Genomic DNA, 72,089 nt, shown 5'->3' with positions numbered 1-72,089 from the left:
CATGAATTTGATTCTTAATACATTTATTAGCCTACATGTCAATAGGATGCTACTTACTGACAAACAGTGCAGTGGAAGAAGCACCTTCCATGTCTGCTTTAAAGGGAGTGATATGTTCTTTTCTCAGCTCTTGGCTGTTAAAAATATCAAAGAGAATATCTGCATTTATATCATGCAGGGGTTAATATATCCAGTTTATCTTGTGGCTCACGTGAAACTTTTCCTTGTCAAAGGCTAAACTTTGATTATTGTCTTCTATGTATTTGAGTGTAACCTTGTGACAATCTAAAGATAGGCTTATTCTAAGTAATTTCCACTCTTGACACTTCTGTCTGTATACCGTTTCATAGGGCACCCACATACATTGAAGTGTTCCCCTGAACAGGACACTGTCTTTTTTTCTTCTTACAATGCCAGGCAACAGAAATAGCATGTGCCTTATTTTCTCATTTGTTTACTTAAGTATTTCTATCCCACACCATAAAATCTCTAGTGATCGTACAATAAAATCAGTTTAGACAATTTAAAATTTAGGACAATAAAAATAATTGAAGCATTCTAAAAATATATCAGGCAGCCTGGTGGTACAGACAGCTTTGTCTGTTTTGTGGACAGTCTAAACCCTGTGTGTGTATATATATCTATATCTATATATCTATATATAAATATATAGATATAGATTTGAATGAAGTCATTAGGTCCTCAACATTAGGAGGAACTTCCTGACATTAAAGGCTGTTTGATAGTGGAACACACTCCCTAAGAGGGTAGTGGAGTCTCCTTCCTTAGAGGTCTTTAAACAGAGGCTGGATGGCCATCTCTCGGGGATGCTTTGATTGAGAGTTCCTTCATGGCAGAATGGGGATGGATTGGATGGCCCTTGTGGTCTCTTCCAACTTTATGATTCTATGAAAGCCTTCAATAAAAAGTCTTTTAACCAATAGCAACCCTTTGTCCTTCAAGGGGAGGACATGCCACAACTGGAGTGCTCCATTTTGGAGCTTCTTTTTCGGTCCGTGCAGGAGCCGTGTGGTGTGGCTGCTGCGGCTCCCGCACGGAGCAAGCGGCGGCGGCGGTGACAGACCTCCACAAAGCGGCGGTCTGTAACCCACCTGAATTACAGGTGGATAGACTCAACCAAGGAAGCCACCGGCCTGAGTCTGTGTCACTTTTTTCTTCTTCAAGAAAGGGAAGAATCAAATCTTTAAATTCTTTTCCTGACAACAACAACAACAACAGCAATACAAATTTTAGCACATTAGTCTAATACTGTACATTATCCAAAATTTTCAGTTTTTTTAAAACCAGAAGAAGTTTTGTTTTAAATTGAAAGTTACTTTCCAATCAAATTCTTGTTTGATTATGAGGGATTGCTGTACTCTTTAGTTTTGCTGTATGGGATGATATGCACATATTTTCATGAAAATTCTCACAGACCACAAAGGGAATACATTCTTTTTTAAAAAATCAGTTAATACAAATTGCTTTTTCATCCCTATTTTTCTTTGCCCTGATTCCTTTCTGTTTGCTTAAATAGTGGTCATGAACAGGCAGCAATAGTAAGGAGGAAAATTGGTAGGCCAGGGAGCTCAAGGCACTAAAGTGAAGGCCTTCATAGGTTCCTGTCAATGTTGCCCTCTCTTGCTAGCTAGGATCCTAATTCCCTAAAAATAATCCCTGGGTCTGAAAACTTTCTCCAAAACAGAAAGAGGTGGATTTCAGAAATGTGTGTGTAGACTCTCACACATTTTAGAATTATTATGTTGAATTATGGTAAGGTCAAACATGATGATTTTATGTAAGTTCCCTTTTGAATGCTTTTCCCTAAAAGGTGACCTAGAAATACTGTAAACAAAACAAAGGCATTTTATTGCTCCTAACAGTGGACTCTGCCAGTGAACGCTGACAGGGCTGTCATCAAAATTAGGTCACGGAGAAACAAGAGGGAGGTGGTGTCGGCATGCTCAAGTGAATCCCAGGATTTAGAGAAATACCACAATTTAGAGGGGGAGATTAGGGGGCAAAAAAAGCTCAATGAGAGAGCAAGCAGAACAAGGGTCTGTTCAGTGAGGGGAAAGAAATGGATATGCAGGAAGCTGAAACAGAATGGAGTATTCTGAAAGAAAGTACAATTGGCTATTTTCTTTACAGAGAAAAGATGCAATCTATCCAACAACATTTTGTTGCACATCTCACTTGGCCAAGCAGGGAAGTGGAAGCCTATTTCTGCTCTGGGGCATTTTGCCCAAAGCTGGCTGTGATGGTAGTATATGGTAACTGTGAGGCCAATATCACACAGTGACATTTGTATAGGCTGCATGATCTACTGAAGTAAAGAACAGCAAAGAGCCAGAAGAACTCTTTGCTGTTCTCCTGCACTTGTTTGAGAAATCTAAAGCCAATGCTTAGCCACAAGCCTCCCCATCTTCCTTCCCATCTTCATGCCCATGATGGATGTTTGTGTAAAGATATGAGATAAACACCAACTAGTCTGATTTTTCTTTAGTGTATTTGTTTTATTCTTCTTTCTTATGCTGACTCCATCCTCAATGAATGACAATTTATTCGGTGCCATAATTAGCATTTCACTTGGGGTGAATGGGTTCAACCCCTGCAAGGGTTTGGGGGACAACCTGAGCACATTTTGCAAATGAAATGGGGTTCAGCTGAACTCCAAGGAAACACCAAAGGAAAACTAAGGGATTACCTTTGTCTTCCACCATTCTTCTAGTAATGCAACCTCCCTTCTGGCAGTCATACTGAACAAGTCAGCAGCTAAGATCCTACCCTCCTACCCTCAGTCAAAATCGTGGCCTTTGTATTCACCCAGTTTTATATGTCTGCTTCATTATTTTTCATCTATTTACACTGCAAATATTGTCAAAGGGCTACTTCTCACAGAAATGTTAAACATGTATCTGTAGGCTGTACCATTGTGGGCTACACACTGAAAATTAGAATTTTAGGATTAGAAAATTAGAATTTCAAGTTTCAACTCTGCTCCTTGACACTAGCGCTTCTGTGCTATTCTTTCTTTATGGAAGAACATGTGCAGGCTGCTTAAACATAAGTGTGTCACCTTAGTGAGAGACAGAAATTGGGACTAAAGTAGGGCCAACTGAAGATTGAATTTTAAACTTAGATAAGTGTATATCGAAAACATGTTGAGAGTGAAAAAATGACAAATAAGTCCACATGATTAAACTGCAGAAAATAGAAAGGATTATCCCAAAAGTGTTGTGAGAAGGTATTTAGTAACTATCAGCCAAGAAGTATTATCCAGTGTATCTGAAGTACCAAGCCTCTTCACTGGAGAATTCTCACTGTTTCTGCAAGAGGATGTACTATTCTTAACTGGCTGATTACTATCACTGTGCCAGGTTGAAATATGATAGCTTCGGTTTGGTTGTTATTAAAGATTTATAGCTCTTTGGCAGCAAGAAGACTCCCCTCTTATGTTTTTCAATAATATTTTTGCAACTGAAACCAGTGAATGTGTTAGAATTATTACAAGAACAAATCATACACTCAGAGCAACAGTAAAAATTAATACCACAGATCCTGAGATGATAGTATTGTTCACACATGCATCACTTGATGAAGTAAAGAACAGCATTCATAGAATCGTAGAATCTTAGAGTTGGAAGAGACCACAAGGGCCATCCAGTCCAACCCCCTGCCATGCAGGAAATCTTAATCAAAGCATCCCTAACAGATGGCCATCTAGCCTCTGTTACAGCTAATGTATGCTGAACTAACTTCTATTTCATTTGACGTCATTTAAGATTTAATAGTTTTTGGTCATGTGAGTTCCTGTTTTGAGCACCCAGCACCACAGAACTTCCTATTGCTGAAAGTCCAATGCTGGGTTTGGTGAGAAAAATATGTGCTTTACTTTTTCCACATCTCAATTTTTAGGCTTTTCCCATCGCAAATGTGGAAAAAATTGGGAAATTTGGGAAACCCTGTTCAGAAGGAACAGAAAAAAGGGGGTGAAACAGATGAATGGAATTTATTATTATGGTTGATGACCAGCATAAAACAACATAAAACAGATGGCCAGAAAGGAGAGGCCTGAGGCCACTCTGGCTGTGATTGCACTGGGATTGCAGCAACTGCATGACCTGCTCCCAAAGCAGGCCACTGCCACAGGTCTCAAGACACACTACCAGGGGTTGATTTAACCCCACTCGTTTTTGCTCCAGTCCAAAGGACCAGAGGATAGCATCAGAGCATTTTTGTGCTGCATTGGGGCCATGCATCATCTAAATGCCATGCCCCCAAAGCATTTGGAAGCCACTTCTTTTGGCCCATGTGTTTTAGCCAAAGTTCTCTGCCATTTGCACCAGTGAAATCTTAGACCTTTTCCAAACACAAAGAGGGCCATGTTCTATCTATTTTCCATGAAAATGCTAAAATAGAATTTCTGAGGAAAAAAGGAAGAAGCTAAGCCTATTGCAGAACCAACGTGTTTGAATATATTATAGGGATTCCAACTTAGACTTTGAAGAGTTAAGTGCTCAAAATCCTAGCCAAGACTTGGGAATTTCTTTGTAAAAGCAACTCTTTCCTTCCTCTTTTTTCAAGTTTAGATTCTTTTTGTTTTAGGTTTTTTTAAAATTACAAACTAATGGCTGGAATTCAGTATGGGACTTACATCTGCAGGGAATAGAACTGAGCAGTTTCTTAATATTCATATATACCAACGGGCTGCCATGACATTTTACATAGGGGAGCCAGTGAGGTGACCATTGTATATTGGTTCCAAAACACACCCAGACCAGTGCATGATGGACACAGATGCACATCAGGCACTCCCAGCATGCATCTGGACACTGTCTGAAGAGTGTGGTGTAAATTATGTGTGACTTTATTCCTCAAAATATAGCTATGTTGTTGATATGAGGGTGAGGTGGGGATGGGGAGGAATGAGTTAAAAGTAAGTTTTTATTTGTAACAACCTTTCATCCTATCCCTGGATGAACAAATATGTCATTTTCAATTTCTATCACATTGATTATTTTTTTTTAAGAAATCAATTTCTGTCTGTGCTATTATGAAGGAACTTGCACCTTGTAGTAAATTCTTATCAAAACACAGACTGGAAGGAAATTCTTATCCATCTGAGATCGTGAACGTGTGAGGAAATCAAATAAGAGATAGGCATAGAGCTTGGAGAAGTTACTTCTAGGGAAAATATGCAGGGGTAGCTGTGTTGGCCATTTAACCAATACAAACAAAAATCCATCAGTGATACTTTTATTGGCAACAGAAATGCACAATATAGTTGTTGCAAGCTTTCGTAGCTCCATGGGCTTCTTCATCAGGCAAGATGTTACAAACCAAACAGGAGTGGAAAAAAACAATTGGTATAGTTAGTCAGATGCCTACATGTTGTTTCAGTCTTGTTATGATGGGGGCACATTTTTTTGCAGGAAGAGGAGGAACCTGTCTGCAAAAGATATCCTCCCCATCATAACATCTTGGTTTGTAACATCTTACCTGATGAAGAAGCCCATGGAGCTTCAAATGCTTGCAACAAGTATGTTGTGCATTTTGGTTGGTCAATAAAGGTATTACTGATGGATTTTTGTTTGTATTACTTCTAGGGAGTACAACTTTCACAGTTTCCCACACCATAGAAGCTATAATTCAAATAAGTTTTTTTCCTCAAGCATTGGCTATGTATGTATCAGCCAGCTTCATGTCAATCAATGTAACTAGGCTATGTCTATTTCTAGAGGTGGTTTTGAATTGGAAATACTAATAGCCCGACATAGAGACCCATATATGAAAAACATTCACCTTGTTTTTATAGTCCTTATAAAAATCAAACCACTCCCAAACATATTTATTTGTTTAGAGGTGACAAGGAATTTCATACGGGAACAACTCCATGGAGAACATGGCAACCATCAGCCTAAATTTTTCTTTGAACCATTGATATTTTCAAACTGAGATGAAGGTTCTATAAGAAGTAGGTTGCCATTAATCAAGCTAGGACACTTGAAGAGTGAAACACCCCACATCAGAGCATGCTCTGTAAAAAGAAAATTATTTACTCTTTAAATATTTGCCCAAAGAAACATTTTTAAACCCCCCCCCCCCAAATGTGGATGATATCAGCCACAATCCATTCTAGAGTAGCTCTGCTGCTGTTGACAAGACACAAGGCCACATTTTCAAAAGAACCAATATGAGGAAGAAGGTAGTTTGAAATCATCACAGCGTTAGCCACAACATGCAGGTAGGCCAATAAAAAGGATTAAAATAGAAGAGAATCTGCTAGGTTTGGCTGAGCCCTACAGTGTAAATAGAACTGGTCACCCTCCCCATCTGCTACACATTAAACCATACTAAAGAGAGAGGCTTGAAGGTTATATTTCAAGCTCTTTTAAAGCGAGCCATGGACAAGGGAATCCAGACAAAGTTGATGGTTTCCTAAAGCCATCTGTAAATACTGATCTTTTTCTTAGTCAGACTTACTTCATAGTATAACTGAAGACTTTCCTAGTCTACTTCTTTGGGATGAGTTTCCATTTCCTTCCCTGCCACACAGTGCTAATTTACACAGGACTGGCTCAAGATGTTTTGTGGCCAGAGAGGAAGAATAAAATAACAGAGCAGGGAGGAGAAGGAGGGAGAGAGACAGCCACACAATTCAGAAGCAGTCATGAATTAGAAATAGTTCAGTCTTATTTCAACACTGAAAAGGGCCAAGATCCTGCACTGTTGAGACAGAGGGTAAAGTTCCACCAGACAGAAATCCATCTCTGTCCACACATCCATAACTCACTTTTCTCCTGTGCTCCTCTCCAACGTGCCATTTAGTAGCCATTTTGGTGTGTAGATATATATTTTGGGGCTATGTTTCTGTGAGTCTTAAAGGATGATTTCATCATCATCATCATCATCATCATCATCATCATCATCATCATAATCATCATCATCATCATCATCTTATGGCTTCTTGATTATCCCCAGTCACCAGATGGCTGTATTGGGGAAAGAAATGAAGGGGAAAAAATGTGAGTACAGAGATTAGGGGGCTGTTATATGAGGAAGGTTTATCCCCACGACAACCATAAATAGACATACACAGGTGTCTGTGTATGTCACCAAGAGGATTTTAGCCAATAACTTCCATCACATACAAATACAGAAATGTAGCTTAGGGAATGCAAGGCTATGAAGCAGCCCTCCCCTCCCTCCTTCCAACTGTCATCTTCTGGCCTTATAGGGAGCGAAAGGACAGACTCAACGCCATCGGGCCTGAAGAGGAAGAGCCCTCCCGTCCCTATTTCCAACTGTCATCTTCTGGTCTGGGAGGGAGTGAAAGGACAGGCCCAGTGCCATTGGGCCTGGCCTTGATTAAGAAAAAGAGCCTTCCCTCCAGTCCATCTGCCTTGGTCCAGGCCTCAGAGGGAGAGAAGAATGCTGGCCTGATCCCCCCCCCCTCACCATTCCCTTCTCCTTTTGTGTTGTGTCTTTTTAGATTGTAAGCCTGAGGGCAGGGAACCATCTATTATCCTCTCTGTTGTAAGCCGCCCAGATTCCCAGTGATTGGGTGGCATATAAATAATTCCTATTATTATTATTATTATTATTATTATTATTATTATTATTATTATTATTATTATTACTTTCTTCTCCAATATCTCATCTATTCCCCTCACCATTTCATAGCTATGTGCAGATTATACCCATGTCTTGAGCCAACCATTTTTAATTCAGTTGCTTTCTATAGGGTCCCCAGATGCCTGATCTCTCTGTTCTCAGCTGCAAAGGAAAGGAAGAAATCTCAGGGTGAGAGCATCACTTTTAAAATAATTTAATAAATATTAATATTTAATAAATAAAATAATGACTTTTAAAAAGAATTATTGTATGCTGTTAATATCATTGCTGCCACCAAATGTTGGACAGTGCCTGCTCTAGATGTTCCAGTGTGTATGTCTAACATCTCCCTCCGTCCCTCCTTCCATCCTCCTTCTCAAAGATTTTCAGCCACAAACATAACCAGTGGTAAAATGCAGGGAGTGGTCATTGTATTGAAATACTGAGCTACTTCATTGTTTGCTATCATAGGAATCACTGAATATGGTACTGTATGATTGTGTTCTGTAGCTTTTTTCTATTTTATGGAAATCCTAAGGTGAACCAATTACAGGGTTTTCTTGACAATATTTGTTCAGATGGGATGTGCCATTGCCTTCCTCTGGGACTGAGAGAGTGTGACTTGTCCAAGGGAACCCAGTGGGTTTTCATGGCCTAGCAGGGAACTGAATTCTGGTCTCCAGATTCCAACAATCAAACTACTACACCATTCTGGTTCTACATAATCTACTCTTCCTCAAATGCATGATGTTTCTTGAAAGCATAGTTGAAGGTCCAAACACACTGCAGAAATAATCCATTTTGAGACTGCTTTAACTGCCTTGGCTCAATTCTAGGGAAACCTGGGATCTGTAGTTTTGTGAGACATTTAACCTTCACTGTCAGAAAGCTCTGGGGCCCACAACGAACAACAATTCCAGGGATTCCCTACTACTGAACCAGGGCTGTTAAAGCAGTCTCAAACTGGATTATTTCTGCAGTACGTTTTGGACCATAGTTATTATTTTGGAGGAGGAGGGTTATTCAGTTTCACTCTAAAAAGGAAAAGAAGAGTGGGGAAAAAAGAAGGAAAGATAAGGCATTTGCAAGTGAGAGAGATTTGATTATGGAGGCAACTATTTTATCTTTGCTTGTAGGAAATTTTCTGTGATTGGGCTTCAACTACAATGTGTTAAACCAGTTAAAAAACTGGGCCTGGAAGATGTTTAACTTTTCTATTCAAAGTGGATTTTGAAAAACATTTGCTTGGACTACGACTTTCATGTGTTCTTAAAAGCAATGTTTCTAAAAAACATAGCTGGATTTTTTTTCCTATTTAGTGTAGAGCTTGGAAAACATACTTTACAACCAGAGAAACAGATTTTCACTTTTTAGAAACCAGAGAAAATGATTTTCATTTTTAGGCTTTTTAATATTTGAATGACATTCTCTGTGCAATATGGGATGATATGAATGCATCACGCCTAATGTTGTCACCATGGACCCTCCTCCCCATGACATTACTGAGCTTTTCCTGTGACATCATTGACTGATTTCTGTTTCTCAGATTTTGGCCATGAAAACTTGCAGCTAGAATGTTCCTGACAGTCTTAGTCCTCACCTTTTGCAACCTAAGATTTCCCTTCAGCCCTTTTGCAACCCAAGAGCCTCAAACAGATGGGCCGAAAGAAGCAATTTCAGGCCACTTTGGGGGCATGGCATTTAGATGATGTATGCCCCCAAAGCAGCTGGAAACTGTGCCACGGTCACACTAAAGGGGGGGGGGGGAGAGCTGGAATAAAAAGTAGCTGAAAGAAACCGCGCCTTCCAGAAAAGTGTGCACCTTCAACCCTGCATATAAACACCCCAATGCAAGACTGGTTCCAAGGTAGCACTCCATCCTAATCCTAAAGTGGCACATAAATGCACCGGTGCAAGTGAGCATTTAAAAATGATGGAGCTGAGGGTCTGGGTGGCAATGCAAAAAAGGTGACAGCCTCTAATGGCTATAAGTACAACATACACAAACCAGACAGTCCAAGATGGGAAATGAGGTGAAGGGGGCTGAAGGGACCATGTGGGGGGAGGAGGATTGTGCATCTCCAGTGTTTTACTGGGAACACCTCTGCTCCAATTCCCAGTGGAGGGTCACAGGTGTGACTGTGTGCACTATCAAAGGGGGCAGCCATTCAATGGGATGGCATCTGGGCAGTTGCCGGTGGTGCATTCCTGTGATGGTGTACATGGGTAATGTGGGCAAAAGTAAAAAAAAAAACAGACAAAAAACAATTATACATCTTGACTGTGTGGTTATGGCATGTGTATGCGGGCTGCCTTAGGAGGGGAAAGTACAGTCAGTGGGATCTCAACCCTCTCTTGGAAGCAGCAGCTTTGGGCCACTTTTTTCTGTCCATTTGCTTGACCCCAAGATCTGCCTTCAGCCCTGATCTGTGGGATAGACCTAATTTTAGGTCCTTACCAAGTGTGCTCATCCTTTTCCTTTTCACTTTTCATTCTAATACATTTCTCTATTCCTAATTGCATATTTTTGTTCTAAATTCATAATGTAGGATTTTTGGCCACAAATTATTGGCTGCGTCATTGTAAAGTGGTGTGAATTTTGAATTTTGTGAGACAGAAAATTGAGCCTAATAGCTGTGCAATATCCTGTATTTTTCCCTGTGGAGCTGTATACTTTGTCACAGTTTTCTTTACAAACAGAGGAAATCAGATGCGATGATGAGAAAACTGCAAAAGCAGTCCATCTCCAGAATTCTCAGGGAAGTCAGAGGAAGTAGGGGAGATACCATGTATTCAGAAATCTCACAGATCTATAGTTTGTACTGTAAAGTGTATTTTGTCCACCATTTTCATTTTAGTGTATTTGTGTTGTCTTTCGCCATTTGTTTTTCAGGCTGCACTTTAAAAACATATAACTTAAAGCTGGGATAGGCAATAGATGACCATCTATATTTTGCTGGATTACAACTCTCATCAGCTGAAGTCAGCATAGAAGATTGTAGGTATGTTCCTGTCCCACAATAAGTGGAAGACAATAACTCACCTATCCTAGAGATGGAGACTAACTGTCAGAGTATTTATGGATGCTAATGCAAACCACATTCTTGCTTGTCTCTGCCAAAAGCCTTCTCTCTTTCTCCTTTCTGCCCCAGTAATGTTCCCATCCTAAGCCTTGATGCAATTGTTAGTCCCAATTCTTAGGCCGCTGGAACTTGGTAAGTCAAGACCTGCATAGATCTGAGCAAGTCTAACATAGCTGAGGCTAGCTGTTAGGTTTAGGCTGTCATGTTAGAGATTTCTTTACCACTATAAGTGGCAGCCAATGAAGCTGAACAGGGAATACTTATTATGCAGTTGTGATACATCCTGATTGTTTTAAAAAATAACAAAGGTGTCCCAAGACATGCTATTGCCTGGAACAAAGAACAAGCTGGCGTCTACTGGCTTCCACATCAGAGACACTGTGAATCCACTCTGGATTTTAGTCTGAACCTAAAAAGGAGCTATACAATGTACTAGACCTGTTTTGGAGATACAGTTCAGCACCTTTAAATTTGGACTAAAACCAGGAGTAAATTTATCACCATCCTGGCACAGAAGCCACCAGGCATTTCTGTCTTCTCTGTCAACAAATAGAAATAGCATCGACTGACAATTTTGTTTCATTTCAATACTAATGATGAGATATGGTCCTCCACTCACATGAGGTAACTGATGGTATTACAAGTTGCAGGGCAGGGCATAGGACAATCATGACTCTTTCTGCCCTGGCACAGAAGACCATGGGTCCCCACAGCTCTGCCACCTAAGGTGGTTTCCAACCATGCCTAATGGTAGAATCATTTTCTCTAAATGTACATGTGCTCCGTTTTGTTTGTAAACTGAAAATAAACCCTCCTCACAGATGTTGCACACAATCTCATTATCTAACAAGAAATCTCTTTAGACATTGCATTATATTCCCATCTTTATTCTTATAGCACATCTTCATCGCCAGCCTTACCTTTTCCTTCAAGCTTTCTATGTTCTTATTTTGTGTATCCCTCACAGATACAGCTCAAAATTGTATTATTGCAGGAGTGTCTATCAAAGAGACTACAAGATTCATACCATTCTAAGACAAATAAACATGTAATGAGAGAATGGATGATACACAGAGCTAATATGGAGAAACTACACTGCAAATAAGGAGAATACAGTTCATAAAGCTTCTTTCCAAGTTAAGCACATATGCTCTTATTTTCACATATGTTTAATTTAAAATGGAATGCAAGAAGTCACCCCAAGGCAAAATCACTGAACGTTGCTTCACACATTTCAAAATTTCATATTGGAATTCAGCTCCACATAGGAAAATGTATCTACTATAATACTGAAAGTGCAAAATGATTGTTTTTCATGCTGTTAGTAGATAGACTGGAGAGTGTCACTGTTCACATCAGTAGCCTAATCAGTTCATGATGTGAAGAGCAGCATGTTACACTTACATGCTATTCTCAGGAGGAAAATTATTTCAGATAGGACAATTACAACATGGGAAATGAACCTGAAATACTAAGGAATGTATTGTTTTTACCACAAAAGCACATATGCACTCACAGAGAGAAAAGAGTGAGAGAGAAAGAGCATAAAAGAGATGGGAAGGGGAAGAGAGATGTTTGACTCTGTCAGAGCTTGGAAAGTTTCTTTTATAAATATAGTGGGTCCTTGTTATCTGCTGGGTTTTGGTTCCAATATCTTCCGTAGATAATAAAATCATGGATGTTCAAGTCCCATTAAATATCATGGCAGAGCAAAATAGTGTCCCCTATTTAAAATGGAAAACCAAGGTTTGCTGTTTGAAATTTAAACTTTTTAAAAATAGTTTCAAGCAGTGGATGCTTGGATCTGTGGATAAGGAGCACTGACTGTAATTTGTTACTGTTATTGTACCAAGACCCAAGAAGCCATGAGTCAAAGTTGTACTTACAGTTGTACAGAAGTGTCTCTTTACCCTCTCATTTTTCCAAAGTAATGTTCACAGCTTTAACAAAGAAGGAATTTGGGCTAGTTGAAGAATGAAATTGGAAGCTAGTATTGAGATCTGTAGAGCCATAATACTTAGAAACACTGCATGTCAACAGAACATTCATAGACTCATAGAACTGGAAGACACAACAAGGACCATCCAGTCCAACCCCTGCCATGCAGGAATTCACAATCAAATCACCCCCGATAGATGGCCATCCTGCCACTGTTTAAAGAAGGAGACTTCACCACTCTCCCAGGGAGTATGCTCCATTGTCAAACATATCTTACTGTCAGGAAGTTCCTCCTAATGTTTCGGTGGAACCTCTCTTCCTCTAGCTTGAATCCATTGATCTGGGTCCTAGTCTCTGGAGCAGCAGAAAACAAGCTTGCTCCATCCTCAATATAACACCCCTTCAAATACCTTCAAAGGGCTATCGTATCACCTCTTAACTGTTTCTTCTTCAGCCTAAACATACACAGCTGCCTAAGTCTCTCTTCATAAGCAATGATTTGTATCATTTCAAGTGTTTAAAAATTTTATCTTTAAAAATGTATTTTTATTCTTTTAATAAGAAAACTGTTTTAATATTCTAACAATTTAATTCTGTTTTAATGTAACACTTTTCTGTTCTTTTAAAATGTATTGTTTTTAACTGTTGTGAAGCCGCTCAGAGCCCCAGTTCTGGGAAAAGAGTGGGATACAAATAAATATGATGATGATGATGATGATGATGATGATGATGATGATGATGATGATGCATGGTTTCCAGACCCTTCACCATTTTAGTCTCCTTTGGACACTCTCCAGTTTGTCAACATCCTTCTTTAATTGTGGTGCCTATAACTGGACACAGGTGAGGCCTGAGCAAAACAGAATAGAGTGGCACTATTACTTAGCTTGATCTAGAAATTATGCTTCTATTGATACAATCCAAAATTACATTGGCCTTTTTAGCTGCTGCATCACACTGTTGACTCATGGTCAATGTGTCATCCACTAGGACTCCTGGATACCTTTGGGCATGAACAGACAGGCCAAAATAAAGTTGCTTTGGGTCACTTTGGGGATATGCTGTTGAAATGAGTCTGGAAGCCGTGCCAAAGCCACACTTCAGTCCTAAGGACTGGAGCACAGCTTTGGCGCAGCTTCTGGCCTCTTCACATGCATGTGTCATTTAAACAGCATACCCCCAAAGTGACCCGAAGCAGCTTTATTTTGGCCTGTCTGTTCAGTCTTTTCACATGTATTTTTGTTAAGCCAGGTGTCCCCCATTCTATGCATTTCATTTTTTTCTGTCTAAGTGCAGTACCTTACATTTCACCCTATTGAAGTTCATAATGGCCTGATACAGACAGGCCAAAATAAAGCTGCTTCAAGTCACTTTGCTAGTATGCTGTGTAAATGGTACATGTGTCCTAAGAGTCCAGAAGCCACACCAAAGCCATACCCCAGCCATAAGGACTGGAGTGCAGCTTTGGTGCAGCTTCCAGATTCTTAGGACTCATGCATCTGTAACGAACCACCTTTCTATTGTGCCACCCAATTATGTGAAGGCCCCGTCTAGTCAACCTTCATTCTAAAGCTGCCACCAAATTACGTGATGCACACCCAAACCACAATCCTTTTCTATGATGGCAGGCCACTGGGAGTTTTTGACATTTTTGACTATTTCTTCTTCCTTTATTGTCTTCAACAGCAATTTATAAATAGACCCAATTAATTTACTATCATCTTGTAAAACACTTCCCAATTGCATTCTTTCTTCTTCTAATCCCAGAATATTCACATGCATTCTAAATCTCTCCATAAATTGTCTATGCAGAAACGAATTCATGTTGAATCCTTCTTCTTCTAACTCTTTATGTGTTTTCACCCTAAGTTTCTATTGTCCTTTTTAACTATATAGGGTGAAACAGATGGGCAGGAAAAAGCAGCACTATTGCAGATACACTACTTACATCAGTAGCACAGAGGCAGCGACATCACGGATGCCACATTGCCCATGTGGCCTGCACTGGCACTCACTTTGCAATCCACGGGCAGAGCAGCCAGCAGAATGATGCTCCCGCTGACCACAGCAACACCCACACAGTTCCACAATACTAATGACACAGAGGGAACTGAGACAGCTGCCATAGTGGGTGCCACAGTCGTCCTGCAGAGTGTTGCCACTACTGCCATCCTGATGCTAGAGGACAGATGGCCACACTGTTGTTGGATATACCCCAGAAGCATGGAATGGTGGGACAGATTCATCACATCCATCTGGTCCAATAAGCAATGGAGGACATTCTTCCTGAATGACCCTTGCCCTCTTCTACAGGCCAAGTACTCTTCTAGCAAAACCCTTATTTGGGCTATGTGAGTGATCAGCTCAAGAGCCCTTAGAAGAGCTGTTATCAATTGAATGATGAAGAGGGAACCCCCAACGCATCACCTAGACTTTCATGGATGATGCCGACACTCACCAGTCTTCTGGCTGCATTGCTGCTCCTTCTCCCTTGCTGCTCCTTCACCATTCTGCTGCCACTCCAGCACCACTCATTCGCCTTTTTATCCTATTGCTGCTGTTCCCCTCTCCTCCAATGTAGCTCCCATGGAACTCCAAGATGGATTGACGACAGCACACTGGTGAATTGACTTATATGTGTCACACTGGACCTGAGAGAAAACTCCCTTTCTTTCCCCCAGGTTCTGCTCACCAGCCACCAGCTTGATTCTTATAAAACGAACCTGGCAGCTTGCAAACATGGTTCCACCTGATCCGCCATGCCCCCCTCCCCGGACTGCAAACTCCCCTCCCTATTTGTTGGGAAGCACTCTTCTGTAGTTTTCTTACATTTATTGGGCTTTGTCCTCACCCCTCCATTTTCCCTCCAATTTATCAAAAATGGATTATAATTGCCTGGGGAAGGGCAATGTTTTAGGAAAGTTTTCAATAATCATTGTCTTACTCTGTGATGCAATATGGAAACTAATGGTGCTGCATAAATAATCATAATCTTTCTCATTGTGTCCTGTTGAGAAACCTTGCATGTTCTCAGAGGAAATACATTCCATTTTAAATCAGTGACTAAATCTGTGCCCTTCTGTTCAACTCCAGCAGCTAAATACTGTTTTGATATATGTGTTCTTTTCTTTCTTAGCATTACAGTTTATTTTAACTTACACGGGGCCATGCTTCAGTTTATTTGTTTTGTTTAAAGCTGAAACTAAAACTATCTTTGACAGCAGGCTTGGTGCTTGTTCAAATAATATTCCACAACTCCTCAGGAAAAGGGCTACAAAATGAATTCAGCAATGGAGGAGAACCCTGAAATTGTGAAACATCATGAAATGTGATTAATAACACCGAGGGAAATATAAAACAACACGTTTCCAAGGAAATGGGCTGTAAGTGCACAATGTCGGAACAATATTGTACATCTTCAGTTCTTTGCCCAGCCACCTAATAGCCAAATTGTGTGCCAATGTAAACACAGCTGCTAAATGTTTTCTACAACTGAAAAAAGTGAATTTACACTCTACCAGCCTCAACTGAAGTCATTTTATACAGAGGCAAATTCTATGTTTATTCCCACCTGATAGGGAGAAAGAAATTTTCGTATTCAGCATTTTTGCCTCTTTAACACATTTCCAGGTTTTTGTTCATTTTGGGTTTGAGGTTTTGACTGCCGTTGTTTGTGAAGGTTGTTTCCATGTCTGAAAAAAGTTATGTTTTGTGTGTGTGTGTGTGTGTGTGTGTGTGTGTTGCAGTCCAAAAAAAAAGGTAACCTTTTCACGCTCTCATTCTGTCCAATGGTCATAGCAAGGTAGCTACAGTGATGTAACTGAGTTATGAAGCAGTCATTGGAACAGCTTTATTGCATTTTGGCTCTCGTATTGTATTTTAATGTAATGCACTGCAGAAGTAATGCAGTTTGACCCGGCTTTAACTGCCATGGCTCCATGCTGTGTAATTCTGGGATTTGTAGTTTGTTGTGGCACCAGAGCTCTTTGCTAAATAAAGCTAAATACCTGACAGATGTACAAATCCCAGAATTCCATAGCATTGAACCCTGGCAGTCAAAGCAGTGTCAAACTCCATGAATTCTTCAGTGCTGATGCAGCCTATGTTCATGTAGTTTTAAACTGCTGGAAGCTACATTGGCAGTGCATAAACACAGGATGGCTGTCTTTAAAAACCTATTAAAATTCCAGAATAAAATAAATATAGACACAAATGCAAAATGAGCATCAAAGTGTGCACTGAACATATAAGACTAGAATATAATTAAATCCCTAGTAGTTATGTGCAAAATGATGCTGGCCTATGCCTCTTACCATTCCTGACTGACTGGGCATGAAGGGAGTTGTCAAGGTTTAAAAGGACTGAACAGAATGACAGTATTAAATAATCAGGCATGTTTTCAACATGGCAGTTAAGAAGCTGGAAAGGACTTTCCTTAGAAGCTTATTGAGATGGCAGGTGAGCTGGGATGGATGATTTGTTTGGTTTTGCTATCTTGCAGATTTGCCTGCTTTTAGAAGCCTCATGTTCTTTCCATCTCATTTATGATGAAATGTGATCATTTTGATAAGTTTTTTTTAAACGCTGGAACAAACAAACCATTTTGCACCAGCCAAATTCATGAAGTACAGACATAGCCAACTTGAGGGGCATCATGTTCTACTTGCCAGCCATAGAGAGTTGCTAGAGAAAAGGGTAGCAACTCAAATACAACACCACGAAGGTGGTGAGATTCAAACAGATTCAGACACAGACTTTTTAAGAGCTAAGCACTCTAAGCTGTTTGTTTAGATGGGCAAATCTGCCAGTTTCACTTCCCCCCATCTGCTTTGTTTTAAATCCTAGTTTCTTTCCTTTCCATTTATTACCAAATTTACTGGTAGCAAAAAATTAAAAGTTAAAAATAAAAATGAAAATAAAAAACTAACGAAGCAAAATTCTTACTCATCTCCACAGACAAATAAACCAGCTATATTACACAAGAATAATTAGCTTACAGTTGTAAACTGCTTAGACAGTCCATTATGAAACAGTATATAAATGAAGCTGTTTTTTTTTTAACATAACAAATTACATCTTGGCATTAAACCTTGCTCCTGAGGAAGGAAAAGATGGCTGTTTGTCATTCGTGTCAGAGATGATTTTTAGACAGCCACATGTACAGAGGTATATGAGACTGTAACACTTATATCCACCATGGCTCTATCTTTCTATAGTAGTGAGACTTTATGCTCCTGTGGGCAAGAGGCTATGCTAATGATAGCTTTGCTGCTGGTATGGTCTGCCACATCAGACAGATTTTTTGTTGGTGTTGATGTTGTTGTGTGCCTTCAACACACAAGTCATTTCTGATTTATGGTGACCCTAAAGTGAACCTATCACAGGGTTTTCTTGGCAAGTTTCTTGTGGAGGGAGTTAGTCATTGCCATCCTCTGAGGCTGAGAGAGTGTTACTTGCCCAAAGTCACTCGTGGGTTTCATGTCCCTGCAGGGATCCAAACCCTGGTCTTCAGAGTCATGCTCCAAAGTCCAATGCTCAAACCACTACTAAATGTGCCAAACAACTACTGGGAAGTAGCAGTAATAGAGGCTGACAGTGGTGGAGGATTTCTCAGAGACGATGGCAGTGGCACCACAGTTAACATTTTCAGTGCTGTGCAGAAGGAGGCTCAAGTAAAACACTTCTGAATATATTTTACCATGAAATCTCTGTGATGACACAATCCAAAATGAGAGCTACAGCCAGAAGATGGCATTTTGAGGTCAAAACACACTTAAACAGCTACTAGGGAAGATCAGAAGACAATGCAGAATAGCACTATTATTACTAGTACTAGTAGTACATTGATTTAACTGGACTCAGGCCAAAAAGATGATCAGATGCTGCTCAGATGTGAAAAGAAAGTCCAGCACTGTACATTACATATTATATGAATATGGAATGTGAGAGGCATGAATCAGGGGAAGCTAGACATTGCAAAATAAGAAATGAAATATATACATATTGCAATACTTGGAGTGGGTGAGCTGAAGTGGATAGGAATGGGCTAGTTTCAATCAGATAACAGCAAAATGTTTTATTTAGGAAATAGAAATCTGAGAAGAAGTGGGATATCACAGTTGTAATGAGGAGAGATGTGCCAAAAGTTTGATAAGAGGATACAATGCAAAGTTTGATTGTATAATATGAATAAGACATTGTGAAAATGTATAGCCCTGATCTAAGTTTATACTCCAACTACGGAGGCAGAAGAGGAATAAACTGAATGATTCTGTGCTGGAGTCAAGGAGGAAATTGATCCCAAATCCAAACAGGACATGTTGATGACCATAGCCAATAATTTAACTATGAAGATAATACTATATTACTAACAGAAAGTAACAAAGACTTCAAAAATTAAGGAAGAAAGTGAAAAGGCAAGGTTACACTTGAATATTAAGAAAACAAGAATAATGATCACAGATTATTTGCATAATTTAAAGTGGATGATGAAGATTAAAATTGTCAAAGATTTTCTATACCTTGACAGGTTGTGGAACATATCAAGCCAAATCTCTTTTGAAGCCAAAATGATGAAACTGAGGCAGGAGCAATCCACTTTTAGCAGCAAAAGTTTGGTTCAGTGACCTCAAATGTATGGTTGCTATAATCTCCTTTCTTTAATCCAGATATAATTTGCACATTGTACAAATTATTCTAATTATGAAAATTACTCTGATTTGGATTCTAGTTATGTAAATTCATCTTATTAAAGATTCTTTTTTTCATGCACTATGTGTAAGTCTTCACATACAGTTTTTACAGTTACAAATGATATGGAAGAATCCATATAGAATAATTTTTAAAGTGCTGGACATGAAAAAAAGAGATACCTAAGGACACATTTCTTTTTCGTTATGAAATTTATCATGTGATCTTGGGCCATCACTACCTCTTAGAAAACCTGCTTTATAGGCCTCTCGCTTAATTCTAAAACTCAAATAGTAAAACTTTATTTAAGTAACCATAGCTGTTAGCAGGAAAATGTCTACAGATAGAACTGCTATAATTTCAATACATTAGCCCAATATTCTCTTTACCCCCACCCTAAATCAAAAATCAATACAACTCTGTGTACCACACTTCTTAACCACATCACCCAGTCCACCTTTACTATTTTCAGTTTATGTTCTACAGTAATTTCCCATGGAAAACAGCACTCCCCACATATTTATTTATTTCATTTATTTTTAAAATTACTTTATTTCTATGCCACCTTTCTTCCAAAAGGGACCCAAGAGAGCTCACAATATATAAAACACATTAAAACAATGTTTTAAAGACAATTAAAATAAACTAATTAAAACACTACAAAGTTAAAATTTAAACATACAAAAGTTAAAAAACATAATCTTTGTTAAAAAAAACAAAAACAAAACATCTGTGCATTCCTTAAACAGCCAATTATCAATAGTACAAGGTACTATTGTACACCGCTGTGATCGCTGGAATAGCGGTATAGAAATAAAATTTTATTATTATTATTATTATTATTATTATTATTATTATTATTACCAGCCAGTTTTTTTAGTTACTCTATCGCGATGCCTTGCATCATTCAGATAGTCATATATACCCTACAACATTATATTAATAACTATTAAACATTAACTGTTACTTTTAAACATAAACATTCAACATAAACCAAAATCAACCAATACATGACAGAGTTGATGAGATTCTGGCGCTAGCTTGGAATCCATTCCAGATGATGGTCCAAACACAGGGTGGCTTACTGGAAAAACCCAGACAAACTGGCAATAAGGCAACCCCATTCAAATGTCCATGACAGTGGAACAAACTCCCTCGAAGTGTAGTGGGGGCTCCCTCCTTGGAGGTCTTCAAACGGAGGCTGGATGGCCATCTGTCGGCGATGCTTTGATCTGGATTTCCTGCATGGCAGGGGGTTGGACTGGATGGCCCTTGTGGTCTCTTCCAACTCTACGATTCTATGATTCTATGACTCCTCTTAACTTGTTTTAGTTATTAGCAATCCTTTCTTATTGGGATCAGTTTAGGACAGGAGTGGGGGACCTTTGGTTTTATATGACACAGGCCCAAAATTTACAGGCCAAATAAAGCGGCTTCCAGCCACTTTGGGAATGTGGCATTTACATGACACATGCCCCCAAAGCACAGGACGCCAGTCCTAGGGGGAAAGCTATCTTTAAAAGGAGCAGATATAATCTGCTTCTGCTGGCAGCTGCTTGGAGCTGCACTGACAGCCTGTTTCAGGAGCTGGCCCTGTGGTCACTGTGGTCCTGGCCTGATCAAGGTTGGAGGGTCTCTGGTTGCTCCTTCTGGGCCATATGCTTCAGTCCCAAAATTCTATTGAGATTTTTAGAAGTAGTAGCCTTAGCCTGGCTGTACTCAGTTGTTGCAAGCATGGGTGTAGCATGTATACAGGTCATTTCCTACTTCTTAGTCTTAGCCAGGCAATCAGTCTCCCTGCATCAGTTCATCTTCAGTTAGTTTGACTTTGTCCACTTTTCATTTCATAGGCTGCAGTTTTCTTGTGCTCCTCCATGTCAAAGAACATATGTTACAGAGCCTCTCACATGAAATATTCTGAAAATATTTGTTTTGATAAGTAAACCTATTCCATATGTTCTTACAAAGAAAACCAATCCTATCTTATTTCTCTGCTAGACTCTCTGTGTGTGGCTTGGTAGTGTGGAACTAGTTCTTGCTTACCCTTTGCCTACAAATAGTAATTGTGAGATACACTTGCATCTTCCACATTCCTCAAGAAAGAGCTGGTGTAATGTAAAGTTATACTGGTGTAACTCCATTGGATTGTGAGGGAAATGAAACATCCAGACTGGTGAGGGGAAGGGATGTTGGATATTTTGGGAAGTGCCATGCACTGTAATTCAAATTGTGACATAACGAACTTATGCAAATCAGTAAAATGTACACCTTCTTGCCTAACTAGCTCCTGTCACAATTTGCAAACAGTATACTGGCCAGTGTGGTGTAATGGTCTGAATGTTGGACTATGGCTCTGGAGATCAGGATATGATTTCCTGATCTACCATAGAAACCCACTGGGTGATTTTGGGCAAGTCACACACTCTCAGCCCCAGAAAACCCCATAGCTTCACCTTAGTAAGGCATGGTACAGACCTCCCAAAAAGGGAGGCCTGCTGGTGCCTCCCCCCCCCCCCCCCCGCAGGGAAGCTGCAGCCACCAAACCATTCAGAGAAAAAAGGACCCATGAAAACTGGGTTCTTTTTGTGCCGTGTCAGTTACGCCCGAGTGCGCCAATGGCGCACTCGTGACATAACTGGCGCTGCATGACTTGCGGATGCTATGCGTCCATCACGTCACAATGGTGGTGCCTGTATTTAGTCAATCCATCTGACATGTGGTCTTCTGCTCTTTCAACTGCCCTCTACCTTCCCTATCCTCATTATCTTTTCTAATGAGTCATGCCTTCTCATGATGTCACCAGTGTAGAACCTCTAGACAAATGGGGACCCATCAATCAGCTTTAATGCTGATTGATGCTAAAGGGTTAGGGACCATGCAGTTGCCGTGCGGGCCCTTAACTCTAGTAAGCCACCAGCACAGCGCATTTGGCCTGTGTGGACAGGGCCTAACACAATAAATTGAGATGTTCTTGAAGGCACACAATACCGGCCTACATGTTTTAGCCTACAACTTCCATCTATCTCACACAGTATGGCAATGGTAAAGGACAGCATTAAAGCTGATTGATGGGTTCCCATTTATCTAGAGGTTCTACATTGGTGACATCATGAGAAGGCATGACTCATTAGAAAAGATAATGGGGATAGGGAAGATAGAGAGCAGTTGAAAGAGCAAAAGACCACATGTCAGATGGATTGACTAAATCAGGGAGGCCTGAGCCCACAGGACCTGAGCAGAGAGTTAGAGGATAGAGGGGCTTGGAGATGTGTCATTCACAGGGTCGCCATGAATCAAGATCAACTTGAAGGCAGCTAACAACAACAAAACTGCTGTTCTATAGTGCTGTGTCACTATTTTGCAATCAATATCTTGTCATCAGTGATTCCTGGTTGGGGAATGGTATTACAGGGTCTCCGGATATAAATTATGCTTCTGCTCTTATAGGCTTTAGTAAGTCTTCCACCATTCAAGCATTGCAGTCTATCCCCACTCAGCCTGTAGAGGAAGATTTTCCTCAGCTTGGGCTATAGGAAACTCCAAATAACAATTTTCATGTTATCCCAACTACTTGCCAATGCTCCAAGCAGCAATTTGATGCAATTTATCATATTACATTTACTGTCATAATCATTTTCCTCTCCTGCAAAACAGAAAGTCAACAAAAGAAAACCCAAGATTAAATAGATAATGATAGGACTTTCAGTTATTCATCTTGGGAGAGCATGAAGAGGATGTGGAGACAGGCAAAAGCTACATAACATTTTGCAAGGATATCGGTCTATTTATATACTTCCTGAAATCCTTTGGACGTTTCTGGTGCTCCAGCCGCAAGAAACCACTTTTGCTATGCAGATGGTTTCACATGTGAGCTAAAGTCAACATCTTTTAATGGATCAATGGAAAAAGCAACAAATTATGGTGCCACCTTGCCCTGCAACTCTATTATTTTTGTCAGCCTCTCTCTTACTCAGCTAAATATATAAGGTTGTGCATTTTTGTAGGTGAATCTATACCAGAACATAGGTAGCCCAGAATGGCTGTCCTGTCAATTCAAGTTTTCCATTTTAAACAATGATTTTTCTGGTTGCTCCCCCTCTTTGGCTGGAGTCTTGTACAGCAAGCAATTGCAGGTGCTGTGGATTTCAACTCCCAATAGTTCTAACAATGGTGATAAGAGGCAAAGAAGCTGGGAACTAAGGAGGGTTACAGATGCACCAAAGTGGTGTGCTAGGGTTGTCTCGGTACGTATTAGGGTTGAGAAGGGGCGTCCCTTCCAGACGCCCCTTGCCCTAATACGGACCGAGTCCGTACAAAATGGCGGCACCCATTCCACATGGGGGCCACCTTGACTACGTCACGACCGCGCTGCCTCCAAACGAGGCAGTGTGGAAGTGACGTAGTCGCGCCATGCGAGAGCGCCTGGGGTGCTCTTTTGGCAGTGCAGGAAGGAGTTCCGTTTCAGAGCTCCTTCCAAGATTTGTGTTGCTGGCGCAGCCCCTTTCTCTTGGTCCCCGCCATCGTCGGGTGTCCTTGGGGCTTGAAGCCCCAAGGACACCCCTTTCCAGGCCGTGGGGAAGTGGCCTTTTGCCGCTTCCCCGCAGCCTGGAAAGCGGCGGATTGGGGCCTCAGAGGCTGCCGTTGTGGCAGCTGAGGCCCTGAGCTGGCGGGGAAAGGGCCAGTTACAGGCCACCCTAAACGGGCGGTCTGTAACGCGCCTAAGATCCAAAATAGCTGTCAAACCAAAAATTGAGAACCAGTGCTGTACACACTTATTGGGCAAAAGGTCTCAATTCATGTGGCTGACTTTATGAGGAGATATGTAGAAGATTATATTTTGAAGGGGGATAGAAAAAGGAGACAGCAAATAGTGCCATCTTCTTCACATCTGCTTTACCTTTTTGTCTAGCTGTTCCAGCCCCTTGGTCATTCAAGTTCTTACCTATCTTCCTCTTTCACAATTCTAAAATGACTTTAAACTAGCAACAGCACAGACTCATTTGCTTTGTGCACAATGGACACAACCCACCATCCCTATCATTTGTTATTATGTTTTATCTACTTTCTGATTTTTTAGGTTTATTTATTGTATTTCTGTTATGCCCTCATAATTGCAGTTCTCTGGGTGATGTAGTGTTCTTGTTGTTTTTTTTTAAAAAAAAAAACCCCAGAACACTTTTAAAATAAACAAATCAAACAAATCAATCAAACGCAACAGTTAGAATACATCACTAAAATCCTGACAAAATTGAAAATATCACCCCAATAGAGCAATGGGCAAAACCATCAAAATTTGTAACACAGTTATCCAGACTGAAGTCTCATGGACTTAAACATGCAACATGTGTTAGATTATGCCTCTTTATTCCTCTTCTAAGCTAGTTGTCAATGAAAACAAAAGATGGCATGGAACCCTGGTGCAAAACAATCCCTCCCATGTACAATTAACTCATTAACAGAGACCTTTTCTTTGACTAAAAGTTGGAGGTTGTCTACTGAACCCCACAGAAAGAGTCTCAGTGTTTGATCTTATTATTTTACAGCACAATGTCTCCTTAATTCCTGTGTGTAGGGTCTGGAGTAATTTTAACTCTTTCCATCTAATCCCAAAAGAGACTGTTTAAAGAACAGTGAGCTTTAATCCTGGATAAAAAACTTTAATCCTGACTGTTTCTGGGTGACAGCAACTTAATACAGTGGGTAACAATAACACAGTAACCACCCACTCTAAGAGTATATACTATATCACTTCTAGATTCATTTCAACCCAGCTGCAGACAGCAGAAAAGGGAAAGATGTTGCATCACCTCACCCTGCCGGCTTCTACTTTGTGACTTTGGGTATTTGTAGGTGTCACTGAATGGATGCCTGAAAGACCGGGAAAGGGGGGTACAGAAGAAGGTAAAGCACAATACAGATAGTGGCAAAATATACAGTGATACTGAAAGAGATATAGGGACCATGCCAAGGTTTGGTTAGCGATGGAAGCAGACAAAACCTTTGGAAATGGGGCAACAAGCCCCCCTCCCAATGTGGAACAGCTGGTTAATGCCAATCAGAAGAGGTAAGGACCTCCATGTTCTCCCAGGTGGAAGGGCTATTATGGAGATTAAATTCCAGAGCACATCTCTACTGAAGAACAGCAATGTCAGCTTGCCATATTGCTTCTTTATGGATTTCATCCTGTTTTCTGACAAGCAAAGAAAATACTGAGATGGTTTTTGGGTTAGGCAGTTTCATGCAACCCGTTTACCACATACGAGTCTTTGCAGGCCCCGCTGCTTTACTTCTTCCCTCAGTGCTTTCCTATTTGCCTTGATCTCATCCGCAGTTCTTTTAATAAGCCTCCTAAGACTTCAAAGTGGCAAGTCAGAGTCTGGGCCATGATTCATAACAACAAATCTAACAGACAGTACTTTTTGTGAATTTAGGTCAATGCATCACTCTTAGAGCACATTATAAATTCATCACAATCACAGCCTGGAGAAAATTTTTATTCCCTGACAAGAGTGCCTCCTTAGACATGCTGCAAATATCTAGTGAAACTTGAACTCCAGATTAAGTATTGATTGAGTTTAATAAATTATAATGTGCTGCAGATGGGTAAGTGGGTTTTCAGTGATAGAGATGAACTCTGTTTTCCCTAGCTTTTCTCTCTTTTTTCTCTCTCATTCCTGTTTTCCTTTCTTTCCTTTTGACATCTCTCTTATTTTGCTCAAAGCAGCCAGATAACAATATACAAATGCTGCAATCCTTATTAGAGAGCAAATTCCATGGGATCTTCTTGGTGTAAATATGCATAGGACTGTGTCTGTCCTATGGAACTTTAGAATTTGTAGTTCGATAATGTACTTAGAATTCTCTGTTGGAGAACTGCAGTGCTATAGCACCAGAAATTAATAGCATTTCACCAAACTATAAATCTCAGGATTCCATTGGATAAAGATACCTAAAGAGGCATGTGGATAACCCCTATGTCACTGTTCTGAAAACTTCAGTGGAATTTAATTGACCTGAATACCTCTTGGAAGAGTTATGATAAATAAGATTCAGACTCATGAGTCAATCTGATCATATAATAACATGAGACCATCTTAAAATGAGACACACACATCAGATTCCACCCTGCCTTTATTTTTTCACTAAATCCCATTGAAGTATTCAGGTCAATTAAATTCCACTGAAGTTTTCAAAACAGAATGATCAGATTGAATCATGAGTCTGAATCCTATTTATTATATCTCTTCCAGTTCCCACTGACTTCTAGTTGGAGAGTATTGTAACATTCTGTTTAGTGTCCACTATTATAGGGAAGATTAAACTGGCCTGAAGAGATTTGTCATATATTTCATTCTCCAACCTCTGAAGATTGTAAAAGAAATTTCCTTTCAAGCCATGTCATGAATTGCAAGATATATTTTTCATATTTTACTATTCCAGTAAATACTGCAGATTGCTGCCATCCTTAGAATCATAGAATCACAGAATCAGAGGACTTATCACATGAGGGAAATCAGGGGTTTAAACAGCCGATTATCCCATGAAAAACATGATATCACTTTTAAGATTTTCAGACACATCTCTAGTAAAGAGGCAATAAAGAGGATATGAAGTGGCAATAAACATCAACAAATTGTTTTCAGGATTTCCCCGTGAATGATTTGTTGCTGTTTATTGCGTCATTATAGCCTCTTTATTGCCTCTTTAGTAGCGACATCATGAGAAAATCTTAAGAGTGATAACGCGGCTGCCCGACTGCGCGGGCTGGCCGCTTTGCCGCCGGGAGCCGGTGTGGCTCCCCAGCCCCTACTTTCTGGTTGGGGCCATCCTCTGCCCTGATTGGTGGGCTGGGCAGAAGGGCCCGTCCCTTCCACCCACGCCGCTCTGTAGGGGCGGAAGAAGCCTCTATGGTGAAGCTTCAGACTTCCAGGGCAGCTCATTGGTTGGGCTTCCCTGGAGGAGGAGCCTCACCATGGGGTGAGGAGGCGGGGCTTTGGCCTATATAAAGGCCAAGCGGCGAGGCCCCGCAGCCATTTTCAGCTCGGCTCTCCCACCCACCCTCCACTTGGGTACTTGGGGTTTTCTGTTATAACTTGGGGTGGCAGCATAGGCCAGGATCTGGTTGGTTTGGTTACCAGGGCTATGGAGCACTGGTTTGGGAGTCAATAGGGACCCGGGGGCGAGCTGGGCATGCGTTGTGGCCATTGCGAGTGCCACAACATGGTTAAGCCACCTGGTGACTAGGGGCTTGGAGAACAAGAGAGCGCCTGGTGTGATGGTGGCTAGTTGGCGTTCCTTAGCCCCTAGGTCAGTGATGGTGAACCTTTTCGAGGCTGAATGCCCAAACTGCAACCCAAAACCCACTTATTTATTACAAAGTGCTATGTCCCTCTGACTTTCTAGTAACAAACTCTGGCAAACTCTGTGCTGAGACAATGGCACATGTGCCCACAGAGAGGGCTCTGAGTGCCACCTCTGGCACACGTGCCATAGGTTCGCCATCACTGCCCTAGGTCATCCCAATGCCTGGCAGTCACCAGGTATGCTGCTTATCGATTAACCGTGAGGTTATTCGATGCTTCAGATCCTGACCTTATGCTTTGTGCCAACCCTTCTGTTCTGGTTTGCTGTTGCTAATAAAGTTGTGGCCTTTCATCCAATTTGGTTTCATGTGGTTTTTTGCGCCGGCCTCCCAGGCAAATCTTATTTTGCATGGGATAACTGGCTGTTTAAACCCCAATTTTGCCCCATTTCCCCATGTGAAAGTCCATAGAGTTGGAAGAAACCTCAAGGGCAATGCAGGAATACACAATCAAATGCCCCTAACAGACAGTCATCCAGTCTTTGTTTTAAAACTTCCAAAGAAGGAGACTCCACCACACTTTGAGGGAGCATGCTCCACTGTTGAACAACTCTTTCTGCCAGGAAGTTTTTCCTAATTTTGAGGTGGTATCTCTTTTCCTCTAGTTTGAATCCATTGATCCAGGTCCTATTCTCTGGAGCAGCAGGAAACAAACTTGCTCCATCTTCAGTGTGGCATCCTTTCAGATATTTAAAAAGGGCTGTCATATAACTTCTTAACCTTCTCTTCTCCAGGCTAAACATACCCAGCTCCCTAAGTCACTCTTCACAAGGCATGGTTTCCAGACATTTCACCATTTTGGTTGCCTTCCTTTGGACACTCTCCAACTTGTGAATATCCTTCTTGAATTGTGGTGCCCAGTATGACAGGTGAGGTTTGACCAAAGAAGAGTGTGATATTATTACTTCCCCCAATTTAGACACTATACAGTTGGCCCTCTGTATCCATGGGGGATCCATTCTGGATTCCCCCTGTAGATACCAAACTCCATGGATGCTCAAGTCATATTGTCCTCAATGGTAGTGCAGCCATGTGGCTGCACCACCATTTGGAACAATGTGACTTTGCTGTTCTCCCCGCCATCCGAAGCCCACCTCTCTGCTCTCACCATGGCAGGGGGCTGCCTCCTCCTCCTCCTCCTCTTCCATCCCTGCCATGGCTGCAGTTGCCTCTTCCTTCCTCCTCCTCCTCCTCCTCCTCCTCTTCCTCTCTCCTCCTCTGAGTCTATTCTGGGTTTGTTTTCAGCAGAAGCTTGGCAGCTTGTTTTTAATACAAAAATTTTCTCTGTTAGCCCCAGTGTTCATTTCATCAGCATCTTTTATATAAAGTGGATTGTTTTTGTGCTGGTGCTGGGAGTCAGGAATACTTGCTGATTTACTGCAGACTGCCCAACCATCAGCCAGTAGATCCATTTCTACCATGTTCAGTGGAATGGCACCTGAATTTTATTTGCAATGTGGTGGGGAGAACATCCTTTATTTACATTATTTATTTACTTACCATAAGATGCAAAGGGGTGGGGGTGGGGGTGGGGTTAAAGCAATGGTGCACACTGTTCGTCTTCCAACATCTCATCACCCCTCTACATCCTTCAGCACCTGCCACCATGGCAAGGCCAGGCTTGCTGAGCCCTCACCGCATCGCCTGGGAACCATCTTGGCGTGTGCCCATACAGATGGTGAGCACCATGATAACATCACTTGGGTGCAGATCCCAAATGATGCTACACACAAAGGGCATCATCAGGGCACTCAAGCACACCTGTGGCACCCCACTGGAGGCCATGCCATGTGGTTGCTGCAGCCTCCTTCTGGGCCAAACACAGGCAGCATGAAGCTGCCCATCTGTAGAGGCCCTTTGTTATGTGGCTACAGGAATCCTTCTGCAACCTAAAGATGGTGCAGATAAAATATACTGAATTGTTCCATTTACTCAGATAAACCCATTGCTCAATGTCTCTAAAATCTTTACCTACATCTTCCCTAAAACATTTTCACCTTATGACTATTCACCCTGCATGTCAAAATTTTGCAGAGAGTCATTGTTCAAAAAACAGCAGAGAGATGGGAAAGGTCTGGATGTCAGAACATCAATAGAAGGCTGCTGTCATGAAACAAAAAATGTCATAGCTCTTGCTTTGCAACTTGAGACCTTATATACTATCTATTACTTTATAATCTTGGTGTCAGTATTTGAGAGGGCCAAGGGACGTCCAAGGACTGCCTTCCTCTTCCCCTGTATCGGTTAAGATAACAACACTGTTTCCAAAACTGTATTCCTACCTGGAACAATGAAAGTGCACAATATAGTTATTTCACATAGGAGCCATTGGAGAGATCTGGAGTGCACCCACAATTAAGTTTCCTTCACGCACCAAGGAAAGGACTGCCCCAGTGCTTTGGTACAGTGAGCCTTCTGCTTAGTTCTTGGAAGTTCAGCTTCACCGGTCAGATTGCCTACCTTTTGATTACCAGACTGCTTTCTCTTTCTTGCATCAAGCTCAAATAGATCACTTGGCTTTTCATTAGTACCAAATAGCAATAATGTAGATGCCCAGGAGAACTAGGTAGGCAAATGTTGACTTTTTTTCAGAACTGCTTTGCTGTTTACAAGAAGCCTAAAATCCACGTGGTGTCATTGTCATGCATGGAGAAGTCAAGAATAGGATGCCTCTGAATCCATTTTGAATTTGTTTTCAGTAGGGACACTGAACTCAGCTCAAAAGCATTTTCATGCAGCAGCATTCTGAAGAGGAATAAGATTGTTTTGTTGCTGTTCCTGCTGAGAAACAACTGAGAGTGACAAACGCTTACAGATTTAGTGCAGATTTCCCATCAATCAAGCAGAACAGCCTAGTCTACCTTCTGTCCCATCCTGTATAAAAAGACTACCCGCTCTCCTATCCCCTTTTTGTCAAGGCTCTGTATCCCTAGTGATTCCAACATTTACAAGACATTTTAAAACAATTAGGTTTGTGTCTTACATGGATCAAAAGCACATCACTCTTTGAAGAATGTAAATGAGACAGAATGGTAAAACTTTACATACAGAAAGTTAAAATTTTAATTTCTAGTTAAAAGCGGCAAGTAGTAGGTGATGGGAAAGACACTTTCTGCCTTATCCTTTTGAGTAAACCATAATGATCAGTTTGGCCACTGGTCAGACTCTCTCAAAGCCACCTTCCTATATTTAACCTTTGTTCAACCTTTTCTGTGTCTCTCAGCCACACTTCCTAATGTCAGCATTTTGTGTTTTTTTAGATCACTGGTCGCCCACAAATCTGTCATTCAAACCTGATAATTAACACCAAAGAAAAAAACGTTGCCACAGAATGTAGACAAGACAGGAGCAGACCAAGGCAATTGAAGAAACCAAAGTGGTTTTTAAAAGTTTGGGCAAAACTATGTGCTGTGTTGCAAAAAGAGGACAAGAGGACACATAAGGACATATAGTTTCGGGTTTGACCTATTTTGCTTGATTTCATTTTCAGACTTCGTAAGCCAAGCTCCAGTGAGTTCCTGAGGAAAATATTCTAACTGGCATTTTTGCTGTGAGTCAGTCCTTGCACAAAAAAGTGCTTTGTGCATCCAGATAACATTAGTAGCTGTCTAGCTGCACGTACCAGAGAACGAAGCGAGCAAAGCAAAATCAGACGGCAGAAGATTTGGTAATAACAACAGTGCACAGTACATTTTGACAGCATTTTCTGTCAGACAGCCCCCTGAAAGCCTATACAAAAGATCACACACAGGAGATTATTTAGTCTAAGAAGAACTGCCATCACCCTAGTTCTGTGCTCTCAGTTGTTAATGCAAATGAGAAAGAATCAATCATAGCTGAAAATATATTAAACTCTACTCAAAATAAAGTTATTTCCATTAATTCAAAATGTTTTAAAAATTCTGGCAGAAGTGTTTGAAACTGAATAAGCTGAACCATATTTTCAGGGTATGATGTACCAATTGCTGGAAGTATGAGGCAGTGTATGTGAACTGCTGATATGTTTCTGAGGTGTGGGACTGTCAAGGGTCAGGAACATTTTGGTGCTCACTACTGAATAATACCTATTGAGTATCCCTTACCTGAAATCTGAAATCTAACTTGTTCCAAAATCCAAAACTTTTTCACAAGTGGCTAAGATTTTGACATCTTTGTTTTCTGATGATTCAATGTACACACATTTTGTTTTGTGCACAAAATTATTAAAAAAATATTGTATAAAATGACCTTCAGGCTATATGTATAAGGTATATATGAAACATAAATAAGTGTCATGTTTAGACTTAGGTCCCATCTTCAAGATATCTCATTATGTATATGCAAATATTCCAAAATAAAAATAATCCAAAATCCAAAATACTTCTGGTCCCAAGCATTTTGGATAAGGGAGACTTAGTTTATATTGAGCTGATGGTGCCAAATAGCTCCTAAACAAATATATGCAACTTTCATGTTGGGTAAGGAATTTTCTTGACTTCGGGGTTTGTTTTAGAATTTTTAAAAGGGACCTTTCAGTGCATTTGCAGGCTGGGTAAGGTTTTATTTATCTATCTTTTTATTTTATATCCCACCTTGATCCCAGGTTCAGACCCAGGGTGGTTTACATCAGGTTAAGAACAAAGCACATTAAAACTCTATTTGATACAAAAGTGGTTTTTCCCCAAAATTAAATTAACCACTAAATTACAATATGGCACTTTTCAAAGAAGTAGCCATGTTAGTCTCTTGCAGCATAAAAAGGAGGAAGGGAGGGGGAGGGAAAAAAGGAATGCAGAAGCACTTTTAATATTACATGGTTTTTAATTTTAATATGAGGTTTTATGACTATAAACTCACTTCGGATACAGTACAGAGGGATATTATAATCTGAAGCATAAAACATATTTATATAGTTGTGGGAGTAGGGTAGAATATATCTATTACACTACATTCTATCCCACTCCCACAACCGTATAAATATACTTTATACCCAAGGCCTTAATATCACACTGTACCACATCTGAAGAAGTGGGTTTATATCCACAAAAGCTAATGCTAAAATAAAACCAATTCGTCTTAACAGTGCTGCCACATTCCATTTTCCCTCCCCTCCCCTTCCTCCTTTTTAAGTTACAACAGTTATGTAAAGTCACATTAAAACAGTAAAAATATAATATACTCCAGTTTTTTTAAATGTAGAAACTTGATGTAATCATGAGTATTGCGTATATTTAGAGGGCAATAGTATGTATGTTTACTTGGGCCCGAGACAGACAGGCTGAAAGGGGTGTGGCGGCGGCGATACTAGGGTTTGGGACTGCGCACCAACCGCATGGTCCTTAACCCTAGTACGTGTGGGCAGCATCCTGATGGTGGCCTCCCATCCACACGGGGGCCGCTATCTTTACATAAGCGACACGGATATTTCTGGAGGGAAATAGGCCGCTGGCAGGCTGCCCTTTGGGGGCGGTCTGCCCCAGGCCTCAGAAATAGGGAGCTTGTGCCCAAAACAATTTATCTAAGGTTGCTACTTTAAAATGGTGTAGACTTTTCTGGCTGTGGAGCTCCATTCTTAGAGTGGATCACTGGATTTCTCCCTCTTCAGTAACAGACAATGTCCTATTTCCCTTCTTATTAACTTTCTTATTTCCACCTGCTAGCATAGGTTAAAGTCTTGCTTCTCATTGAAAATGCTGAATTTTAAATTTTATGGCTCAGGTCTCCCCAGAAAAGGTTCCATGCACAGCATAACTCCCAGAAAATAGAGAACATTTCCCACCGTCCCTGAATGTCATCAAATTTCCTCTTCTACCTCCATTTTTGTGTGACGGTTTGGTGAAGGTGTGGATAGGATTTGTGCCTTGACACTGTCCAAATTACTTTCCTGTAGTATCTAATTAGCTTAAGACTTTCCCCCATTGAAATACAAGGAGATTTTTACATGGTTACTTTTGCCTCGATGGTGACCGTACACAGGAAATCAACACCACATAAAAATGAGAGCAAATTTATTTCCTGCAGACACAAGGCAATCACAGCCTTTGTTCTCTATTTGCAAATAGCACAACATTGGGATATTGTAGAGATTCATGACAGAAGTAGGTTGTTAAAAAGGCATAAATATGTTGCTAGGTCTTCTTGTATCGGATATATCTTTGGCATTTTTATATCTTTGTCCTTTTTCCAACATGAGTTATTTAGTGCGCCTTTAAGAATTTATAATATGCAACAGAAAAGCTAAGCAGATGTAATAGTAATAATAAAACGTTCTCCATGAAGGAGTAGGTTATTTCCATCTGAAAAATTTCTGGGCTACAGTTGAACTGAGGCAAAGTGTTAAAGCAACCTGACAGAAATCCCCTAAAGGAAAGAAGGCTGGGTGATGGGGAGGGAGGAAGCCATGAAACAAGGTCAGTGCACTAAAAGGTCTCTGAAAGAAACGTTTTTTTTTTAAATTATACAATGAAGTATGAGTTATTTTTTCCCCAAACACAGCATGTTTTAAGTTGCCTTCTTCAAGGAACAAACATAACGCAAGAACCTTTATGATTCATCTTCAGTGGCACCTGTCATTCAAAGAAAGATGTGATATCGTGTGCTTGTGTGTGTATCATTTTAATTCTTCTTGCTCTTGCCCTCTCTCTTGGTATCTTATGTATGACGGGTCACACGTGGCATCCTCCTGGCACGGCAGAACACAAACGCAACCAGAATGGATGGAATAGGAGAAGATCATGCCAAGGTGTGCCAGTTTCAGTATATACCTAGGTTGTAAAACACAGTGAGGACATAATAGAAGAAGGATAGTTTTTGGAGATGGGAGAAGTATAGCCTATGAGGACACACACACATAGCCTTTGCATCCAAGCATAACAGTACAGGGAATGAGCAGTTCATGAGCCCTCCTGCCTAGCGGTGTTGTACCTCACCTGAGAGACTCACCTACAAGGTCCCTGACATCTCCCCTGTATAACACAGCAGGCTTTTTGAAGAAAGGAACAAATAAAATCCCAAATCCACAGAACTGTGATACCTTAACTGAAACAACTAAACAGTAAAAACTGCATTATGCAAGCTTTTGAAGCTTCACTGACTTCTTTAGCAGGCAAAGATGTCAAAAATCATACAGGAAAAGAAAAGTGATTATGTTAGAGTCACAGGCCTATATTTTGAATCGGATATCATTCTACAGTGTGTGCACTTCCGTGTGTGTTTCCTTTTGAATGCTGCACTGGATGCTAAAGAATCTGATGTTTCACATTTCCCCTGAGATCTTCTATTTACTGCCTCTAAAGCAGAAATTGGATATTCTTTCCCATCTCCCTGTTCAACAGCCACATCCATTCCCATTCCATCTGCTCCCTCTCACCTTTCCCATTCTACCTATTCACATATACTAAGCGTTGTGGAGAACAGATTTTAGGAAGTCCGCAGCATAAAACTGCCCAATAAATGACATACTACAAACTTTACTACTAGGACATAGCACATACACTATCCCAGGCCTAAGATAAGTAAACTTTCTTCTAAAGACACCATACTAATGGAGTAATTGGGCAGCAATATTGAATCTTAGTGAAGCTTGTGTGGGGAAGATCAGACAATATCTGTCAAACATTTGGCTGTCACTTATTTGCAGACAAAAATGAAAAAGAAAAAGAAAAGAACAGTTTATTAACCTCTCCAAGCCAACACAAAAGACAGGGCATCTGTAAACTAACTTCTGCTGCATTACCAAGTTTAAGGTGAAACCATCACATTGTTTTCTGAGGATAAGCAATAGACACTAGGGCTCATTTCTAATTATAACAGTGGAATGTAATTCATCTGATGCAGCTCTAACATACAGCCATGACTATGACCATGTAATATACAGTGCATTTCTAACGTAACATTTGTCTTTTAAATAGCTACTTAACCTTCAGCATAACAAGTCACTTTACATTGAAAGGAATGAAGTCAGGAATGTTTGCATATGAAATACACATTCCATTACTAGACGGTGGTTCTTTTTCTCCCTGTTCCCTGTTGTTTTTGTACAGTTTTGTTGAGTACCATTCAGAGAAATTCCCTATCCTGAAAAATCTCAGAACGATAGTTCATGTACCCTGATAGGAGTGAAGCTTTTCTTGGTAACAATCCAAAATCCCAGAAGAATTATTTTCTGTTATTGATGGAAGGGGGTTGGGATCTCTAACTATTGAGACAGAAATTACAACCACATCATGAATTCAGAGAATGCAGGCAACATTCCTCAAGGCCTTTGATTCCAGTGCAATTTCACTCATGTCAGTGCAACAGCTTCTGGCCTAAAATAAAGGGTATGCCTTCAGGGTGATGTTTTAAAGTTCATAACTGCTCATCCATATTGGTCATAAACAAACAGAACACATTCTGCTTCCTACTCTGACATATATGACTTACGGATTCAGAATCCAGACAGACTGCCACCTATCAAACTGCTATCCAAGATACGCTAGTAAGACTCCATGCCACTCTTCATAAGGCTCAAAACAGCCTGAAATGATCTGCTTTGGAACTCTCGAGACAAGTTGTTCTCTTTGGTGTGCTTCACCCAGTGCAAATAATTGTTTAGCACTTAGCCATTTTGATGCGACTGTTGTGAATTCCCCCTTCTGGATCAGCTATTTTGTTTGTTCATAAGTGTTCCTTATGAACAAACATATGTGAATTGTACATAGAATAACATTTGAACCACAAAGATTCTCAACAGTCCTGGATTTTTCTTATCAGGGTTTCTCAGCACTCACATAGCCTGTTTTTCAACCATTTCCTGAATATTGTCAAATAGTCTTCCTATCCCTATCTTCTATATTGTGTCATGACTACAGCTATGGTCAAAGGGAGCAAGGGAGCCATGGAGCTGGAGGGTGGAAGAAAGTATTCCCTCCTAATGATCCAGCATGTCAGCACTACAACCTCTCCACTACATCCCTATTTCTGCCTTTTTTGGTTCTTCAGAATGTAGGTGCAGTACTTGAATACGCTGTATATGAAAGAAAATTCCTGACGTACAGGCATTTTCAGGGATTAGGCAGGGCTAATATTCTTCTCCCTAACACCCCTTCTCAGTTTCCCATAGCCAAGACTTTTTGATGGGATACAGTCCTTGGGATTCAGGTTTTGGGAGTTTTTGGGAAAAGAATATGTGGGCAAATCATGTTTGTGAATTGCTTCAGTTTTCAGATCAGGAGGACTAATCAGGTCAGAAGAGTGCTTTGTGCAAAGGATCTCAGGTTACACAAAGGCAAGCTAGGTAAATGAAAGTCCTCCCCGTGGAAAAGAGAGCAACCATCTCCCCCCCCCCCCCCAGTCTGTCACATCTATAAAATATAATCCAAAAGCATCTAAACAGTGTCACAAGTTGCTACAAAACTCAAGATCACATCTGAATTTTTCAAATGAAACTTACACTGCAATGGCAAAATAAACTTGTTGTTATTGTTGTGTGCCTTCAAGTTGTTTCCGACTTATGGCTACCTTAAGGCAAAGCTATCATAGGGTTTTCTCGGCAAACTTTGTTCAGAGGAGGTTTGCCATGGCCTTCCCATGAGGCTGAAAGCATGTGACTTGCTCAAAGCCACTCAGTGGGTTTCATGGCCAAGCTGGGAATGGAACCATCTAGATTTGCAATCCAACACTCAAACCACTATGTCAAATTTACCAGTTTCAAATAAATGCAAATAAAATTATCAATTTAGGTCAAGTTTGAACTGTCAAGCCACAAATATACACACACACACAAATCACATCTCACCTTAATTCTCTTTTCCAGCAGCATTACAGTGGACTTTAAAATGGACTATAATGCTTTTGAGAAAGATATTTATATGCTGCAGTTTATATTCTGACAAACTGACTTCTTATCACAGCTGCCTCTGAAATCTGTCTACTGCCATTTCTGCCTTAGAAGTTTCTACCTCTTTACAAGGGATTATACTTTGAAAATATAGTCGAGGAATCTCCAGGTTCTAATTCAGCTTTCAGAAAGAAAGAGAACGAGAGTATATGCATTATTAATAGTGTGGCTGATGTCTTCTGTTCTTTTGAATGACTGCATAATACATCTGAGATCATTAGTTACCAAATAAAATCATTACAAATCAGCCCTACATTTCTGGCAAAAGAGAATAAGGTGATTTTTTATCTTTGTGAATTGGCTTATATGTTGACAATTTACACAATATGAGGTTTTATTTTTGCAGTTTGCAAAAAAACAAAAAAATGAAATAGGCTTTTCTCAGAGTGCACAAATAATGACTAGGAAAAGTCATATCGTAGGTGTAATGATCTGCCTTCCTCTCCCCCTCCACCATACACAATTATGAATTACATGACATGTAGCAACAAGAAAAGCATCCAGATGTAGGCTGCACATAAACAAGTGAAAGTCTAAGGACCAAGAACAGCAGTACTCTATTATCTTGGGGCACAGTCTACTCCAAGGATGAGAAATATGTAGCCCTTCTAATCTTGATGAACTCTCAATCCCAGTATGGCTCACCAGTGGCCAGGCTGATTGAGAATGATGGGAATGGAAATCCAGCAACATTTGGGAGAGGGGGAGCATGTATTCCCTACCCTGATCTATCAGACATTTTCCTAACTTAACCACTGAAATGTATAGGAACTATAAAAGGCTGCTGCATGATCATCCATGCCTCTCATTTCAGTTCAGTAGGGCCTGAACTGGTGAAATTTCCCCCAATTGTGTCCATGGAGTATTAACTACATTTGAAAATTGGGATCTCTGCTTTATTGCCACACTGTTGGTTTATGCAGTTTTTATCCACTTGTTAAATAAGAATAAATCTCAGTGGAAAATGTCATTAAGTTTGTAATTACTGAATATATATTGACTGAAGGCTGTTGTCCTGTAAATATAGGCATATTATTGCTTTCAGTGCTGTGTTAACTAAAAACAAAACAATAAAAAAGCCTTTTCATTTAATCTCTTGCATTAAGGGCTTGCCGTGTTCACTCAGAGAGCCAGCATAGTGTAGTGGTTTGAGCATTGGACTATGACTCTGGAGATCAAGGTTTGATTCCCTGCTCAGCCATGGAAATGCACTGGGTCACCTTGGACAAGCCACAGATTTCCAGCCCTAGAAAACCCTAGAATAGGTCCATCTTAGGATCACCATAAGTTGGAAAGAGCTTCAAGGCACACAAGAACAATGTTCACTGAAGCTCTGAAATGATAAAACATTCCAGTTGTTAAGAATTAGGCAATGTGGAAATGGGACAGACATCACTAGGGGGATGCATGTGGACCATATTGGGTAACAGTTTGGATGTGTGTGTGCACACCCAGTGAGGTGTTTGCTCATCACCCATCTCAATCTCCCACTGTCAGCAAGGGTGCCTCTGCTAAAAAGGAGAAAGGAAGGGCATGGAACGTTGGGGTGTATGCTGAGATAAAAAATAACAGCAGAGTCTTGGAGGTACATTAACAAAAAATAGCTTTACTCAGCAGAGTCATACTTGAAGCAAAAAACACAGTAGAATGGCTCAGTTCAAAAGAGCAAAAATAAACATAGCATAGCTTCTAGTACATCAACATACTAACCCAGTATGAACAGCATTACCATTCCCAGCAGCATATACCATCATGGAGAGCAAAGCCAGCCAGCATGAAGAGGACTACAGATCACTGTATGCTCCAGCAGCATGGAGAACAGTACATACTAGTATGCTCCCGACCAGCATGGAAAACAGTGCATTACTAGTATACTCCCATCAGGCTTCCAAAGCAGTTATAGTCCACAGATTGGCCAACTGCTCTCTTAGCTACTAATTGCAGGCTTATCTTATCCTGGTTACACCTGCCATTTGCTACACCTTCATCCAGTCACAACTTACTATTCTGCCTGCATATCCTGACATAGACGAAGAGGAGTATGCCACTATTGCAAAGTGTGGCCTTGCCCTCCCTTCCCTCTTGCTGCCACACTCGTCTTTCCCTACCCACCTGACCATCTGCCCAGCCAGACCAGAATAAAGCAGGTGCCGGTGTGTGTGTGTGCGTGCCAGAAATGGACTGCCATACCCTCTCTTCTTTCCTGCTGCCTCGCCACCTGCCCGCCCAGCCTATTGGCCAGAGCCAAATCTTTTTCAGTCTGTCTGGGCAACTGAGTAGGCAGGCAAGCAAGTGAGGCAGCAGAAGGGAAGGGAGGCTGGGGCACTCCAATGCTTTGACACACACCCCTAGCCCTTTTTAGGTCTGGCTAGTCAGCCAGCCAGCCAGCAGTCTGGGCAGTTGAATAAGGAAGGAAGGGTGAGGCTGTCCACTGCTGCTGCCTCCACCTGACAGCCCTTTCCAGACCATGGAAGTGACATCAAGAGTTACCATACCAGGTGACATCAACCCTAGTGATGCCATTGGGGATGATATTATATCCTATGTTATGAGTAGTTCCAATTTTACCACTATCTTGGAGCTGGATTGCAGCCAGTGGCAAAAGGGTTGAACCTAAATGCCTGATATGTCTCTTCATTGCAATACACACACGGATAAGACACACAGATAGCATTTGAAGCTATTATGCAAGTAAAACTACTATTCCAAAGTACAAGTACCCACCTGGTAATCAGTACCACCCACTTAGAATTACAGATATGCCTCATTTAATGAAACAGATGTGCTCTTGAGGATTAAAATTAGGTAGAAGAGGCAGAAATAACATGGGAAGAATAGGAATAAAAAAGAAGAGGGATTCAGTATGTTTCTGAATAATGTTTTATTTAATGCTAACAATCTACATATGTGTCATGAAACAACCAGGCTAGCTAAGCCTTGCATAAGAAACAAAAACATGTTGAACCTTTTGGAGACCATTTGAAGGCATCTGGGGTGAGTTTTTCTTTCTTTCACCAGCTTCCACTTTTCTTATCATTTCCATTTTGGTGGCCATATCTATGCTTTTTTCTTAACATGCTGGCAAGGAGCTGGTAAATAAGGTCTATATATATTCTCTTGTTGTCTCTGTCTTCCTGTCTGCACATATTCAGTGAAGGATTTTTCAGACAGACGCTGTTTACTTTGTGGTAGGCATTCATAAACAGGTACAGTAGGATCAGCTAGAGTACAATCCTGCTCTTTCTCAAGCATTTAAAAAATTTTTCCTGCAAGACATGCTGCTGCAACATCATACCAAAATTCTCCAGTTCTTCTTCACCTTCCTCCCACTGCTGATGCTGCCAAATGTTTCCAGCTAGACAGAGCATGAGGAGGAAGGGTTGCTGAGCAGGTATAAAAAGACTTTATAAAAAGGACCTTCTTTTTCAGAAGCTTTGTTAACTGAGATGTGCCTATATGAGTTTCTTTATATACCTGTGACATATGGCTCAAAGGGAGAGGATCACCCCACCATTGTTGGGGGAGCCATCGCTTCCACAATCTCTTAAACTGTCAGTTCACCTTTCAATAAATATTATAATCCCGAAGCAAATTTGCTGCAGTACCCTAATATTTCCTCAGAATGCAGGATGAATAAAAGAGCAGAGAGAAAAACAGGAAAGTTGAGAAAATGGACAAAACATTTACTGCAAGTGATTTTTCTAGTATATGTGAGAGGAAACATGAGAACAAGAGATAAACATGAAACAAGAGAGAAGCTGGATTTCAATAGCAAATTTGTTGGTGTGGCAGCTGTGATGGTTGTCCTATGAGAGATGATGATATGTTGGATGAAGGGCTCTGGCAAATAAATTTAGGCGGATAAAGCCAGGAGGCAGCAGCCAGAGAAAGAAGGAAGTAGGAGCTGGGACTATAAGGGAGAAGGAACAGGAGACCTCTGAGACAAGCATGGTTGAAGATCACCATTAATTGTGAAGAACTGTATAAATGTACAAACAAACTAAGGCGGGTTATAGACCGCCACTTGGGACGTCCGCAGGACGTCCCATTTTAAAAAAGGGGTGTCTCTTCTAGACGCCCCTGGCTCTAGTACGGAATCTGTACGTACAATATGGCGCCGGCCGTTCCACACGGCCGGCGCCATCTTTACATATCGGACGCTGTGCATCCGAACGTGTCGCGGCGCTAATGACATCGTGAGTGCGCCAGCGGCACCTCGCAACGTCATTAGGGCGCCACAGAAAGAAGCTCCATTTTGGAGCTTCTTTTTTGCTCTGCAAGGGAGCCGCGTGGTGTGGCTGCGACAGCTCCCTTATGGGGCAAACGGCGGCGGCGGCATACCACCTCAAAGCGGCGGTCTATAACCCGCCTAAAATACTGAGATAAGATTCTGGAGCCACAGTCAAACAGACCTAGAGATCTGAAATGCAATATGGTCAACCATGGATTCTATTGAGAAAATGACTTCCATATCTGTGGAAGATGTTTATTCCTACACTCCCCCTCCCATGGATACAACACAACAAATTGTTTCCCAAAGGAATTTAAAAACAAAGAAAATGGGCACTGAATTTAACTTACATTGGAAAAATACCTGTCAAACAGCTTTAGGGCAACTCCTTTAAATTAACAATTTCTTACCATTTCTACTTTAAAATCAGTGCAAACCATCCTCAGACTAACCCTCATGCATTCCAGGTCTCATATACATGAAGCCCGTTTCTTAGCTATGGAATCTAAAATGCTAGTTTTTGTGGGAGAACGCAAGGCAACTGATTGACTTTTAACACCGAGATTCATTTGCTGTTATTGACAATCTCTGCTCAGTGGTTGGGTAGGTTCTGCCTCCCGTTCTCAGGTGCCATTTCTCAGGGGGCTGTCAGAAATCTTGCATGGGAGTGCCTTGCTTTTCTCCTTTTTCTAAGACCTGGTTGGGTGTGTCCAGCTTTGCTCCCCACTTTTCTTCTCCACTTGAAAAAAGCAAGTGGGGAGTAAAGAACATTCACCTGGTGCTTGGAAAGGCAGAAGATTACCTAGGTCAGAACTCAGTGAGGAATCTAAAGACCAGCTTAGCTATACCTGGTATGATTTCCTCCTACCTCCCTTTCAGGAGTGGGTTGGGAACCAATGACCATATTATCATTGGCCTAAGGCAGGTCAGTGGGGAACAGCTCCAGACTGCACCATAAACCTATTTTTCATCCCTACAGTACTTCATATGTACACTTTTCTCTGTTTCAGTGAAAGGGTGTTTTAATATTGCTATTCAAAAAAAGTAAAATTCACTTCAAAGAAGGATAGGACCCAGCAATTCTTTTGTTTCACCTAACGTTGTTAGGAGCAGGACTTGCTCTTTTTAAATGTCTGGTGACATCAAGTGATGCACTCTATGAAATATCAAGCCAGCAAGAAAACAAAACAACTAAAGAACAAAGGCCATGGTGTTTTGTTTCTATGGATCTGTGAAATTTAGACTTCCGTGTTTTCTGTGATATCTTTCCGTTCTATCTATCTGCCCCTAAATGTGTCAAATACTTTCCAGTCCAAAACTCTGTAGACATTTGGGGACACAAATTTGGACAGTGTAATTATGGCACCCAGATATTCCCATAGTTCAGCATCTGGAATGCTAATGAGGGATTAGTGGTGATTCAAGTTTGGAAACTGAAATGTAAGAAAAATTTTTTTTAGATTCCTAGGAATGTATGTGCAAAAGCAAAGCGAAACCCAGCCCCTAAACTGCGTAGGGACTCCATTGAAAAATTACCCCTTTCCCAAAAACAGGTGGCAACACAAATATAAATAGAGTATGTTTTGAGGATGGCTATACAGTGAAAATAATGATGGCAGCACTAGAACATGGCAAAGTGCTGAGATCAGCAATTCATTGTGAAAAGAACTGAAATGAAATTTGCTATCTGTGTCTACCTCACATAGACTGAGCTTTCCCTCAGTTGTCCTAAAAAGCTTAGTTCATTGTTGTGTCTGATGGGATTGGTTTTGGAAATTTTATGTTTGGTGCATTTTATGAATTATTTAAAAAGGGTTAATTAATCGCTGGCAGCTGTTGCTAACTTGTTACCGACATGGACGCAAACCCAAGTGAAGTGACTGGTGTTTGGTGGATTAAAGCTACAGTGCCCAAGGATAATCATTCAAAGAAGCCCAAGAAAAGATGCTCTGTTCAGTGCTGACAACCCCTATCATCCCTCATGTAAGCTGCTGCTGAAACAGAACCTTGATTGACAGTTCAAGGGGCAAGTGTCTCTGACACACACACACACACACACACACACACACACACACACACACACACACACCAGATGAAAAAGTTGGGATTTTGCATTCTTTTTTCTTGTTGCTCTCAGTCAAGACAATCACTGGAGGTTGGTGGCTCTCATGTCAGCAGGATGATGACTGTACTCCAGGTTTTTCTTCAGATTTTAAAGGATCTATCCATAGTGCTATAACCTATCCCCCAAATAGGTTCAGCACCTTGGAAAATAGCTTTAAATTTCAGACTACTGCCCAAAAGGGATTCATCATCCCATGTTCAGTTGAGCCACCAGCGTCCACTGACTCCTCTGGATTCAGCCACTGCATGCAGCTAAGAGCCAAAATAGATAAAATGCAGCTGATGAAAAAAATGGCAGCTGAATATTCGCTTTCCCTTTCCTAAAACGTCTAGTAGAATTGTCCTTGTGTTAAGCAATGGGATATCTTATATTTCCCCACTCCTGCTCTGCATTACTGGATGTTTATTCTGGGGATGGCTATACAGAGACATGGGATATTTTTATGTCAATACACAAAGTAAATTATATCAGGCATCCTGAAAGGAGTGCTAGATGTAAGTCTGTCATTTTGGTAAGCATCCATTGTGTTTCCATTCCTGTCTGTCTTTAGCCATAAAGAATTTACCATAATGTCCATATGCCTCATATAACATGCTGTCTGAGATTGGGAAGTCCTCCTCCTCCTCCTCCTCCAGTATTATTATTATTAGTAGTAGGAGTAATAGTATATTTATCCTATTTCCCCCCAAAATTAGGACTCAGAGTGGCAATACCAGGAAAGATTCTAGAGCAGATCATTAAACAGAGAATCTGTGAACATCTAGAAGGCAATTCCATAATCACAAAAAGTCAACACAGGTTTCAGAGAAAGAAGTCATGCCAGAAAAATCTAATCTAGATTAGATGAAGGGAATGCTGTGGATATAGTATATCTTGATTTCAGTAAGGCTTTTGACAGGGTTTCCCATGACATTCTTGCAAACAAGCTAGTGAAATGTGGGCTAGACAACGTAACTGTTAGATGGATTTGTAATTGGTTGACCAGCCAAACCCAAAGGGTGCTCAGCAATGGCTCTTTTTCATCCTGGAGAGAAGTGACCAGTGGGGTCTCCCAGGGTTCTGTCCTGGGCCCAGTGCTATTCAACATCTTTATCAATGACCTGGATAAAGAATTGGGGGCATACTTATCAAATTTGCAAATGACACCAAATTAGGAAGAGTAGCTAATACCCCAGAGGACAGGATCAAAATTCAAAATGACCTGAACAGACTAGAAAGTTGGGCCAAAGCTAACAAAATGAAATTCAACACGGAGAAATGTTAGGTACTGCACTTAGGGTGGAAAAATGAAATGCACTGATATAGGATGGGCGACACTTGGCTGAACAAGACTACATGTGAAAGGGATCTGGCAGTCCAAGAAGACAAGTTGAAAGTGAGTCAACAGTGCAATACAGCAGCTTAACAAGGCCAATGCAATTTTAGGTTGCATCAATAGAAGTATAGTGTCTAGATCAAGAGAAGTAATAGTGCCACTGTATTCTGCTCTGGTCAGGCCCCACCTGGAATATTGTGTCCAGTTCTGGGCACAATTCAAAAAGGATGTTGAGAAACTGGAACGTGTCCAAAGGAGGGGGGACTAAAATGGTGAAGGGAGGAACGACTTAGAGAGCTGGGGATATTTAGCCAGGAGAAGAGAAGGTTAAGAGGTGATATGATAGCCCGGTTTAAATATTTGAAGGGATGTCACACTGAGGAGGGAGCAAACTTGTTTCTGCTGCTCCAGAGAATAGGACATGGAAGAATGGATGCAAGCTCCAGGAAAAGAGATTCCACCTCAACATTAGGAGGAACTAACTGTAAGGCCTGTTCAACAGTGAAACAAACTCCCTCGGAGTATGGTGGAGTCTCCTTCCTTGGAGGTCTTTAAACAGAAGCTGGATATGTGTGTGTGTGTGTGTGTGTGTGTGTGTGTGTGATAGGAATTTTAAAGCTGAATCTGTTTTAACTTTTGTAAGTCACCGTGAATTCCAGACTTGGAAAAATATGGGATATAATAATAATAATAATAATAATAATAATAATAGAACAACAAAATAAAAACAACCATAATGGGGCAAACCAATCATCCTTTCTGATCATTATGTTGGATGGTATCCTAGATGTCTGTTGCAAAGTCTTTAGGTAAAATTTACCTAACTGGAGGTAACATTCTAGGTACTTCAGGGGAAAACAAAAAGTTACTTGTAAAAATTGTAATTTTGACATAACTGACAACCTTTCAGACTCTTGCAACTAGAAATGTAACAAATTACTCTTTAAAAATAACTTTCCAAATTCTGCTTCTTTCCTAAAACAAGGTTTTTAATTTAATAAAAAAAACCAGCCCTGAGATAATTTTTCCCCTTGAGCATTCTGGCCAACTAAAATAGCAATCTACATCATCTCATCTATGATTTGAGGCACTTAAATTAAGCCCTGCTTGTGTGTAGTGTTTGTACACATAGAATAAACACTATTTTTGGGGTCTCTTTCACCCTTTAATCCTTTGTTACCTTGGTTTTCCACTGTCTTGCCTGGTTTGGGTTTTGTGAAGCAACTCCCTGACAGGATATGAGCACGTTAATATAAATGTGACCTGACCAGTGTTATATAACACAGACCAAAATTGCATTTCAGAGACGTTAACAGTTGAACGGGGTGGTGGAGAGATCTTAAAAATGACAGCAGAGGATAAAATGTGACATCCTTTGGTTAAGCATAATAGGGTGAATTGGGGTTATAGTTCACAAGGAAGGCACCTTTCTTGTTGGAGGACAAATGGCCTTCTGCCAAGCAGACTAGATGTCTGTTTTTCTTATGGTCTTTTCGTCTCATTCGCTATATTTATCCAATTACTTGAATGGATTTTTCTGGTCTTTTCCTCTTGCACAAATTAGAATTGGATAAGCATTTAAACATGCCCCTGATATTGAGTGAAGAATTTTGACTGTCTCAAACAAGGCCATGTGAGCAAAACTTGAAGCCATGGTGGGTTTTTTTTTAAGGACGTTCTTTTCTGTAGGAATAATAAAACAACAGGAACTGTCATTGCTGCAGAGCTATGAAGAGGAGAGCACAGCTTCAGTGCTCAGTGCAAAGGAAGAGCCGTAATAGCTTGTGACAGCACAGCAGAGTTTATTGGTGATGCCAAATGCCTTTCCTTGCCTCAGTCCCATTAATCTGATTATGATTATTATATAGTTTCTTTAAAAAAAACCCACTCAATTGAGATTCAGTGTTTGTTTTTCATAACTGACCCTACCATTAGGTAGAGTGGGGCAGCCATCTCAGACAGTGGGTGATGTGAATTGTGGAGCTACAATGAAGTGATGGAGGAAAGAGCTGTCTATACCATATGTCCTGCCCTGCAATTCTATTCACTCAAAGTGGATGATGTTTTGTTATTCCTAGTAATGATGTAAGATGCATCTGCCAGTCTGGAAGCAAGGATGCAAAGAATATTTGCAGATTTTCTCAACTTTGACAAGGAAGGCTGTCTCAATTTATTCTAAGCCTCTCCTTTAGGTGTCTCCTCTAGGGCTCTCCTTCACCTGTCTCATATTTTTCATTCCTAGAATCATAGAATCATAGAATCATAGAGTTGGAAGAGACCGCATGGGCCATCCAGTCCAACCCCCTGCCATGCAGGAAATCCAAATCAAAGCAACCCTGACAAATGGCCATCCAGCCTCTGTTTAAAGACCTCCAAGGAAGGAGACTCTATCCTCCGTGACTTTCTCACCAGCAACCATGACAAAAACACTGGTTTTGTGCCCCCCGCCCCCCAAAAAATCTACATTGCACAAAACATATTTTGCTCCTGAAAGTTTCTTTTTTTGAAATATAAGTATGAAAACAAGCTTCTATCCAAAAAGGAAAAAATGTATATGAAAAATAATTGGAAAATGTGCAGTGCATAACAATACATGCAAACCCTCTAGTAGTCTTTCCCACCATATTTCTGTCTGTTGGTCTATAATTCATGAGTTTTTAATGTCTTTTACCCTGGAAGCTGCCTCAAGAAAAGTTTTGAGGGGCAAAACGTAAATTCCTGTGGGTAAAATAAATTCATTAAACAAATGACGAAATGTGATAGAGTTCATTGTCCCTGACAAAGTCTGATTGGAAAGAATCCAGGCCACATCAGCCCTGGTGGCACGGTGGTTAAATGCCTGTACTGCAGCCATTCACTCAAGACCACAAGGTTTCGAGTTCAAGACCAGCAAAAGGGCCCACGCTCGACTCAGGCTTGCATCCTTCCGAGGTCGCTAAAATGAGTACCCAGACTGTTGGGGGCAAATTAGCTTACTTGCTAATTAGCTTACTTGCTGTTCACCGCTATGATCTTTGGAATAGTGGTATATAAATAAATTAAATTAAATTAATTAATTTGTTCAGAGAAATGGCAGGCCACCTCATCTCAGAGAGTGAGCTTTCGAGTCACAATTCATTTCTCATGCACATAAACAGTTCTCTCCAGAGCTTGGGAAAGTTATCTATTTGGACTACGACTCCCAGAATCCAAACTCTAAGCTAGTTGCAGGATTCTGCACTTGTGTGCTTGCTTCAGCAGCACATATACTAAAATTGGAACGATACAAAGAAGATTAGCATGGCCCCTGCGCAAGGATGACATGCAAATTTGTGAAGCGTTCCATATTAAAACATAATAATAAATTTTTAAAAAAGGATTCTGCACTTATAGTTCAAACAACAACAGACAACTGCAACATTTCAAAGCTCTCGTGTCCTGACACACTGCTTGCAAATTGCTCTTCATAGAATGAAACTGGCAAGCTATCCATCATTGTGGGAGACTTTTTGGGAGGTAAATTTTATAAGTTAGTGTTGTATAAAATTTGGCACTGCCACTAATACCCACATGCATCTGACAATGAAGTCACTTTTATGGCAACTGGGGAAACAGTGGCTCTTGAGATAATGCTTTTTCCATACCAGTCTATACACTGCCTCATCATTTCTTTGGATTTTCCAGGATAATCTCATATAAAGAGCACAGTAGTGAGGAAGAATAGGCAAATGCTAAAGCAGAACCTTCACTTAATTGTATCATCTCACACTGGGAAAATGAGGAAATGTTAATCCCAGAACATCTGCCAGGATCCTTAACCCACAGGCAAGTGAAAATTGAAGTGCTGTTTGGTCACAGATACTTACCTCAACCAAAGGAGTGAAACATACAGGAATCTCATTCAGTTACAGGAAAGGGATGGAAATATTCTCTTACTTTATCCTTGTATGCAAGACCAAAGAATGCAAAAGATTTCCTCCTTGCATGTGCAATGTTTGTTTGGTTGTTGTGGGATTTTTGTGTGAAAGATACTGCATGTTCAAACAACATTGTTTTTCACAGAAAGGTTTTTTGCATGGGAAGCAATTGCTTTTGCACAAAAGAAATTGTGCAAGGTCATGATATGTGTGGACATACACATGCACATGCCAATGTTTTTGTGAAAATGAATTTTTCAGCAGGAAGACCCAAAACTAGGGGAAAAAATCTCACAGCAATTGACCATTTTCTTGATGTGTCAAAACAACTTCTTCCTTTGTTTTTAATTGTTTTGTAATTTTTTACTTAGTATTTTTTAAGGATTTTACTTTTTTTTACTTTATGGATGTGGTGGTTTAATTGTGCTTTAAAACTGCACTGTTTTATTGTTGCTGTTTTTAATCATCTTTTGTGAGCCACTTTGGATCCATTTTGGGAGAAAGGCAGTATATAAAATAAATAAATAAATAAATAAATAAATAAATAAATAAATAAATAAATATTGTGGGTGAGAATATTTGGACACATTCCTTAAATCTGAAGATGCCAGCCACAGATGTTGGCAAAACATCAGGAATAAACTCTTCTACAACCTGGTCACATAGTCTGAAAAACCTACAAAAAACTATTTACTTCAATATTCCATTCTCTTCATTCCTCCAATAGCTCCTTACTTCATATATGGCCTGTGAGGGAGTGAACAGGCAGGCCCAGCTCCATCAGGGCTAGCCTGAAGAAGAAGAGCCCTCCCTCCAGTCCATCTGCCTTGGTCCAGAGAGAAGAACCACTGGACCTCATCCCCTTTCCCACCAGCATTCCCTTCTCCTTTTGTGTTGTGTCTTTTAGATTGTAAGCCTGAGGGCAGGGAACTGTCCTATTTAAAATAATAATTGTAAGCTGCTCTGATAGCCATTAGGGCTGAAGGGCGGGGTATAAATACCATAAACAAACAAACAAACAAATAAATAGGGTCACCATAAGTCAAAAACAACTTGAAGGCACACAACAACAACAATATAGATAAAGAAAAGAATATCTTCAAATACAAACCCAAGACATCGCAGCAACTCTCCACAAGTGACCACTCCTAGTGCAGACAATATCTAACAAAATAAATCTAACAAGGTGCGCAATGGAATTTCCTGTCCCCCCCCCCCCCCCCGAGAATCCATGGGCAGTGGTCACCACTGAATCTGACTCATCTTTTCTCTTGTCTGTTGCTGGGTGTATGAGAAGGAATGAACCAAAGAAAAAAGAGAACAAGACCAAGCTTGAGAGAGTCTGCTTTTTGAGAGAGGATTTACCTTTTTCAAAGAGAATTTTCAAAAAGCCAATCAAATCAAATTGTCATTTGTCACATCTAAATCCTATAAGATCCTATATCCTGAGAAGCACAGAAACTAGGCATCTGTTATTATTATTAAATATTTCTCTCTCTCTTTCTCTCTGTCTTTGAGATTATTTCTTATTTAGAAACAAAACGGTATATTCAAAAGAAAATAAACATAGTATAAATCCTTTCTGTAGTGTTAATTGGTTAATTCAGTGCAAGTAGTTGAGATTAAGGGGATCTGTTGCTGAAAGAACTACTGCACCCCGAAGCCAAGACATTTTGCTAAGCTTGTCTGTTGGGATTAGCCATCATGTGCCTCGGATGTCAATTTGCAGAGCCTTAATGCAAATTATCTCCCCTCTTCTCCTTCCTCCCCATCCATATTATATTTATAGAGAGAATTCTTTTTTTCCCCCTTCCTCCATGCTTCCTTTCTTTCTTTCTTTCTTTTTAAAAAAGCTCATTTAGCTTCACAATAATCATTTGCTCTGACGTGTCAAAAATTGCTTCGGTAAAGGTTTTTCAGAATGCAACATAGAAAATCAAACATATAACTGGAGATTTTATAATCCCAATAAACTGCATTCAGAGAATATTTAATGGCCTGATTTACAAGTAATCAAGGAAACGATGACAAATTCTCCACTTGTACTCATCCTCTTTCATGCAGATTTCATGTGCCACATCTGGAGTATGAGATTTAACAGGGGTTTAAAGATGCATGCAATCTTTCTGAAGAGTTTATTGATGAAAAAAAAAAAAAAGGGGGGGGGGAATCTAGGTCTCAAACATGTCTGCTGTAGGATAGTCCTCATGATGTGCACATTTGTATCTGAATGTTGCTACAAATCAGAGCTGAAAAAGGTCATTTTCTTCACTACACCTCTAGAATCCACCAATTAGCATGACAAGGGCTAAGGGATTCTGGCCCAAACCAAACTAGAATAGACCTATTGTATTAGTCAGAGCTCAGTAAAGCATTGATATAATTTCCACTAACTCATTGTGTCTTTTCTAGTTTGGACAAACAACTCTCTTAGAACCCTATAAATGTCACCTGCATAGGGAAATCCTTTTTCATGCTCTGGGATGAATCTACTCCTAGACCTAGACCTAGACTTAGACCTAAGGGCTTCAGGAAACCTTTGACCCTTAAGGTTAAAGTGGAATTTGGAAATATTTTCTATATGTCTGTCTGTAGCTCTCAGAATCCAAATACAATTCTAGCCAGGGAAAATGAGAAGTAAATGTTTATGACTTAGCTACTTGATTTCAATCAATGTTAGATAGGGAAGAAGGAGAAGGAGAAGACCATTAGGCTGGATACTAGAGGAGAGAGGAGACAAATGAAAGCATTATTTTTAACATGTGACAGTTAAATTACTGTTGACTCTTGCTCATGCCATTATGACCATTCATAATGTAGAAAGGAAAATATGGTGGGGGGGAAAATGGTATGACTGCTCCATTTGGGCAGTCAGGCCAACATACAAAGATGTTAGACACAGAGAGAGGCAGTCCCAGAGAAGTTAGATTGGCATCCTCCCTACCTTATTTTTGCAGACTAACAAAGGGACGAAATAGACCACCCAAAAAGGGTGGATGGGGGCTGCCCTGGAGCTGCTTGCCCTAGAGCCACTGCAAACAGATGTGTGTGGTTCCAATCCATCCTGGAGCTGTCTCAAATAGGATTAGAAAAGATTCCCTCCTTTTTGGGCTGGTAAAGAGCTGCCATAGGTGGCCCCAGCACAACCTCAAGATGGCTTTCACGTGCTCCTGAGATGTGTGGCATCAAATCGCCATGCCCCCAGTGCAGTTTAAAGCCACCCCTGTCTGACTGGGTGTCTTCCAGGAATCTTCAAGGCATGCAGATCCAAAATGCCATGCCCTCAAGCCTCCCAGAAGCTGGCTTTTCTGGACCATCTGTTCGGTCCTAGTGACTTTTCCATTCCAAAAAGTATTTGATAAGTAATGATATAAGGTCCATTTTACACAATGCACTGGAGATTGCTAATCTCGGTGCTGGTGTGTGTTAACATATGTTGTAACTTGGTTTTAATTACTTTCTGATTGTTTTATTGGGTTTTGTTTAACTTTTGTATTTTGTGGATTTTTACAATATTTTTAATTGTTGAAAGTCTCTTTGAGCCACAATCTGGGAACAATGTGGGATATAAATCATCATCATCATCATCATCATCATCATCATCATCATCATCATCATCATGATTATATTAAAATTACAGATATGAAGTCATCATCATCATCATCATCATCATCTTTATTAAAATTACAGATTGGAGTAACAACAATGTCAAGCTTTATGTGCAAGAACTTCTTTAGAGTAGGTGGTTGATTTTTGAAAAGTTAAGCAAAACCAAAGTTCACAGCCTTAATTTTTGATTTATTATTATTATTTCACCTGAGACTAGGAAAGTATGCCAGAGTGTTGTCAAGCAATTCAGGCTACAACATGCTGCATGTTTCTGTGTTGCCATTGTGTTGGACTGTGTTGGTCCAGATTTGGTCTGAAATTATTAGGAAAGGAGCTCTTTCTCCTAGAAAATTGTCAACCTTCCAGGTCAGGCCTGGAATCCAAGAATAGGCTCCAATCTCCAATACTTTTTTGAGATCAATATTTGAGATATGACAACAAGCCAACATTGTTGTTTTGTACCAACCAACCATCACAAAATACCTAAAATGAAAGATGCAAAGGATTTCCCTATGCAAGTCAGCAAAGAGAGTAGAAAACATAGGGAAATGATGTGAAATTGAGTTAGGAAATTGGTAGAGGTGCAGCGATAGGCATGAAGAAAGAAGGAGCTAAGTAGATCAGGAGTAAATCTGCCAGGAAAACCAGATGACAATAATTGAGGTAGGGCAGGTTTACTTCAGTCTTTCTCACTATTGAAGTTCCACTTGCCAAGAATATGCAAATAAAATGCTTCCATAAATATTCTCTCTCTCTGGTTTCATGAAAGGTAGCTTCATAAACTGTAATTCCTGAATTTCACTGAATGTAATGGTAATAGTTGTAACATAAACAACTGGCATGACTAAAATTATACTTTCAAATCACAATATCATACACACAGCCTAAGTGTATTTGCATATACATACAAAGATATAGCTGTGTTTGTCTACAGAATCAGACTGTAGAGACATCTTGTAGCACCTTTGAGACTAACCGAAATAAAGAAGTTGGCAGCATGATCTTTCATAGATTTCAGTCTACTTCCTCAGATTGCATACATATTGTGAGTGTGAGAAGTATTAATAAAGGCAGCTCTTCTATCTGCAGCCTGAAATGGTTAAGGTATGAGGAAAGCTAGAATTGTTTCATTCTAGTAATTGTATTTACTGTTTCTTACATGAGATAAAGATATACTGATCCCCTAAATGATATGAAGCTTAAAAGGCCCTGTAGCATTTCTGCAACACATGTATTATTCTTACAGATTCCTATCATTTCATTTCACTCCTTATATCCTGAAGTACTAAACTATAGGTTGTACTCATATCCAGCATGGGGCCTATAGTAATACAGTATTTGATATGAAGTCAGTTTCCCAAGTTTATCATATAGTCAAAGCAAAGAAAATCTTAAGTGCACAGACCTTCCAAATGTTTTTTAAGCAGATTTTTTTTTTTTAGGATACTCAACATTTGTTTTAAAAAACCACATAAAACAGGAAATCTTTGGACTGACATGCTATATATATAAAACTCATAACCTATCCATAAAAACTAATTATAAAAATATGCGCAAGTGTACACATGCGTATGCACACACACATGTGCATACTGTGTTCTGTGTATTCTACAACTCAATAGACATTTTAAGCAATGATATCTTAAAATAATAATCACAGATAATTAACGCAACTTTAAAGTAGATGATAAAGACATTGAAATAGTGCAAAAATTTCCATACCTTGGCTGAAATATTAATTGAGACTGCAGTCTCAACAGAGACTCAAGAAATCAGAAGACTAGGATTGGAAAAGCAGCTATGAAGGAACTAGATAAGGCCACAAAGTGTAAAGATATATAATTGAATACTAAAACTAGGGTTGTCCGTGCCATTGTAGTTCTCATTTCTATATATGGCTTTGAAAGATGGGTGGTGAAAAAAGCTGATAAGAAGAAAATGAACTCATATGTTTTCAAAACTTTTCTATGTTTAATGTAATTTTATATTGTTTTAGTGAGATGATTTAGATTGTTTTAAAATTTTCATAGACAGTTCTAAACTGTTTTTAATCTGTCAGCCACCTTCCTTGTCTTTTCAAAAGAAAGCTACTGAATTTTTAATTTTCTAAAAATGAAGCCTGGCGTTTTGCAACGTTGGTGACTGGGAATCATGACCTGATGAGATCATAAACATCATGCCACTGGTTCTCCACAACTTGGATCAGTTCAGTTCCCAAAGCTGCAGCAGCAACTTTTCCTGAAATTAACAAAGCAGGAGGATAGGTTGCATGGTAAAATAAACTAGAATTGACAGTGACATAAGAAAGCAATTATGTGGGAAACATTGATTCAAGCATTCCCAGATGGTATGTTTATATTAAAGTGAGGGCGGAACTGTCAAGGGAACCAAGTGAAAGTTTCTTAAACTTCCTTCATTGTTAAATGGTTACTCCTACTACTTCAAGGTGCACATATTTTGTGGATTTAAAAATATGCTATCAACATTCACATATAACATTCATAAATGACCATGTATGCAATATGAACAAGGCAACAAGAATGCTATGCTCAGAGCTTAAAAAGTTACTTTTCAAATCTATAAATATAAGTCCACATTCTGCAAAAACTATAGATATAATTTTAAAAGTAACTCTACAGCATCATTTCTAAAAAACAGCTGAAAAGTTATTTCTTCTTCTTGATTTTTTAAAAATAATAATAATAATAATTATTATTATTATTATTATTATTATTTGTAAAACTGAACTACAACCTGTTGGCCTGTCATGTAAGACAGTCTCATCAATTTCATCCTACACTTTTAGAAGCAAAACAATACAGCGAAGAATAGGAGAATAGGACACAGAATAATGGATGCAGGCTGCAAGAAAAGAGATTCCACCTAAACATCAGGAGAAATTTCCTGACAGTAAGACAGTGAAACACATTTCCTTATAGGGTGGTGAAGTCTCCTTCTTTGGAGGTTTTTAAACAGCCATCTGTTGGGGTGCTTTGATTGTGGCAGAAGGTTGGACAGGGTGGCCCTTCTGGCCTCTTCCAACTCTTTGATTCTATGATTCTATCATGAGAGACAGCAGGATTCAGATCTGGCTTCAGATCCTGCTGGAACTTCCAGAATAAGATGGTTATTTTACTTCATTGTAATATTGTATACCCCGGTTCTGGTGTTGAATGTGCCAGACATCATCTGGACTGCTTGCATCAGAACCGGGGTTTGGGTTGTGAATCATCCAAACAGGACGACACAACATCAGGAGGAGAATTGACTTTTTGGTCCACTCAGACAAGACAATCTAAAGAACTGCAAGCACAGCAGTTTCTGTGGCTATATACCATGTCTTCACAGTAGGGTGACATGCATATACGCAGTGCAGCCGTCACTGACCTGGCAGCCATTTTAGCCCTGGTAACAGAGGAAGGCAATGGCAAACCTCCTCTGAACAAATCTTGCAGAGAAAATCCCAGACTCAACTGTTTCCTAACTGCCTGGTTGTTGAACACTTTCAAAGACAGACAGTATGGAAGAAGTGATCTGGAAAATAATCTTGACTCTATCAAGAAATGGCTTCTGGGAAAGGGGTACTGCCTTCTTCTGTGGGTGGGCTTAACCCTAACCAAGTATGACTACTTATGTGATGATGCCAGGAAGGAGGAAGAAACAGTTGCAAGAAAGGAAAGAAAAACTAATGTCCAAACCAGCAGCTAGTGGAAACAGTGGAATCAGTGAAGTTTTAAATAAGCAGTGGAGAGAATACAGGAAGTATATTGCAGAGAGTAACATGTATTCCATTGAAAGCTCTTATTCTGACTCAAATGTGGAGAAATTTGGCATAAAAACAACTACTAGTCCTCATTGGGGTAGACCCACAGAATCAGAGCAAGTCTACATGGGCCAGATGAACCAGTTTTCCCCTACCCTCATGAAGCACCCTGTTTTCATGAAGCAGGGTCAAAGTCCTGATTTAACTGTGTACTGTCTTCATGACGTAAGACCAATTCCATAACGAATCTGGCCCATCCCTACCTTAAACCTGTTTAAAATTATTTACCTTTTGTTCCCATTTTTCCAGGACAATCCAGTGCATTCTGGAGCAACGCCATGCAGCTGTTTACACATGTGTCCTGCTGTGCCACCCGGTGCTGTCACCACTGGCACAAGTCACTCCCTTGAAGTCACAATGAGGTGCCCAGGCATGTGATCAATGCTGGGCACCTCATTTTCAACCTTAGAGTGGTGCTCTGGAGTGCAAAGGCAAAAGGGGGAATTTGGGCCAGATCTGGGGCCAGATCTTGCAGCAGCCTAGATTTTCTTCTCAATGTAGTTGTTGTTGTGGTGTGCCTTCACGTCTTTTCTGACTTATGCTGGCCCTAAGGCAAACCTGCCATAGGGTTTTCTTGGCAGTTTTCTTCAGAGAAGGTTTGCCATTGCCAACCTCTGAGACTGAGAGAGTGTGACTTGCCCAAGGTCACCCAGTGAGTGCATTTCTATGCTGGGATTTGAATCCTGGTCCCCCAAGTGTCCTAGTCCAACACCCAAACAATTACACCCCACTGACTTTCAGTGTAGATCCTCAATTGCTGAATGTTAAGTTGGAATTTATGTCAATTTCATCATTTCAATGGATCGGCTATAGTTAGGATTGGCAAATGGATCTAGGTCATAGGGGTTCAGTGTTCATCTGAAAGCACTCTTTTACAAAAATTACTTTCCTTTAAAATTTCTAACAGCCCACTCCTATCCTTGCCTACCCAGAGGCAAGTCCAGCTTAAGTCAATGAGGCTTGTTCCCGGAAAAGTGTATAATTTGGCAAAGTCAAGGTATTTTTCTTGAGTAGAACACTCTAATTTCCCCCCAGACTTCACCATGTCCAATCTGCAATAGGGGCTCTTCGCAAACCATGCTCAGAGCTATTCCCATAAACATTGTTTTGAAAAGTTGATATCAGTTTTTAAAAATGGAGTAACTGATTCAAAGGAGTCAGCCCAGTAACAGCAGCTCCTGCAATGAGCATATTGAGGAAGGTCTCCAAATAAATCTCAGATCTGCATTGTAACCTTTCAGTTACCGGGACATCTTTTTTTGGACCATAACAACTCTCATTTGTTTTTCTGTGTAAATTAACACAGAATTATAATGTTTCTGTTTGGAAGGGAAAGGTGTGTACATGTAACAAACTATTATACCAAACAAACCATTGCATGAAACGAAGAATACAAAGTATTATGTAACATTGCATTAAAAGCTAAGAACAGCAAGAACAAATATTTTGAACAATATAGCTAAATTCAAAATGAGAATAAAAAGACAAATGGGAGTCTAATTCATGAAGCAAAAATTAAGAGTATAAAAAAATTAAGAGGAGAGAAAAAGAATTCAAATTCTTAATAATAAAAAATAGTGGTAACTTCATATAGTAACTACAAAAAATAAATAATTATTTCCTAAACCAAGGGCTGTTTTCAAGTTTTCCATATTTGTGGAAATATTTTACAGTTTCAAAGAAAAGGTTTTTTTTAATGGTACCAAGAATGTCAATGGCAGAATTGACACAACTGATCCAAGGTTGGAAGTAATGATTTACAAGTAACTTTTCTGAGCAACATTGACATAACATACGTTTCAAAGTAACATAACAAGTGAGGAGAAAGATAATTGTTTTTTGTATTAAAAGCAATACTTTTCAGTCTTTATGGAGGTATTCTATGTTGGGTTTTTAATTTTTTTTATCTCTTTTTAAAAAGCATTTTAAAAGCCCCTAGATGTTTTGAAGTAATCTTTTATTTGTAACATCAATGGCAACTTTTTTTTTTGTGGGTGATCACTTTCCAAGGAATTTTATAATGGATAACTTTTAAAAATTGATTTTTCCAAGCTCTAAAAGAGATGATATCATCAAGTTTGCACATTACATCTTGCAAATATTTCTTTTAACTGTCATTCCACCTACCATAGTTTCATGTGCCTGATAGAGAGATGGCTCCAGGTCTTTATTGACAGATGGCACATGATACTCTTGGAGGCACTCAGTGTTGAAGTCAGGACTGTGCAATTAACACAACTAGTCTATTTCACTCCAAGGGCTGCACATATCACAAAACGCAGTGAGACAACTGCATTTGGCGATAGCTTGCAGGGTGGCAGCACTGACAATCCTTTAACTGTGAAGTTGAAGGCTTTCATGACTGGCATCCATAGTTTTTTGTGGGTTTTTGGGGCTATGTGGCCATGTTCTAGAAGAGTTTTTTCCTGATGTTTCACCAGCATCTGTGGCTAGCATCTTCAGAGAATCTTTTAACTGTTCCCCATAAGCCCACTGGCCTTTCCCTTCTTTCAGATGACAAAGCTGTGTGCACCTTGCAACCCCCTTACACAGGCCTTCTTGCCTTGAGGTGTGGTGGACAGTGCACTCCTACAATTAGAGTGGAAGTAAGATTCCAATGTCTTATCTATTTATGGTGACATGTTCCTTCATTATAGTTCTACCAAATTATTATAATTACTTTACTAGAGGCTGCCTTTGAAAAGCACTCAGAGATTTCAGTTGGCCCAGAGAGCTGCAGCCAGGTTCTTAACTGGGGCTGGTTAGAGGGAGAAAATGACTCTTTTGTTCCAAGACCTGTATTGACTATTGGTTTGTTTTTGGGCACCATTCAATATGCTGATTATGAACTTGGATCCATCTTGAAGTCTCTCATAATTTAGGGCTCATACAGACAGGCCAAAATAAAGCTGCTTTGGGTCATTTTGGAGGTCTGCTGTTTAAATTATGCCTGCATCCCAAGAGGCTGAAAACCACGCCAAAGCCATGTTCCAGTCCTAAGGACTGGAGCGCAGCTTTGACACAGCTTCTGGCCTCTTAAAATGCATGTGTCATTTAAACAGCATACCTCCAAACTGACCCGAAGCAGCTTTATTTTGGCCTGTCTGTTCAGGCCCTAAATCTCTCATATGAATCCATCTATACTTCAAGACCTTCCAGAGAGGAACTTCTTTCAGTCCTGCCATCTTAATAATCATGTCTGGTGGGAACATGACAGGAGGGGTGTTCTTAGTGGCTACTCCCAGGCTCTGTACATCTTTTCCTAGGGAGGCCAGATTTGCTCCCTCTTTGTTACTTTTGATCACCATGAAAGGACTTTTAAAAATTCCAACTGCCTTTGGGAATGGATTGTTTTTAAAGCAAAGTCTTGGAATAGTGTGTGGTACCATTTTTACTTCTTGAATTTTTAAGGGCTATCATTTAAATTGTTTTAATTCAATGGGTAGTATAATTACATCTTCTTGTATTTTCCAAGTGTTTGTCTTTTGAGGCTGGCAACATGAGTCATATTTACCTATATGTTTGCATTTGTCTTAAATTTTGTGAGCTGCCTTGAGTCCCAGATCTGTGCAGAAAGGATAGCTGCAATGAAAACAGCAATAACAGCCAGTTTAATTGATTTATGTACATGGAATGAGAGCTGGCATGACGTAGTAGTTTGAGTGTTGTACTATGACTCTGGAGACCAGGGTTCAATTCCCAACTCAACCATGAAATCTACTGGGTGAACTTGGGCAAGTCACATGCTCTCAGACTATGGGAAGGCAATGGCAAACCTTCTCTGAACAATTCATGCCAAGTATTTAGGGTCACCATAAGTTGGAAACAACTTGAAGGCACAAAACAATAACAAAACATGGGATGATGGGGATGTTATCCTATCTTTTACCAGAAGCAGCAAAATATCTTGGACCATTTCATAGTCTCTAGTCATAGGATAATGATATCAGTGCCCTGCATATGATGCTGTTGGCCAGACAGCAGCTGAAGTGCCTTTATCAGGTTGATATTTTCCCCTTGCATTACATATCATCATGTATTATCTGTCAATAATGGTGAGGAACTACCTATTTCTTGGCCACCACTTTGTGCAGCTGACCTTTTATTACCCGCCAGTGTCTCTTCTATGCCCTTCTAATTCCACTTGTAACAGATTGCTGACACAGACAAAGACATTCCAACTATTTGCCAGGTTAGACAACCGTCTTAGTCTTCTAGAGGTGATCCCTACTTACCACAAATAAGTTGTTATTTACAAGGCCATGATACAGAAGGCCTTACATACATTAGCAGATGTACAAAATGATATTATTTCCTGGAGGATGTTTTCTTTTTATTGTAAGTCCTGAAAGGAAGAAAAAAAAATACCAAAAATACAAATGAAAACTATGATCAGGATGTGAAGACCCCGTGAAATTACTCCCATTAGTCCAAAGAAAAATGAGACTTGCTTTTCTCAAGCAATTCCTCCCCCTCCCCCAAAACACAAACATACTGTGCAAAACATGGCCAATGGGCTTGGAAAATTAAAGTCATTTGAAGAGCAGTTTATGATCTCATAGAATCATAAAGTTGGAAGAGACCGTAAGGGCCATCCTGTCCAACCCCCTGCCATGCAGGAAATCTAAATCAAAGCATCCCTGACAGATGGCCATCAAGCCTCTGTTTAAAGACTTCTAAGGAAGTAGACTCCACTACACTCTGAGGGAGTTTGTTCCACTGTCGAACATCTTCCATAATCATTGAGTGTGCAAGTTTGGATGGGAAAACAATAAGAATGCTTTTATTGATATATTTGTAAACAAATCAGCCTGCTCTTACCATTTGTCAGAGTAAGGTAGCGACCTCAGGCAGCAGATACTGGGTGTCTTGAAAGGGCAGCAACATGTTAGTTATTTACTTTGTTACTATAGTATTTTTGCTGCCAGACATGGGGAGAGGTACTTGTGGGATTTTTGGTTTCATGTGCCAAAATAACTTGGCTGTCTTTGGGTATTATGTATCTTGGCTTGCGTGTTTGGAAAGATGCTATTTGCTGCCTCACCTCAGGCAGCAGCATGCTTGGCCTATGCATATTGTCACATTGCTTTTGGGCCATCAGAAGAGATATGAGCTATTTCAACACTAAAAGGGGAACAGTCCCCATCTTGTTTTCTCTCTCTTGCTCTGTACCACCGGGTGAGCGTCTAACTGGACCTATACACAGATTTATAATGTGGTTCTGGCTCCTCGGTGCTTCAGTTGGTATTTCTTGGCCACTGTTTCAGAGGATGCAGGCATAGTTTTATTAGTGAGGCCAAAAATGGGAGTGCATGATGTTGGCTTCAGAATCTAGTATCATGAAACTCTGACTAAGGGAAATATCCACTGAGCTAAGCATTAGCTGGGAAATATAAAACTGAGCTGTCTATTTTGGTGTCTTGTGACCCAATAATGGTATTCTAGGAGCAGTGAGAAACCAGTCCCCAGTGACTAGAAGTGGAAGAAAAAGATGGTAATGGAAGCAAATCAACAGCATTAAAAATAAAAAAACCTCAAGGAAGAATAATTTCAAAAGATTTGCAAAAGATATAAACAACTAATCTTAGAGTGATAATAATTTATCTCACTGGATCATGTGGTTTTGTACATTTTAGCCTATGAAAGAAAAATTTAAGATGTTAGAAGTTCTTAATTAAAATATTTTACAACCCAAGTATTCTCTTTAAAAGACCCCACAGGTGACTAGCAGTTTATCTCAAAATGCTTGCAAGAAAGTATAGCACGGCCAAATTCTCAAGAACTATCAGGAATCCTGCTAAATACAAAAACACTCCCAACTCATGCTTCTAGGTAGCTTTCTGTGCTGAAGAACCACATCATTATTACATGGGTACAATGACAGAGTTGTAGAAGACTATTCTATGGTTATGCATCCACAAACAAGAAGTATTTGTTTCACACTCACACATTCCTTAATGCAGGGGAAGTGTTGATCAAATGTTTCCATAAGATCTGCAGCATGGTTGGTGCCATTTCCTCATATAGCTCAAGAATATGGGGTTCCCAGTCCTAAGGACTAATTCAGTGAAGAAGGATTGCCTGTGCTTGGAACATATAGGTTGAGCCTCCTTTATCCAGAAGTCTGAAATCCAAAATACTCCAAAATACAGTCCTCCCTCCATTTTCACAAACTCTGAGTCCATGGTCCTTCGCAGACCAGCAAGTGGGGGGGGGGGGGGTTAAAATGGCATGGGCACCCATGGCACACATGCAGAGGCACACACAAGAGTGTGTGGTTATTCAAGCTAATAGGTCTTGAATATGTGCGAATTTCCATTTTCGGGGGGGGGGGGGTCCAGAATGGATCGCCCATGAAAATAGAGATACGACTATAGTCCATCTGAGTGGCTGAGATAGTGACACCTTTCTGATGGTTAATTGTATACAAACTTTGTTTCATGTACAAAAATATTAAAAATATAATGGATAAAATTATTTTCAGGCTATGTGTATAAAGTATATACAAAACAATTCTCATATATAGACTTTGGTCCCATTTCAAGGATATATCATTATGTATATAGAGATATTCCAAACTCTGAAAAAATCCAAATTTGAAAACACTTCTGATTCCCAAGCATTTCAAATAAAAGAGACTCAACCTATACTGCTTCTAACTTCTCCCTCTTACAGCAGGAAGAACTCAGGTTCACATTTGTGAGCCTGAACTGAAAGAGGCTGAGCATCTTGGATTTAATAATATTTTAACTATGTGGAAGTCTTTCCCTACTGTCCCATTGGAAAACTGAGCTAAATGGCAGACATTACCACTGATAGCCAGTGTTGGAAACAGGTAAGTAGATAGATGGAAATATTATTATTTGCCACAATATTTGGATCAGACATGATCTCAGTATATCACTGCTCACTGTGTTCAGCCATAGGGCCACTTGTGTTCTGCTCAGAGAGATGTACAGGGGAGATTTTTGGGCTGGTGATGTGAGGCATTGTTATGACAAGCTAGTCCATAGGGACATCCTTCATAAAAAATATTAGCATCTGCATCTACCATGAGTGTTCATTCTTCTTTGTAACAGAAAAGCAGCCTGCTATAGTTGGTGGAGAAAAGGAGCTTACTCAACAACATACAGATTAGGGTTGAAGCATATATTAGGGAGCCCTTTGGCCTGCAGTGAAGCTCCTATCAGGTATTGTTGTTTCCTCTCTAGTTGTTATCTTTGTCTTGGTTCAAACTATCGCTATCCAAGCTACTATCCATAGCTGTTGCCCATCCACGGACTACAGGAGAACATTCACTTCATCCTCTGCCTAATCCTTTTAATAGAATATGCTCAGGGATGAATCCAGGCTCTTTTGAACCAGGATTTCCTCATAAGGCTGAGAAGAATCTGATCATACAGTTATTTCCTTTTTAGTTTGAAATATTTTCCTGCCAGAATGCCTGGACATCACCTTTAATAATCCTAAGCAGTGATAGCTCGTGACTTCCATATTGGTGGCATGAGGATTTCCAGGTTTTAGACCAAATTGAGAAGGAGCTATCCAAGGTACTGAACTCTATAGGATAAACAGGTTTATTATGGCAGACAGCTTTTTTAAAGTTTGAACTAAACCCCAAAGTCCATTCACCATTCCACTGGCATGGAAACCACCAGCTGCAACTGATGCTGGGCACGTAGCTATTTAAAAGCTTGATATCACCTGACTGGTATTGCTTGCATTTAATACTAGCTATAATAGCTATTATATTTCATCATCACTGGTGGCGCAGTGGTTAAATGCCTGTACTGCAGCCATTCACTCAAAACCACAAGGTTGCGAGTTCAAGACCAGCAAAAGGGCCCAAGCTCGACTCAGGCTTGCATCCTTCCAAGGTCGCTAAAATGAGTACCCAGACTGTTGGGGGCAAATTAGCTTACTTGCTAATTAGCTTACTTGTTGTTCACCGCTATGATCTTCGGAATAGCGGTATATAAATAAAACAAATTATTATTATTATTATTATTATTATTATTATTATTATTATCAGTAAAGGCACTGTCCCACAGACACTCGTTGGGACTAGTTAGGGTTAAACCCAAATATTTACCTTATTTTGTAGATCAGTATCACAAAACCTGGAGTTATCACAATACAATCAACATTTTTTCCAGTGTAACTGCCAATGAAATACCAAAAAATATCCCCCAGAAAGAGAGTTGAGGGAGAAAGCTCCAGGCCAGATTAAACAAGCAATGAAAGAGCAGCATAGAGAGTCAGAATCTGTGCTAAAAGAAAGATGAAACCCTAGTGAATAGAAGAGAATGAACTTGTCAGCCATTTATAGCAGTTATTGGTTCCCATATGGGCCATAACAAGAAAGTTCCACATGGCTTTTGGCAGTAGTGCAATTCATAACAAGACTAGCCTGTTGAATTATACAACCATTAAAGGCTTTAGTACAACCTGAGCAGAGATCAGTACTATGTAATATGGTCTATAATTATAACGGAGATCACTGACCTAGAAAGCTAAGGGTCTAATATCTTTTGGCACAAAAAGTCACTAGAGTGGAAACCAGAGAAGAGTGGGAACATGCTCAAGGTTAAGACATATCCTTGACAGAGATTTACTTTCAAAAGTAGAAGATGTATCAGATCAGGATGCAAGTAGCTGGAAGAACAAGTTCAAAGAAAATGTGACAGAAGATTCATTTGTACCCAAGTACAGCTACATAAGTTTGAAATAACCAAGATTTCATCATTTAAGAACACAATTTTTGTGGAGTTTCAGTCTCCTTATGTGGGGGATCCATTCTGGATCCCCCCATGTAAGAGAAAATCCACTTATGCTCGAACTGCATAGGAAATAATGGGGTGGGTACATGTGGCCATTTGTGTGGAGTTTCAGTCTAAGGAGCTTATCGCTCACCTTTTTAAACTGGCTCCAGTTTCCTGGGCTGGAACCAGGATGCGGGGTTGAGGTGGAGGTTATCATTCACTAAATCACCGCTGAACTGCTGGCCGCCATCAGCCTGGATCCAAGCTGGGTCCCAGCCATGCTCTGCCAGCACTTTTTAGAAGTCAGAAGCTTTCTGACTTCTAAAAGGTGCTGGCAGACTGTGGCTGGGACCCAGCTTGCACCCCGGCTGTTGGCAGCCGGAAGTTCAGTGGTGATTTAGTGAGTGATAATCTCTGCCTCCATCCTGCTACCAAGCTCCAGCCCAGGAGACTGAAGCCGATTTAAAAAGGTGACCGATAAGCTTCTTAGACTGAAACTCCACACAAATGGCCACATGTACCGACCCCATTATTTCCTATGCAGTTTTTAGCATAAGTGGATTTTCTCTTACATGGGGGGATCCAGAACGGATCCCCTGCATAAGGAGAGGGCCCGCTGTATTTGGTCAAAAGCTGATAACAAAGTAGTTTTAACCTAACACATAAAACCAAAAATGTCAGATGAACTTTGTATGAGATGCCACCATAGAAAATGTTTATATTTAGCTTGGAGAATTAAGATGGAGAGGTGACATGATATGTATGTTCTGAAGGTTTACTGTATGTGCCTTCAAGTCACCTGTCAATTTATGGCAATCCCATGAATTTCATAGGGTTGTCTAAGGCAAGGAATTGTCAGAGGATTCAATTGCAGTCACCCATTCAAATGCTAACCAGTGCTGAGACAGCTTAGCTTCCAAGATCAGATGGGATCTGGTGCCTTCAGGGTATTAAGCTATCTAGATGATATCATAGACATCTTCCTTTAAATATCTGATGGAAGAGCTTGCAGAAAATTGAATAAGGGGCTGTACAGATGGGCGGCGGGACACCACCCCTTATTGCCTTGGATTGGAACCATGGCAACTGCACGCCACAGCCTCCGGATGGAGCAAAAAGAAGCCCTGAAAAGGGCGTCTTTTTCGCTTCCTGGAAGTGGCTTCCTAGCCACAACAGGGTGACATGATGATGCCCCTTCCGCACTGCACCATTTGTGAATGGGCATGTGGCGTCATGTTGCGATGGGGCAGAGCCACAGCATTGAGCGTGCAGATGCTATGCTGTGACTCCGCCAGTAGGCCGGCACAACACGCCGGTTTGTATTTCCCCTTAGCTTGTTTTTTGCTGCTCCAAAGACTAGGGCATGAACCAATGCATTCAAAGTATATTCAATGCATTCAGTGTAGTCAGACCTCCCTCTGAGAGTAGCGGAGTATCTTTCTTTGGATATCTTTAAAGACACGTTGGATGGATTGAACCTCTACAGAATTACTTTTGGACAATTCTTAACCACCCCCACTAATTTCAGAAGAAGCCCCAAGGACACCCCTTTCCAGGACTCGGGGAAGCGGCATTTTGCTGCTTCCCCAAGGCCTGGAAAAGCAGTGGATTGGGGTCTCTGCAGCTGCCGCTGTGGCAGCTCCGGCCCCGATCCGTTGGGGAAAGGGGCGGGTGGCGGTCTGTATCCCGCCCATATTTCTACTGATGCAGCCTAGAATCGCATAGGCCTTTTTAGCTGCCTCATCATACTGTTGACTCATGTTCAACTTGTGTGGTCCACTAAGACTCCTAGATCCCTTTCACATGTAGTCTCCTTCAGCCCGGTGTCCCCCATCAGCTGAGTTGTTGTTCCCTTAGACTCCTAGATAACTGAATGGAGCAATGTATTCATTTTCATTAGACCATCTTGCACTATTTCTAAGTATCAGTATAATAAAACTTAATAAAATCTTTGACTTTTAACTCACTTCTGTGCTTCTTGCCTCCAAGCCTGCATCCACACTGCTGAAATAATCCAGTCTGTCACAACTTTAACTGCTATGGCTCAATGCTATGGAATGCTGGAAATTGTAGTTTGTTGTGGCACCAGAGCACTCTGGCAGACAGAGAAGGCTAAATGTCTCACAAAATTACAGTTTCCAGAATTCCATAGAATTGAGCCAAGGCAGTTAACATGGTTTCAAACTAGATTATTTTTGCATTGTGGATGCAGCCCAAATAATATTTTCCTCTTGGTGGGGCCAGCATCCCTAGCTCCAGCTTCTGTTTGTCCATTTAGCCTTCACTCCTTGGACTGAATACCTGATGAAGGATCATGTTTCTGTCAAAACTAGACTAGAATACCACCAACTGAGGTTCGAAAAGCAGCCATTCAATGATTCTAAGGAGGAATATTTCACAGCAATTTTTTAAAAAAGAATGTTCACAGGCAGGAAAGCCTTCTTTAAAACAACAGCTGTATTGAACATTTGGCAAAGCAATTAGTTCTACCGACGACAACAGAAAAAAAAAATCCCAGAGGAAAAAAAATCTCAAATTAAAAGATTCAGTCTTAAGCAAAACCACTGTTTAAATGCTGATGCTCCAGCCAGATCTAAAATTGGTCCTAAACTAGTCACATTCAAGAAACCCATGAATGAAATACTATTTTTAGAACTTTAAAATAGATTGACTTATGAGCTGTCAGGAGGGTGACGGGTCATGTGGACGTATTCCTGTGCCCACTAAAATAGGAGATGGGAAAACAGCTAAACTCTAGGCAGCCAAGAAAAGATACTGTAGTTATAAAAACATGGAAACTGAGAGAGAGGGAGTAAGAGACAGAGAGAAAGAAAGAGAGCAAAAAAATAAAATAAAATAAAAAAAATAAAAATAATAATAATAAAAAATTCTTCCAGCCATGAGGATGTGAAGATTTGTTGTGTACTATCACATCCTGGGAATTCTGCATCAGAACCTCCAAAAGACATCTCACCCGGCTATGCATCTGTCCTGAACACTGTAGCAGCCACCCACTGTACTGAAAGCTGTTCTCTCAGCAGCAGAAGTCAGTAGGAGTGGGAAACATCAATCCAAGAAGCAGCCACTAGTGCTGGCACTCTGAGGAATGTTTTGAATTAGTGTGTCCTCTGAGCTAGTATTTCCACGGATGCTACAGCATCCCCCTCTCCCCCTCCCAGACACACATTTCCCCCAAACCATGATGATTATTTCATATAGCGTGGGAGAAGAGAAGTATTGACTAAGTAGAGGAAAGCAAGGGCATGAGAAAAGGGGATCTGGAACGAACTTTGCAAGGCTCTGCTCTGCTTCCTGTATTCAGAAATGCTCTATATTTTTAAAGATAACAGAAGAAGTTCAGTCTGGACTGACTGACATGTTTACCACACCTCTGAGGAGGGATGGAAAAGAATTTTGCTGGATAGGAAAGTCTCAATGAAAGTAGCACCTTTTACACCTCCCAAGACTGCTTTGAGAATAAATTAACCTTGTCTCAAGAACCATACCTTTGTGGGGTTTATAATTCAAAGAAATTAGTTATAATGTTAAAACATGAATGTCTGGGGGTCAGGAAAGCTCAAACACATTTTAGGAAATTGGGTGGTGTGTGTGTGTGTGTGTGTATCAGCTAAAATGTTAAGAAAAACATGAAAACAAATTGCTTCTGAATGCAGGAAAACTATCTATCTATCTATCTATCTATCTATCTATCTATCTATCTATGACCGAATAAATTTTACTACTACTGTCTGTCTGTCTGTCTGTCTGTCGGTCGGTCTATACATACAAGTTGAGTCTCCCAGATCTGAAATGCTCGGGATTAGGTGTTCAGGATTTTTGATTATTTTGGATTTCAGAATATTTGCGCATACATAATGTGATATCTTGGAGATGAGCCTAATCGTGACATTCATTTCTTTGTATACACGTTATAAACATGTTGTTGTTGTTGCCAAAGTTGTTTCTGACATATGGTGACCCTAAGGCTTGAAGATAATTTTATAAATAACATTTTAAATATTTTTTTTCATGAAACAAAGTTAGTGTACACTAAAACATCAAAAAGTAAAGGTGTCATTATCTCAGCCACCCATGTGGACAATTTTGGATTTTGGAGTATTTCAGATTTCAGAATTCTGGATAAGGGATACTCAACATGTGTGTGTGTGTGGGGGGGGGCGTATTTTTAAAATAAAAATATAAGCATCCTTAAATCAGGTAACTCTTACAAGCACAATGCATCTGCTGTCCCTGAGATACCCAGTATGGATTCCAGAATATGTGTGCAGGGAGATTGAGCCCACCAAAAATAGGGTGGGGTGACCCTCCAAAAAAAGTCTGGGAAATTGGATCACTAAGGGCCCGTAAAGACAGGCCAAAATAAAGCTGCTTCCGGTCACTTTGGAGGTATGCTGTTTAAATGACACTCACATCTTAAGAGGCCAGAATCTGTGCCAAAGCTGCACTCAAGTCATTAGAACTGGAGTGTGGCTTTGGCTCAGCTTTTGGACTCTTAGGTATCTTTTATGCAGTGGAGCCTCCTTAAAAATTATCAATCAATCAAAAAGGTACTAAATTATCAATTACTGAGCAATATCATTTCAGTGGCATAACCATCTGTGTCAGTGTGTGAAGGGCTTCTGTAGCCCCTTTTAGAATAACTCAGCAAAAAAAAGTGTAACATAAGCATTTGAGGAAGTAAACCAAATCTTGCTGCCCCTCACTCCTGGAACCTCCTCCCCTTACAAGCACGACTCATCATGTCTCTAACCAGCTTTAACACCGAGTTAAAGACCATATTGTTTAGGGAAGCGTTCCCAGGGAATCTGTGATCGTGACCTGGCTGTTCTGATGCTTGACTTAGTATTTGGTATTTGCTGTTTTAACTTGTTTCCTTATGATGTTTTTAAGTTGTTGTTTTAACCTCTAGATTGTACGCCATAGGCAGGCTTTTTATATATCCTTGATTTTATTTGGTTTTTGTACAGCGCCGTGTACATTTACAGTGCTTTATAAATAAAGCTAATAATAATAATAATAATAATAATAATCTACAAACGCTTATGCTACACCTTTTTTTTTTGCACAGTTAATTTCAAAGCCCTTTGCGACTGTGATTAGTGTTGAACCCTCCCAGAAATAAGAAATTTTACCTTCAATTTATCCTATGTACACTTACTTGGAAATAAGCTGCTATGAACACATTGAGGATACCTCTGCATGCACATTGTGCTTGTAAGCGTCGTCATATTTGGGGATGTTTCAATAATAATGAATAGAAAAAGTAAATTGCCCTCCTCCTACAAGTACTACAAGTAGACAAAAATTAATAAAAACCTGTGTGACAATTCTGACCTCCCCCTCTCCAAAAAACCTTTTTTTTTTTAACTTCCCTGGATCCCTGGAAATATGTACCAGAGGAGAAGGGAAACAACTAGAAAGAGAACAATGCTTGATTATTTATTGTCTATTGCATTAGTCCTTTATTTCTTCCCCCTGCTGCTTTTTTTCAGCTCAGATTCCCAATTAGTTGTACAGTGGTAAATTTTGAAGTACAAACACTGATAATGACAGCCCCCACAGCTACTTTGCAAGGAGAAACCAATCCGCTGGATTAATCCAGTTCTAACATTTCTCATCCGCTAGAAGCAAACCTTTTGTTATAGCCTGATTGTCCATTCAGGACCAAGTCATTCCAAAATAGCCTTATCACAAAGCTAGTTCCACTCCAGCTACCATAAGGATTGTAGCTAAATTCAAAGGTCACAGGGAAACCTGAGGTGGGTGGCAGATGGTGTCAGTATTCTTGCTAATCAGAAAGCTCCAGTTCTGTGGACCATGGATCACTGTAAGATTGGGGCTTGATAGACCACCCCAAAAGGGCAGCCTTTCACTGCCCTTTTTGATGCTGCAAGGAGGCTGCACCAACCAAACGGTGCAGCCTTCATCAGGACTAAAAAGAATCCGCTGAAAGTGGGTTCTTTTTAGTCCACATGCAGGTAGCCCTTGGTGCACCCTTGGTGCGCCATTGGTGCACTCATGTACACTGATGTTTGGATGCTGCACCATGCCTGTGTCATCATGGCAGCCCCCATGTGAATGGGGTCAAGCCATGATGGTGCCAGTGGAGTGCAGTAGGGCTTGGGAGCCTGATGACACTCTGCACTCCTGAGCTCTAAAATCATCCCCAGACCACCACTTTCCAGCAGTCTGTATTGGGCTATTGTTCCCAATTACATGTGCATTGCTTTGTGTGTGACTAGAGGAAGAAAATATGGACAAGCATTCCTCCAGAGTGTCTCCTTCTCTCCCATTTTGTCAATGATCAGTGATAGACAAGATTCCCAGATGTGGAATTAGGCCCTGGACAGACCGAAGGGGCGCCATACAGCAGTGCTGCCGCAGCCATAGTACCCTTTTTGTGGCTCCTTTTTGCACCCTCCAGAGGCCAGCTCAGAGCCATGGAGTGAGGTTGCTGTGGCCCCAATCCAGCTGAAGAAGGGGTGGCTACATGCCGCCTCTTCACAGCTGTATGTACAGCCCTTTTGTCTTAAAGTGGAATCCACCTTTGGTGACAGATGTTGGCTACATTAATGGTTCCAGGTGATAATTTATTCTGTGTGATATGCTGTTACCACCAGGGGAGAGGTAAATTTTCTATAATGCAATGAGTTACAAATCCAAAGTTACAATTGCTAGCTATAAATAGTTATGTAGAGAGATATAATGAAAGTGTAAAAGTGTTGCATTTTAAAAGCAATGTAACAAGTCAGAGCACA

At 40.3% G+C, this 72,089-nt stretch overlaps 1 non-coding gene across 1 annotated transcript; it reads left to right on the top strand.

Annotated features, from left to right (window-relative positions):
* Window positions 1-48,444: 48,444 nt before the first annotated feature.
* Window positions 48,445-48,551, top strand: LOC149316911 (U6 spliceosomal RNA). Its single transcript, XR_016280798.1, has one exon. It is a non-coding gene; the product is annotated as a U6 spliceosomal RNA (small nuclear RNA).
* The last annotated feature ends 23,538 nt before the right edge of the window (window positions 48,552-72,089 follow it).

The sequence above is a fragment of the Sceloporus occidentalis genome, unplaced genomic scaffold (genome assembly GCF_023333645.1).
Source record: "Sceloporus occidentalis isolate IW3139 unplaced genomic scaffold, rSceOcc1.0.p SCAF_3, whole genome shotgun sequence".
NCBI classification, from domain to species: domain Eukaryota; kingdom Metazoa; phylum Chordata; class Lepidosauria; order Squamata; family Phrynosomatidae; genus Sceloporus; species Sceloporus occidentalis.
This window is presented reverse-complemented; position numbering and strand designations above follow the sequence as displayed.